A 61480-nucleotide genomic window follows, 5' to 3' on the forward strand; every position below is an offset into this window, starting at 1 on the left:
ATCCCTGGGAGATAAGAATGCACTGAGTCCCAAAGAAAACGTCTGGACCATCTGAAAGCTGCCAATAGATGGGATGGGATGGCTTCAATCTGAATGATCCTCCACCCTTTCATCGGCGCCTGCAGGAATGTCCTTCGTTCTGTCGGCCATGTTAGCCAGCTTCAGTACAATTAGCCGATGCCTGGTGGTTTTTACATTACATTACATTACATATCATTTAGCTGATGCATTTATGAGGGGCCATTTTAGGGGTTCAGTATCTTTCCAAGGACACTTAGGCATACAGATGGGAAAGAGTGGGATTCGAACCGGCAACCTTCTTGATGCAGAAAACCCGCTCTATCCTCTAGGCCGCGCTATCCCCGGTTTAACAGTGAAACCGTGGAGTGGCTGTGTGTGAATGATGTGAGGCAAATGCACAGGACCCAAACAGAAGTCACATCAATACTATACAAAATCTACTTATTTCCTTTCCTTTTTGAAAATTCTTAAAGGAAACTACTCACTATGATTTGATACTGTACTGTGCCACCTGCTTTAAAGCGCATGGCAGTGATGCTTGAATGGATGTAGGAGTTAAGGTTGTCATATGCAGTCTGTGGGTGGGAGCCCATGTTCCAGTATGATCGGTCCAGCATTTGTAAAGAGGTATCACAGCAAGTTATTCACCCGAGACCATAAAGAGACACAAAAAAGACAAGTTGTGATATTTTAATTTGAAAAAGCTCTTGACAACAAAATAGGTCCCTCCATGCTTCACTGACAGGTGTACAGGAGAAAATCGAGTCCCGAGATTGTCTGGTGTTGTTTCTCTCTGCTGTCATTTATCCAAGAACAGCTTGTTTTCAAGTCTGTACTTTTCCACTGGAACACTCTGCAACTGCTCTGATTGCAGTGTCCTTACTGTTGAATGAGGAAACACAGACATGGCTTTGGATTACACTTTTCATCCATTGGTAATAACCGAAGGCCTTGCAGGGAGACATTAGAGCTTTTATTAGAGGAAGACGGTAAACAAGAAGGAGGAGACTCAGGGTGGGAGCAGAAAGGCCTTGCACAGAACACGTTATGGGCACAGTGTTATATTGGGTATGGTTACGTGCTGTGTTGAATGTAATGGCTGCAAGGTTTATGGCAGGTCTTGGACTTGCAGACTATAGCCTGTGTGCAGCAGTGAGGTGGAATACAGATGGTTCAGAGATAAATAAATATTCTGCCAATCCCACCGCTGGTCTTCCAGCTCTGATACAGCTGAGTGAATCACAGTGACGCATGACAGCTCAACAACTGAATCAGACCCTCCACAAAATAATATCGCTGCCTGGATGCTGCGGATCGGAAATGATGTGAACGCCCAAACTTTTTTTCTACACAAACAGTGTTAAAAGCACGCTCACATTTCTATTAATATATCTACGTAGAGAAAGTGAGGGGGCTCATTTTGGCTTCATCTTTTCACTGGTGGGGTTTTATTCAAATATGTAATTTATGCTATATGTTTGAATGTGAACTCCTGTGTGATTCAGTTTTGTGAGCTGCCAATAAAACCCGCAGTTTGCTTCATTAATGCAAACTGTATAAACTGTATCCAATGTATCCAAAATATGGATGATATCTTGTTTCTTCCTTCATGGAGGACAAATTTAACTCTTATCCGAAGTTGAATGAACAAGCTGCTGAAAACAAGCAGTTATTCTTAAAGTTTTGATAAGAACATTATTTGAATCCGCAAGTTTTTAGCTTGTACTTACATTCAAACCTGTCTGTATTCAGCTGATTTTTAAGTCCGTGCTCATATGTTGAGCGGAAACCTGACACTAATGCTGTAAATGTCAATGGTAATCAATGTGTACTGCCCCTGCTAAATATAATTGTAAGCGATACTGGTGGAGGTCTGGCAGCTGAGACCTTATCCAGGACTGGATAGAACAAAATGTTCTTAAGTTCCAGACATTAAACCTGAAGATCTCCAATGATAATTGATACTTTTTTTATACTGAAAATTGTTACTAAGAAATTGAAGTATGTAAATTGTCAGTGTGATAAAAATGACAATTTTTCATGAACATTTAAGATAAATACATATTTGCATGGGCTTTCTACATAGACATATATTACAGAATATGTATCTCATACATATTCAATAACTAGTCAACTGTGCGGGTGTCAACCTTTAGTTCCACAAATACTCTTCAACTTCTCACATCCAGGCCACGGAAAACATGCACGAAATTTAAGTGATAGAATGACTGCAACAGAGTCTTCAGCATCATCAGGGGAATTAAATTATGGTACATGTAAAAATGACTCTTTATGACATTTTCTATGGACAGTATTTTTATGGATTTGATAATTAATCAGAGACTTTCCTAAGGTTAGTCAGTCGGTAAGTCAGTCAGTCAGTTAGTTGGTTATTCAGTCTTTGTTTTTTCAGAAGGCATGTGAACAGCTGTTCCAACACTGCCTCGACATGAGATTATTAAAAATAATGAAAATTTATGATTGAATTAATTTATGGTTTAATGGGAAACTGTTGATGTATCTCTTTCCTTGATTGTCTCCTAAACCTATTAGACAATGAGCATTACACTTTTGAAGTCCATCCACCTCTCCATTGAGGGTTGCAGGTGGAGCTGGAAATAATCCCAGTGGTCGCCATCCCATTGAAGAGCCAACATGAGATATACAGTGATATATAACCATTCACGACTACCATCAATTAAGAGTCTCCAATTAATTTACGTTTAAATGTAAGTTCATTATTATTTTCCTCTCTCTTTCCAACCCACACTAATCTAGACAATGTTATTTTTAAGTGATGGCCTGAGATACAACGCTATTATTAAATGGCATTAAATGGGTTATCCTCATTAATAAGTCATGATATAGATAGACTGTAATACCAAAAGATCAATACTTAAGTGCACCCTTGATATTCATTAAAATGTACTTTGTGAGACAAGTTGGAATCCTTCCATTATTTGAAACGGAAAGATTTCTTCTTTTTCTTTCTTTGTTAGATCTAAAAGAATTTAAAACATCTCTTACTATAATTGTGTATTTGTCTTGGAAAATATGCTGCATTGGGGAACAGCCTCTTTAATTATGTGTTATATTATTTTTACACAATGGCCCTGGAGAGCATAGACTGTGTAGGAGCAGAAAATGCAAAAGAGGCTGTCACAATACACACAGGGCCACAGTTACTGAATACGGTTACCTTTTGCCCATAGAAGAGGAGCATCCTATCACCTGAACAGTGAAGCAGAGCGAAGAGTGAGAGAGAAGAGTCATGTGTTTGGAAAACAAGTGACCATCAGTCTGCTGCACTTATATTACTTCTGATTCCTGCAGCCTGCGGAGTGACTGCAGCAGTTTGATTAAATTACACAACATTTGAAGAGATGCCTTGGATTATTGTAAATATTTCAGTCAACAACAACAACAACATGACTGTGTGGGTGAACTGTAATCTGGTTTATTCACAATCAGAGGTAACGCCTCCATCAGCTGGAGAGTGAAATCCAGGAAAAGGGAGAGTTGATCCATTTGTTTTGGTTATCCAAGTCTGCGCATTTCATTTATACAGAGGCATCCTTCACTATCTGCTAGTGCAAAATAACAGATCGCCTCAGCTTGTAAATAATAAAGAAGACGAGATGTAATTTACAGAACATTCACCTATTGTGATGTGAGTAAATACCCCAGCCATAGTTCTTACAAAAAATCTAAAGTTTAAAGCATCACCCCCATTCTCGCCTCATTGCACTGGCTACCCTCATGCTAAGAATTGATTTTAAAATTGAATTTGCTAGTTTTAAAATCTCTTGTAACACTGACCTTCTAATCCCGAACACACCTGCTCGTAATCTCAGACCTGCAGATCAACTGTTGCTTCTGGTTCCCATGTGAGACGAGAAACTGAGTTTGGTAAAGGTTTTCTGTAAGGGCTCCACGACTATGGAATAACCTTCCAATGGGAATCAGACCAGCTATCTCATTGTCCTCTTTAACACATTTTCATAATATGGCTTTTACCTAGATTTCTTAAGGGTTTGTCTATGTCCATTTTCTGTTTTTATGTTTGTTTAACACTTTGTAAACTTGATTTAGAAAAATTTTATATTGTAATTTTTAGTGGTTGTTTTTTGCTGACTCTATGAAATCTCACTCCAGGTTGAGCACAAGAGTTGACAGTGTTCTTTCTATTTTTAAGGCTGAGCCCAGACATCTGTCGAAGAAAACTGTCTCATAAATCATCATAAACAGTGGCGTTTCTACATAAGGGGCACGTGGGGCACTTCCCACCCAGATCCAGATGGCGCTGCTGAGCAGAAAGCTCATTGCATTTATACTTTGTTTTATTTATTTTATTTTATTTTATATGCAAAGTAGCGTGAATGTGTGTGTGAATAAACCGGACTCACAAGCAATATAGTGTTTTTTGGTAATTTTATTTGGGTGTGTTTCTGTCTGTCGGCTTGCTCTGTGATAAGCTTCTCTCTTGCCGTCCGTCTCTGCTCTGGGGGCACAGCCCAAGCTTAAGACCGTTGCCATGGAAACACCAATGAGCGTGAACCACACAGGCCGAGGTTAACATTGAGAGATGGGGCACTTTCAGATGTGCCCCACGAAATCTGCCTAGCAACTCGACTCGAATAATGCGAAACGCGACTCCAGCTCCCACCCTGTTGCCTGCTCGGCTTCACCTGAGCTAACAGGCAAACAGGCTATCCCCGTGAACATGACCCGAGTCTGTGGAGAGGTTTCACTCACATATCGGATGAATAATATGGTTTGATGTACGGACATGATCCGGTCCAGCCAGCGGGGAAAAGCATTAGAGATGATGGAGTTGAGTGTGTTTGGAGAATAAGCTCCAGCACGTAAGATATCTAATGGCATGTAAAGTTCTTTCACTCACCAACCCATTTGACTTGACTACGTTACACAGATTATTATTCTGCAGAAACAGATTTACTGTTATCAACTGAAACGTGAGTATTTAAAGTCACATATGCATTTTAAGAGCAGCTGTTTAAAGTAGCGTTACGTCTCCTAAAGCTCTTTATTCAATGTATTGATGTTGACGTTGATGTGAAGCTATGTGTCTGTCTAATCGTTTTACTTTGTTGCAATCATTTTACTTTAATGCTGTATTATAGGCAACATCTTTGTGTCGCGCTAAGCGATTTGTAATAGGATTTGTGCTCCCTGCTGGCACTCAAAATGCAGCCCATAGTATATCTTACTGGTCTATATAGGCCTACTGCTTATAATAGTCAGCTACCTCTATTTTTGTGTTATGACGTCAAACAAATTAGCCCCACCAGAAATTTCTGGCTAAAATCTCCACTGATCATACACACAGTATTTCCAACTTCCTTCTCTGCAAATGTCTCTACAGTGTCTATACATGCAAAATGAGCAATGTGTTGCTGGCAAAAGAAGTACGACAAAAGTGTTTCTAGAGGCGTCCATCTTGGTTTTTCCAATTTGCTGTACTGGAATCCGATCGATTCAGGTGTGATGTCATGTGACTTCTAAGGCAAATGGAACTCATAACTTCATCGAGCTGCTTCATAATGGAACTCGTCTTGTAAAAAAAAGGCATGATGTTTAGTTTAAATAAAGATTTCTAACCTGAACTACTTTTCAAAGTGTGACAGTGTAGGTGGGAAAAAACTTTCCTGTTTGTATAAATGTCAGCTCACAGCTGCTGGACAGAGAGCAACAGCTTTAATATTTCAGTTTCACAAAAAAATTAGTTAATGTGACAGTCAGCCGCTCACACTGGAGTCGGAACCTACTAATTTCTCTCAGCACACAGTGATTCACTGCTTTATGATTATTAAATCTGTGCAAGCTCATCTTGTACAGATTTGACTGAGACTGGTTGTTTCATAAATGCTAAAGAACACCCAAGAATTGTGAGATTGTGAGATAGTAGCTTAAGGGTCACCAAAAGATTAGCAGTCCTCTGGTTATTTCAAAGGTGAATCGTTTTATTAACAGTATTCACCTGTTCTCTAACTATTTGTTTTTAGCTATTCTCAACAAAAGAAAAACACATGCTGGTGGCAACACAGCTTCTCCTCTCCTCTTCCTGGAACAACACAGGTTTGAAACTTCCATTCAAAGCTTCAGCCTGACCAATAACAAGCAGGTCCCTAGACACAGTATTCTTTCTGTTAACACACACATTAAACATTATCTTCCACTATAGACGCTCATTCACATCACTAAATGGCTCTTTAAAAGTAAAAATATAAATAGTGGTGCCCTCTTTAAGGCTGCCCTGTATTGTGGGTTTGAACAAAGGAGCAACAAATTTAATAATATTTTAACATGACACATAATAAAAGGTAACTAAAACTTACTCATAGTTGTTTGTTTGCTTTAGTGTACTCCCAGTTCAATGTGAACTGTGACGTGTTGCCCACACACACAAACCAGAGTAAGTGATGCAATTTTGCAAAATGGTAAATGATTGTGTAATGAACTTATGGAGAAACTAATTGAGTTCAACGAGTGCCGCAGATCTCACCCACTTTGTCAAGGAAACTATTATGATTTATGCTGTGTGAGTGGTTGGAAAAGTCTTTAGTAAAATCTATTTCGAGAAATCTAGAAATTTGTTGAAATTTACATCACTCTTGTGATATTTCTGCATGATTAAACAATGGTAGCCTCATTTTTGATGGTGCAACTATTCAGTGATTAAGGTCTAATCATAATTGTTCTGCCTTCTGTTTATCATGGCACTTTTGCATATAGACAAATAATTAATCCACTGTCCAGCACATGTCTAATCAGTCTTTGATTATAAGTGACAGGCCAGCTCAGTGTATTTCACACTATGTACATATAAGAGTATGACAAGTGAGTGCTGTAATGATGTGACCCTCCATCCCTATGTAATCAGTGCTTCTGTTGGTGTGTTCCCACCCAGCCCACCAGGGTTGTAATAGCTCAGGAAGCTAATACTGAGACGCTCTGCCTCAATAAACAATCACCTCAGCCTATCAGCGTGCTTACACCGTCCAATTATCCAAATGTTGCACTGCAGATTCTCATATTGCTTCTTATAACTCTTGAGATAAATTTACATTTTTATTAAATTTCCACCTTTTTTTTCCCCCTACAGCACCTGTGATCTGCCTCCTCACCTCTCATTGCGTCAGGTGGTACAGAGTGCCGGAGAAACCTCATGCAGAGTCACTCAGTGGGTACATCAGCCTTTGATGTAGAAGAGAGAGGCTTCACTTGAAATATTTAATAAAAATACAGACAATCCGTGTTGCATTCACCTTCAATGAGAGACACATAAACCGACCGACCCCCCCCCCCAACAAACACTTTTCATGCAGGAGGGCATAATGCATATTTTTTACCTACAGGCTTCATATATTCTAATTTCAACTCGTAGGATTTCTTTAACTTCACTTCTTCCCAAACACGATTCTATTGAATTACCGCCTCTCAGCCACGATTTCCGAAATATTGAACATGGATTTTTTCTTTGCAGTACACCAGCTCTTCCTCCTGGAGGTCGATCCCCTTTACTTTTTCTCTTACTTTCAGACAACTCATCTGTTAACTCTCTTTTCGAAAATCCGACGTTTGATTTTTGCTTGTGTTGGGCTACATCCGCACAGATACATTTTAGCCCCTCTGAGCCCCTTAAATGGAGAACTATCGAAACGATGTTGGCCCCGTTTTACTTTTGAAACTCCGTAGCTGCTTTTAATTTGGTTGTGTTTTTGCGTTGCCTCAGGTCATCCAGTCTAAAACTGTTTTATACATTTCTTGAGAGAGACTACTGAGCAAGGAGTTAAAAATCCTTGTATGTTGTTCACACTGAATTTTTTTAACAATGACAGTAGACGATGCTTGAAATATGGATGTTGCTGTAAATAACCTAAAGATTGGTGAGCAGCCAACATTTGTGTCTCCCAAGTGTCTAAGAGTCCGGTCACACTGAATATTTCAGAGGTGAACCTTCTTCTTCCAGCCTGTGAGAGCAAGGAGGCAAATAATACATTTGCTTTCTGTGAAAAGGCAAATCCTGCTCTGTGGAGTGAACTATAAACCACGATATTCGTTTTGTATTGGTGTGTCTGTGACTGGTACTTAAATATGAACTATGCTCACAAACTGACCCCCTGGTCCTAAGCTATGTCTTGGGTGATGGCCAGAAATGTGTTTTTGCAGAACATTAAGATGTCACAGGGATCATGACCTTTGACCTTTTTGATATGAAATGTCATCACTTCATAACTTTATCCTATTTGACATGTGTGGGACATTCTGTCATAATTAGCATGTGATTTCTAGAGTTACGTCTAAAATGTGAATTGTGAGATCATAGTGACCTTAACCTTTGACCTTTGTCCACTAAAATTAGCTGATTTCTGAGTCCAAGTGAAAGTTTTTGCAAAGTTTGAAGGAATCGTATTCGAGATTTTCCTGAGATATTGTTTCCAGGACAATGGAATGAATGGGCCACCGGTGCAGAGGGATGAAAAAATAAAAAGAAGAGGGAAGCGCAGATGACATTTCCTTGACAGCCTGACTGACACAGCCACATGCAGGTGAAATTGGATGTGCAGGAAATAAGTGTAACTGTGGGGAGCAGTTCGTCATCTTAAACAGGCAGACAGGAGGAGGGGAGGGGTTGGGAGCTTTAATGGATGTGCCAAGTCTCCAGCATCAGGGGATGAGTTTGATGCATTAACTGTGACGTGAAGCTGGTTCCTGCTCCTTGTGTCTCTCCTGCTGTGAAACTGAAATCACTGCTGGTAACAGGCAAATCAACAAAACGTTGTCTTTTTGCTGCTCATCTGGACAGATGTGACAGTCCCAGTCCTATTATGTCTCTGCTTTTCTCCTGATGTGCTATTTGAAGTGTCAGTGCTGGGAAAGAGAGAGTAAACAAAGAACACCAGTCAGTCAGTTAGTTGTTTAGTTGTGTAGTTATTTAATCAGGGAACCTCAATGTTATTAACAAGAGGAGCAGATGAGAGCAAACGCTACAAGTACATCACATACACAATTTCACTTGTGTGTGTGTGTTTTTGTTACTTAATGGTCATTGTGATGTGCTGTAGATTATGTATAAAGATGGATAACATTTCTCCTCATCTTCCCGTTGTAAAAAAATTATGCTGGATATAGGTGCCATCATCTTTGATGTTATTTGGTGCCAGAGTCTTTTCAGTAGTGATCATGGAGTTGAGCCGTGGTATCTGGGTCCAACTGAGTCTTAGATGTCAATCATAATGTTTCACCCTGTTTGTATATCATCAAATAACTAATTCAAACCAAACTTTATACAATTCTGTGTAGATAGATACAGTAGATAAATAGATACATATAAGTTTGAATACATATAAGTTTGAATAAGTTTAAGAATGTATTTTAGAATGATAGCTCCTAAGCCTATAGTAAAACACACCACACACAAACACATATAACATGCTTTGCTGGCCATTTGGGAATAAACGTATCTTTAATTCATCCACGCCAGTTATATAGAGACATTCTCCTCAATAATTTAAAAGCAGGTTGAGGTATATGTTGCCTCATTTCATTTGTGTTTGAACATGGTCTCCTCCCTAATGAGCAGCATATAAATAGTACAAGAACACTATTGTTATTTGATGCATTGCAGTGAGGTCCCCCTCTCTCGCTCTCTCTGGGTCGCCTGCTGCAGACTGTCTCTTATAATCAATAAGGCCGGTGTGCAGGTTACATAGTAGTGAGGCAAGTGTAAAATTGGTTTGCAAGCTAGTGTTTACCAGCAGTGAATGAATACTGATGAAGACAATGTAGGTCAAAACATCAGTCATTAGGGGTGGCTTTGGCTCAGGAGGTGGAGCGGGTTGTCCACTAACCAGAGGGTCAGAGGTTCAGGCTCCCCCGTTGCATGTGCCTGTGTTGGGCAGCTTACTGAACTGCAAAGTCCCCCTGACGGCTGGTGAGTGTATCAGAGAAACATAATGCACATCGCTGCACTGTACAGATTTGTACAGTGCAGCTTGTTTGGACCATAATCTTCAATAAAGATTATGGTCCAAACAAGAACATTGTACTTTGATAGACAAGCAAGACATTTATTAGTGAGTCCTTATTATTATTATTTAATTTATTGGTTACAAGAGCTACTGATGGAAAATAATTAACAACATTCTTTGTTTTTATTGTGGAAACTTAATCTACTCTATCAAAGAATGTGGGGATGTTTTAAAAATGAAGCACAAAGAGAAAAAGCTTATATCTACTAATATATCACACTGACGAAATTTGTAATCAATGCACCGCTGTTACCTGATCTCTAGACATTTTGATGGCATACAGCGTTACTACACTGACACCTCACCACAAACATGAGGAGTGAATTACATTATGAGCTACTATATGTACAGTACATACACAGAGGTCATGTTCAGGTACAAAACAGCCCTGGATAAAACCATTGTCCAGACTCTAGAGGTTTGCTGTGATATGTTGAAGGCTCTTGTTGTTTTATGAGCTTTCAGTCTGTCATGGTCAGTAGATGCAATGGTTACACAATCACACGGTAATATTTGTCGCTTTATGAGGGATTACAAACTATGCAACATGAATTAGAAGTTACTTAAAATGATCATTCAAACATTTTTTAAGAAATGTGAAATGCCCATTTTTTCTTTAGTTTACCAGTCAGTTCTTCTTAGTGCCTCTCAGTTTATCTCATTATGGTTAATGGAGGAACTCTCTGTGCTGCTCTGCTATTGGTTCAATAAATTGTCAGCCATCCTGCAACAAACTCTGGAAGGTGATCACAGACAAGCCCTTGGAACAGCTGTCCAATTACTGTGGTGATTGAACACACACACACACAAACACACACACACACACACACACACACACACACACACACAATCTGTGTCTGGAAAAACCAACAAAATCCCAAAAAAGTTTAAGTCATAGAAAAGGATTTCACTGTACGTACACGTCACTGTGATTGTTGGGTCATCAGCTCCAGGTTACACACTGTAATAGCTCCATCTGTTGGCAAGAAGTGACTTAAGCAAGTGTAAAAGAAATGGTAAAGCGAGGAGAGGAAAATAATCATTAGCAGCACTCTAACCAGAGCTTATAGGGACATGATAAGACAAATATGCCTTCTCTATATTTATGATGTGGCTGTAAATCTAAGTAGCAGATCTAGGCTCTGCTCCAAGTGCATTTGTTTTTGCACTAAGGATTGTGCTGGCCAAACTGTAGCATTTGAGTACTACTTGGATAATAACACATTTTACACAATGTTTCAAAAACATGCTTAGGTATCACTCACTAACCAGCAGGTCAGTGGTTCAATCCCTGGCTGCTCAAGGACGCGTTCTGAATTGGGACACTGAACCCCAAATTACCCCTGACAGCGTGACAGCTGTGTGATAAAAAAAACACTACATATAGGAAAGCTATATGAATGAGTTATTATAACTTGTACTGTCAAGTACTTTGGGTGGTTGATAGGACTGGAAAAGTGGAAAAATAAATAAAGTCTATTGACCACCATTATCAAAGAAAGACAGCAAAAAGGAAAGAATATTCAGCGCAGATATCAGATACTTTGACATGTCACAGTGGGTGTGTCTCTGTTCTGCTCAAGTGTTCCAGTGCAACATGCACATGTGACAGAGCCTGCATGAACAACACCAGGCCCTGACACTGAGAGGAATTCAGCCACCTTGCATTTCAAGCTTATTTTGGTCACTTTCTGTTGATTTTCTTCACACAAGCTTCATATTCAACTAACACAAGACTGTGAAATATAAAGCTCATTTAAGTTGGGGCATGAGATCAAATGAGTGTGTTTCCCAAAATGTCAAACTGTTCGTTTAATTATAGAGACATAAGCTTTTTTCCGACATGACCTCTGGGACTCTCTCCGTTTTTTGTCTTTTTTACATAAGAACAGCGCAGCAGGACAACCCGACCACACACTTGCGATGAATCCTGCAGAGGATCTCCTGCTGTGTTCTCACATCAGCTCCGCAGGACTCTCTGCAGACCTTATACCAGGTAGGGCTGGCCTGAGTAAGTCTGCAAAAAGTCACACTTGGACATTTGTGTTCACACATATAGCCCCTTCGGAGAATGTCCGGAGTTCTGTGCATGTCTGAAAGCAGACGTTCCAGGACACAAGGACTGTTGCATTTTACAATATTAGGTTCTGTTTCCTCTGGATTAGCTTTTGCTGACTGTTTGACATTGGGTCAAATCTCCTGAGAATTTTTTTTTAAGCTCTATCGATTCAGTTGGTTATTACTGCATTTATAGATCCCTCCTCAGGATTTGTATTTATTCAGTCCACAGTCATTTTGGTTTGAGCTTTGGGTTGTCCCCACAGCACCATGACCAATCGAAATTCATTAATCCTGCTTTTTGACTCAAGCCCCAGATGTTATGTTTGAGGATATCTCACTTTGAGACCTTACAAACATGCAGGAGACTGGGTTGGCTCCGAGGGACCTCAGCTTTGAATGTGACATTAAGAGGCATCCTTCCAGCTGGCAGTAATATGAGTAAAGTGACCCTTCCTTCTGAAGATGCCTTGGACAAGCAGCTGAACACAAAACTGTGTCTGGAAGCTGTATCGACGGCTTATGAATGGTGTGTGATAGAAAAAGACAAATTAGCATTAAGCAAGATAAAATAATTTTAAAAAAAATCACATTATTAATATGGTGGCCATTTTCCTCTGACATTTTCCATTTTCCCCTGACATCATCCCCAACACTGACAAAATGTTTTCAGTTAACTGTTTGTTCTGTTTACATTGTGGCAAATCACATCACAGGGCTCTCGCACACACACAGAGACGGTATGGTTGCTTTCAGCATTCCTTAATTAATACAAAACAAAATTCACCAGCACGTTCTGCTGGTGTCTGGCTTGCAGCTCAGTGTATCTCATTTGTCTGCGATCCTTCAAGTATCTCTGTCTTTGTCTCTGTTCATCTGAGCCTCTGTCCAGAATTTCTCTCCTCTGTTCTCCGTTCTGAGTGTGTCTTTCTGTGCTGCCTTTTGAACCAGAGGCTCAATCAGCTGACAGCTCTCACCTACGCTGATGGATCCTCTGTGAAGGTGCTCTCCCAGCTATACCTCCACATAGATCAGTTCACATTCAACAACTTTCTCACAGGGAGAATACAAGCAAGTCTTTTTAGAGGAGCATCTTCTTCAGTATTCTGTGAGGCACACGGTTTACTTTCTGGGTGAAGTGAACTTTGTCAGGAAGATCAAGTTCAAGTTAAAAAACCACAAGAGGGGATGTTGAATGACTTTACCTCCAAACCAGTGAACAGCCTCGGTCATCAGCATGTTGACCTGTCACCATTAATGATCTTTAGGTGACAGTAGCACCATGCTTGCCACTCATTGATGCAGAAGAATAGGATCCTCTTCCTCTCTCTTCCAAAGCTTTCTGGCCTTTTTCTGGTGGATGCACACCTGCAAGACTTCAGAAACCGCCAAGGAGATTAAATTAAGATATTAAAGAGATAAAAGTTTTAAAACAGTAACTCTAGAAGCAGTCAATTTATGATGTATAGGAAGAATCAATAGAAAGGTGGTTCCTTGGTGGACAGATGAGTGTTGCCAAGAAGTGAAAAAGAGGAGTGAAGCTCTCAGAAATTAAGTATAGGAAAAAAGTTAGGAAACTAGTACAAAAAGCAGAGAGGCAAAGTTGGCAATCTTTTTTACAATAAAATAGAAAGATGTTTGGGGGATGAATAGGAGCTTAAGGGGAATCAGAAGGGAATGGCAGTATAGTACTGGAGATGCAGCAGTGTTTTAAGAAGAGAAGGCAGAGATTATAGATCATGTTACATAATCCTGACCAGTAATGGTTACACCTGAATGTCATGCATGTTGTCTTTCCTTGTTGCTGCAACCCAAACTGCCTGCTGTGAAATACGTGTGCTCGGTTACATTAAAGTTAACATTCACACTTCTCAGTCAGGGCATTACATGTGTTGATTCAATGGACACAGGGGGGCGACAGTGAGCTGTGTGAGATAATGTTAAGATTTCATATCGTGATCTCTGAACGGCACGTGGGCTCGGGTTAGATCCGGTAGTGAGATGTTGCAAATGTAAAATCGCGGAAGTGTTAAAGGAGTTTGTGAGAGACGAGCGCTAATATTAGACGCACTCGTTCATGGGTGCAGGAAACGAATACTCCGCGGTAACGTGCGTGTGCGTGTGAATGCCACGGTGTCTCAATGTCGTGTCACGGTCACGCGCTTAAAGGGCTGCAGACTCGTGAACGCGCCTCGTCCTCTCGCATGGACGGGAGCAGCAGCGACAGCGGCAGAAACGGGGACGCGAGTGTAAAAGGTAACAGCAGCTTTCATCCTCTGTCCTTCACACCGGGGACACCGCGGCATCAGGCAGCGACGAGCCCCGGGCAGCGTCGCTCTTAGCGTTGCCCCGTTGTCTGAATGCAGGCCCGTGTGGAACGTCCACAGAGCTCGCTCCTCAAACGCTAACAAGTAACCGGGGGAGCAGTTAGTTTGAGGCGGCGTGTTTCAGTGAATCAGTCAGTTTGCTAGGGGTTTAGTGATGGGGCCGCTGTGTTCACCAACAGGCCTGTGGTCAGTGCCTGAGCTGCAGTGCTTATGTCGCCTGTAACGGTTCAGTGTCCAAGCTAAACAGCCCTCTGCAGAATCTCTACTAGGACCAGTTTACTCTCCAGTTGTGCTCCCTTAAAGAAGTGGCCACACTTGAACAGTGGTTCTGCTGAGCTGAACTATTTTGAGGGCTGCTGACTGGACACCTCCAGACCTCAGGCCCAGTTCCGCTCCTGCAGAAGCTTCGGGTTTTTATATGACCAGTGGAGTTAGAGAAGAAGCTGGGGTCACAGTGCAGGATGTCTGAGGACTGGGTCAGCTGGTCAACACAACATAACAGCCACCAACACTGACTATATCCCTCTATAAAGTTGTTGTTGTTGTTGTACCAACATGCATGCACAATTCATTGTCACGTTGACTGTTAGTATATATATTTGCACCAAATAAAGGTCACTTACTTAGAGTATATATATATATATATATATATATATATACTCTAAGTAAGTGACCTTTTGGTGCTTCAGGAGCCTATCAGATTTCAGCTGGGGCCCCCTAGAGGTTATTTGTATCTGACCCTTTGACCTTACAAAAGTGAAAGCATATCTTGAATGACAATTTGCTTCTGTCTTAAGTCTCATTTATTTTTCTATTTTTTCTTTATTTCCAGGCTGGTGTAACTTCATTTGTCCTCGCCCCTGCACGCAGCAGCCTCACAGATAGACAGAGCAACCAGTCTGCAAGACGAGTGCTCCTAGGACTGTCTCCTCATGGAATATATTTAATCAGTGCCACCCAGCCAATGCCACGCCTTGTTTCATATCTCCATTGTCCCAGTGCAAACACCTATTTGATAAGGTCGTCCTGGGAACAGGCTTGAGAACAGCGCTGCTCCACTCAGACGCTGCTGAAGAGAAGTCTGGGTTTTCTTTGTTAGTTTTTGTTGGATCGCGTGCCGTCATGGGGGCCACGGGCTACGGCTACTACCGTGTAGTCATCTTCTCGTGCATGTTCATGGGCTACTCGCTGTACTTCTTCAACAGGAAGACCTTCTCCTTCGTCATGCCCTCTGTGATGGAGGAGATTGAACTGGACAAAGATGACTTAGGTAAGGAGGTAGAGCATTAACTGAGCTTTCTGGCTCTTTATAGGCCCATAGTGACACTATTGTGTGACCAAATCACTTTTCAGTGCCAGCCAGATACACACACTGCAAAAGAATTACTATGAGTGGCAAATTGAAAACTACTGGACACAGAGGTGACACTGCGTCCAGTCATAAACTCTATTATTCATGGAGGTGCTACATTTTTCAGCTAGACCCTCCACCTTCTGACTGCACATAAAATGTATTAATGTCTTATTCAGCACCTTGCTATTGCAAGTGTTGTCATTACTTCATTTGACTTCAATGAAGAGTTATAACACTGTAAGGGAAATAAAAGAACAGTCAGGGGTATTAGATGGAATCCACTCATGAGTAGCAGCCATGCACCTCTGAGGCTGAGCACAGGGACGTTTGTTGTCAATGTCATCATATCTAATATTGGAGCAAGCAACTGCATCTAATACTACTGAAGATTATGTTTTTATATAGTATAGACTCTTTTTGCACAAAAGTAACCCTCATGGTGTGTCTGCAGGTCTGATCACCAGCAGCCAGACATTGGCCTACGCCATCAGTAAGTTTATCAGCGGCGTGCTGTCTGATCAGATCAGCGCCCGCTGGCTGTTCTCCATCGGCCTCTTCCTGGTGGGGGGCATCAACATCGCCTTCTCCTGGTCCTCAACCGTATCCATGTTCTCACTACTCTGGTTCATCAATGGCCTGGGACAGGGCTGTGGCTGGCCCCCCTGTGGGAAAGTGCTGCGCAAGGTAATACCATCCTGCCTGTCACCCGATGTAAATCAGCTTTAACTGTAACTATTTGCAGGGCTCGTTATGAACCTGCCTGTTTGCTTGGGTTTTTGATAATGCTGGTTGCAGCTTTCTTACTGAAACTGTAAAAGTGACATGGGAGGGAGATTTTCTCTCTACAGTTGGGTTTCTCTATCATCTTTAAGGTGTCCACCTTACTATGTAATGTGCAGTGAGGTAATATATGTTATGATGTGGCCCTATGCAAATAAAACGAATCAAATTGAACCTGCATTGAGCTGCAGCAAGTGAAGACCTGCTGGACTCAGGCCACAGAGCCCTGAAGCACAAAGTTCAGAGGTTTATAGAAAGTTTGGTAAAGCTTGACTCAGTACGTAGAACCCAGTTGCTGTCGAACCCACTTATTTTGATGAGTCTCAGCCAGTTTGTCAAATGTTTGTTAATATTGAACATATCACCCCAAATCTGACATTGCACTTCTTCGGGCCCTTAACAACACAAATGCCAAGTGTGAAGCTGATGGGAGGACTTGGTCTCGAGGTCAGATTTCCACATTCAGACAGATTTATGCAAGTCCCAGTGTTGACGTGCAGGCTGTAAACCCAGAGTGGAGGCCTCCTGCTGCCAGATATAGTGTTTTTTTGCATCCTGTAGTCCGAGAGAGAAAGTGGACCTGTCCGCTAGAAGGTCCTGGTGGAAATAGTTTGCCAGGTCAGGCAGCAGAATATGTTAGCTGTGAGAGACCCTGATTGTTTAGAGTAACATCAGCAGTTAATGTAGTGGAAAATGTACAGATTTGGGGATTTCTTTTAATGTTTTCAACTTGAAACATTTTGCCTTTGATTTCATATTGCAGTGGGATTAATGCATTACAGACAGGACTGTAAAAGTACATTGTTGTTTAAGCGAAGCCTGTTGTATTCTGCCATCCAGCGCCTTGTGTCTTACAAGAAGCTGCCTTCAAAGCAGCAGTGTTCAAAAGGTGGGGAATAAATAGGCTTTGGCATGTGCTCAGTGTGTGGTGGGGGATCAGATTACAGGAGAATGTATTTTTAGAAGATCATCCGTAGATCGTTCCAAAAGAAGAAAAAAAAACTTTAACCAAAGGTGTTTTCCCTCTTCAGGGAGAGGAAACATTTAATCTGTGAGCTTTAAGCAGGGAGCTGCAGCTCCTGTTCCCCAGCTGAGTTAACAGCTACACACTGTGGATCTAACTGTGCTCTCAGCCTGACTGGCTGCTTTAAGTGTTTGCCCAGTGGATTGTCAAGTTGTTGCACTGTAGCTCTATTGCGTGTGCTGACTGGGTGAGGAATGTTTATGGTCGTCCTCAGCTGTTAGCATCATGACAGGGTGGGACAGATCTTCTTAATGTTATGGTGTTGCTACTATTTTTTCCCTGAAATCTAAATTGTTAATAAATTGTGTGAACCAGAAAAGTGGAGCAGGAAATTAACCAATAATATGCACAACACATGATAGTGGTAAACATGCATATGAGGGGGAAATAATTCAACTTTCTTTGACTCAGCCTGTAGTGTATGATTTTGGAAATGTTGACTATTCTGTGCTCTCTCCTGTGCGTCTTCCTCCCATCAGTGGTTTGAACCCTCCCAGTTTGGAACATGGTGGTCGGTGCTGTCCTGCAGTATGAACCTGGCTGGGAGTCTGGGTCCAATCCTGGCCACGGTGCTCCTGCAGTACTATGACTGGAGGACGATCCTGACCATGTCAGGCATTTTCTGTGCCTCCTTCTCCTTTGTTTGTCTGGTATTTGTAAAGAATGAGCCAAAGGACGTGGGCCTTCCCAGCATCCAGCCCGCGGCCAAGAAGGGGGCGAAGGGAGGTAAGCAATGAAAAGTGGTGCCGGCTAAAAATTACTGCGAGTAGCTTCTTCCTGTGTAGCTGAAGATTGTTACCTCAATCCACCATGAATACTGATAATATGTGAATATGGGCTATACAAATACAATTTGATTGATTGATCAATTGATTGACGTAGCTCGACTCACACAAAAAGAACACGTACAGTAAAGATGATCAATACTGCAGCGTCACAGCTACAGTCAGATAATGGAGAGAAAGCATATATGAGCTGAGAGGTGTAGTTCACTCAATGATGCAGTTTCAAACATCTCGTCTCTGTCTGGTGAGTTTAAAGGGAAATAAAGCAGTTTAATAAAACCTTAAATCATTAGTTGAGTACCCAATTTGTTGATTAACAGAACATTTAGAGTTTCTGGTTTCATCTTGTGAGTATTTGCTGAGAATACACATCTGACTTTTTTTTTACTTTCTAAATTTTTTGGGGGGGAAATTAGACTGCAAGCACGATTAGTGGGTCAGATGCAGCAGCTTGTAGGATTATAATGTTATCCCACTAGTGTGAGATACTTCTCATCTTATTGGAGATCCTGCTGGAGCTCAGGCTCAGTTGGTATTTGTGCTATGAAGAAGATTTTGTGCATCAGCTGCAAAAGCCAATATTATAATCCGTCAGTCAGAAAGAATATAGAAGAACTGCAGACTAGAAAAAACCTTTTAGATCTTAAAATGTATATATTTTCTGATGTAGCCTTTAATGAATGAGCTGATGTACTACAACCAGTCTGATTCCTATATAACCAAATGCCTACAGAACACACTTCATAGATATGGTACATATGCTGACTTGGGTGGGACTTGCCTACTCATGTGACGGCAGTACAGTCTGCTGAATGTATATCGAACAGGGATCTCTTTTCAACATGTGGATGTACCACTTGTGTCGGTACTTTCTTCAACAGGCAACAGCGAAAGCACGCTGAGGGAATTCCTCCTCTCCCCCTTCCTGTGGGTGCTGTCTCTGGGCTACTTGGTGGTGTTTGGGGTGAAGACAGCTGCCACCGACTGGGGACAGCTATTCCTCATGCAGGAGAAAGGCCAAACCGCTCTTATGGGTACATGGTTCGCTCACATTGGTTTTCATTTATTCTGACCAGTTAAGGGTATTGACCTTGTCCGTGCTGCTTTACAGGCAGCACCTACATGAGTGCCTTGGAGGTGGGAGGATTTGTGGGCAGTCTCGCATCAGGCCTCATCTCAGACAGAGCAGTGGCTCGGGTGAGTCACGGTTACGGATCGAATCACAGATTTAATCGATCAATTTGTTATCATCGCTATAAATGTCCTGGTGTTTGATTTTTCTCCAGAAAGGCTTGGGCACCCATGGAAACCCCCGACATGGCCTGCTCATTGTCATGATGGCTGGTATGTACGTGTCCATGTTCCTCTTCAGAGTCACCATCACAACTGAAATCCCAGAGGTAATTCACCCTCCTTTTCTCGAAAATCATTGTGTACAATATATTCGTGACTACAAGAGTTTCTTTTCTTTGCTCAGGAGGCTCCTCTTTGGGTTCAAGTCATTCATCCCCTGTCCGTCCTCATCGGGGTGACAGAAAAAGAGGTATGATAAATAATTCTTTAATTCATGGAGTGAATGCAGAAAACAGCACAGTTTATTTATTTTTTGTCATTCACAGATCTGGATCCTCTTCCTTGGTGCTATGTTTGGATTTTCTTCTTACGGACCAATTGCCTTGTTTGGGGTGATAGCCAGTGAAAGTGCTCCTTCAAACTTCTGTGGAACCTCTCATGCTGTCGTGGCCCTGATGGCGAATGGTAAGCTGCCGGTTCATGTTACCCACAGTATTATTTAACGGTGCCCTGTGTAGTTTGTGCTGAGCAAACGTAAAAACAAATTTCTAACTAAAACATGCTGTGTCCTTTAGGACTAACAAACAACAGGGGGCCACTTCTAAAACACAAGTGGAGTACCCGTCTAGACATGCCTGTTTGGAATGGCCTGTGGTGACGCTGGTTGCGCCTTTCTTTCTGAAACTGTAAAAGCCATGATTGGGCTGCGGCACTTAAAAAAAGGGTGCAAGACTCAGTCCACAGAACTGAAGCCACCACTGCTGCACAAAGAGCTGATCACCCGTTTACTTAAAGTTCTGTGAAGCTCGAATCAGAGCGCATTGACACTTGGGCCATTAACAATCCACATAACAAGTGTGAAGCTGGTGTGAAGAAGGGTTATTGAGATTCTCATTCCACATACAGACAGGCCGAGATTTCTGGTAGTAGTAGATTGCCCCATAGCTCCATTGCTGGGCCAGAGTCCTCAGAGTATCTTAAATTTGATGTTCCAGCATTGCATATAATACATTTTCCTTGTGTTGCAGTGGGCGCTTTTATGGCGGGGCTTCCCTTCAGCACTATTGCCAAGCAGCACAGCTGGGACATGGCCTTCTGGGTAGCCGAGGTGACAATGGGAATCGCAACCATCGCTTTCTTCCTTGTACGTAACATGCGCACCAAAATGGGAAGGATCACGGAGAAAATGGACTAAAGTACCTGCCTTAAATGAGCCACCCCTGCTTTGGAGTGAATATAGACAGACTGAGATTATGCACTGTTGGGTGCTCCGTATACAGAATACTGCACATTACTACATCTATCTGACCAATAAATGTACATACTCAGGGTGGGCGGAGGTTGTCAACTCCCTTCTAATTCACAATCAGGCGCTTTTCTTCACACACAACTACAGTAGATCATTATTGTGAATCACATGCTTACATTTTAGTGCTTCCACATGATCTAGAAGCCATTTTCATGAACTGTGGAGATATTTCAAAGTTGCTTTATGACATCTGTGTGCTAAAGAGAACAAGATCAAGTCTTTAACTGTTTGGGTGGATTCAGTGGAGATGAAGTGAATGTGTGCCCCTCACTGCATACCCTGCCTTCAGTGGAGGTATTTAACTTATTGAATGTTTACCGATGGTTCTGTATATTATAGACTTCTATTTGCACAAATGTAGCATGTATCATGGTCATCGATCATTTTACTAATATCTCAAGTATTTGTTAAATGTAATAGGTTCATTGTGTCACTGAAATTGGGTAACTAGAGATCATGGGACTTTTATATTTATTCTACAGAAAAAAACTGCAATATTCTGAGGCCATGTCAGCATTCTGATGTGATGCGTTTTTAAGAGTCTCCCTATAATAGACATGAAACCTTTGCTACAGGTGTTTAGTCCCTGCCATTGTATTTGTTTACTGCAGTTACAATTTATAAACTGACAACTATCTCAAGTCTTGAATCTGAGTCAACTGGGTCATCTGCAATAACAAATGTGGTCAAAAAACAGCCACTCTGACAATTTACATCTTACGGAATTTGTACAATGTACTTGAAATTCCAAAAGAAGTCTTATAATAAATTTGAAATTGAATTAAACAATATATTGTCAGTTGTTCATCTTGCGACTACTGTGAGGTTACTTCCTTCTTTGTGTCCCTATCCGTCCACCTTCTGCAAGGAAATGCCGTTGAACACACTAAGATGGAGTCTGTATAGTTGTATTAAAAATAATGTAAGTATTAGACATTTCTGAAAAAAATTATATGATGGGTTTAAGTTTGCATGTCATTTGTAGAACATGGAAAACTTAATAAGGCTTGGCAGTTGTTCTTAGTTTGTTTCCTTGGTTGCTAAAGCACTTTTGTCCACTATTACATTACATTTATTTAACACATGACAGATTAAACATGAAGTTCCAAAATACTCAATCGGTCAATGAACACAAAATGCAGATGTGAACCCCATTGAGTATTATTGTGATTTGTCTGTGCCATTTGTTACATCATTATACTATCTGTCAAACAAAGCAAACAAGCACATCACAATATGAATCCTATTATTTTGTCTGGATATGATTTAGATGTAAACTCTCTGCGCCTGCACTTTTTACACCTCTTTGAGATGATCTGTTGAAACACAGTTAAAAAATAGATATTTTGGACGTTAAATATGGTACAGCACTCTGCATTATTCATATTTTTGTACTGGCCTTTGGTTTCATTCACCATGCTGTCAAGACAAACTCAAGTGATGCCTCTTAAAATATTAAGAAATGTCAATAACAGATGTTAGTCTGAGGCTTAAAAAGCGGTGACATCCTCTAATGTTAACCCTCGACTAGAGTGAGGAGAAACTTCTCCAAAAACGTTTATCAGGGAAAGAAATTACGTAGAAATTAAGTAAGGGATCCTTCTCAGCTCAATAGATGCCACGTGAAGCAGAGCACATCAACATAGTAAATATACTTACAACATTCATGAGAAAAAGGTTGACTTGTTGGTAAATTAGTTAACTTTGAACATCTTGAAGTTGAAGGGCAACTGTCAGTTGTTCAACTGAATTGTAGACTGAGATTTTAAAGTGTGGTCATTGGACATTTGGTCTTATGAGTATCTCGACGTGGACTTTGGACTCAAGTGGCGGGGCTTGATGCTCCATGAAGAGTTACCCTCAATGAACGGTCACCTAAAGATCATCAAAGGTAACAGGAGGAGTGTCAACGTGCTGGTGACCAATGCTGTTAACTAGTTTAGAGATGAAGTCATTCAACATCCTCTCCAGAGGTTGTTTTTTTTTTCAACAAAAACCTAAGTCTACCTGACAAAGTTCACTTCACTCAGGAAGGAAACCGTCTGTTCCTGTCAGTGATTCCCAGAGTCCTGAAGAAGATGCTCCTCTAAAAAGACACTTGACTTCTCCCTGTGAGAAGGTTGTCGAATGTAAATTGATGTAAATACAACAAACTTCCTGATCAGTCCAGAAGCAGAGAAATGGTAACACTTTGTCAGGGTCCTTATGTTTATATGTCTTGTAACCTGGTTCACAGGTTGTTGATGACAGCGTATGTACTTCACGCAGTACTTTTTCAATAACACACCACTCTTGACAAAGGCGTCAGGGGCAATTTGGGGTTCATTACCTTGCCCAAGGACACTTCAGAATGTAGGTTAAATTAACATAGACTAACACAATTACAATATTGATGAGAAAAGACAGTGTCTTCCATAAAATGAGAGGTTTATCAATGTTTGAAGTATTTACACAAAAGAAATGCAGTGACAATTGGAATGATAGCGGTTTGGGTTATAATGGAAGTATATGTGAGAAGAGTTGTTGTATATCGGAAAACAATGTCTAAGATAGTACAGATCAGCTTGGTAGAGAGGTGGAGCCGAACCTGCGTTTGATTCTATCTCAGGGAATTGTATAGAACAAGGTCTTGTATTATTATAATTAATATTATGTGAATAGTCAAAGCCGTAGCTGTATATTAATGTAGTGGTATAAAGATTGAGCTGGAATAAAGTAAGATAAAGCATTAATGGGAATGAAAAGCATCATTAAATGACTCTTGGGTACAGTGGGCTGCTTGAATTGACTGTACGATTAATAGGTAACCATGGGGATTTACACAGTGACTAATTGCGACATGTCTACACAGGGATGGGTTTGTGCTGTGTACTCCGGAAAAGATTTGACCAAAGCTGCTCAGGTGAATATCCCGTCTCTTCGCTTGTCCTCTTGTCCAATCACAGCGCGTATAGGTAGGAAGGGGCGCTGCGAGTGCGGAAGAGAACGTGCTGCCGACCGGAAGTGCATCAAGGACGTACGACGTCATCACTTTGTTTACTAACAAGAAGCAACATGCAATTCAGTGAGACGGGATGAGAATGTGTCCCGATGGAAAAAGACAGCACAAAAATAACATCTGTTAAACCTGCGGATTTGTGTGAAGCTGTCCATGGTGCTGAAGAGAGCCTCCTCTGTGTTATTGGACTTACAGACATTCTGATCACATCCTCTTTAGAGTTAACTTCACAGATCTAAAAGTAGGCTATTTAACAGAGGATTTACTGTTTTTTTGTCCATAAATTACTTTCTATTTGGGTTATTAACATGTTAAATTAAATCTTGCCTCTCTTTAAATAGTGTGGAAAAGCATATTAAGTTAGGGTCATATATTTATAGTTGTAGCACTGTATATTTGATGCATACGTCCTGTTGCACTACTTTACTGTGAGCTTTCATTGTGTATTAATGTATCTGACTTGCTTTCATAGCTTCGTCAGCTAAATTAATTATCCATTTTAATTTAAAATGGAGCCCTAATTTTCTGCTTCACTTTTAAGTTTGCAGTCTTGTATTAGAAACCCGATTCAGAGTGAAACAGCGTAACAACTACCAACCGAGTTTTATTGGTTTGTTGATAACAATCATTACACAGGTACATCTATAAACAGATAAAAAGAAACTGCACACTTGTACTTGATACAGATACCTAAAACCCACATGAATATTGCTACTGCTGGTATGCATTTGACATCTCAAATAAATGTACAGTTTGACTGTTGGCCTAAAAATCCAGTCTCAAACAGTGTTTTTTATGGTTAAACATCTCATTAGCTTGGCTAAGAAACAAATTCCATTTTACCATCCTTACAATGTACCATTACACACTGCATATAGAAAGATCCAAAACCCTTTTCACAGCAGCTATACAAATTTATTGCAATGCTATCACAGGACAGAGACACAACCAATACACGCGATGCAGTTCTGATAAGGAGAGCTCCGGTACTAGGAATTTTAGGTTTATTGATCAGGTTCGTTAAGAAAAACTGCATGATTACAAGGGTTAACATATAGAAACAAAGCTTACAAACATTCTAAAACACTGTTCTTCATTATAAACAATAAAACAAGTTGCCCTGTGACTTTGTCCGTCCCCACCCCAGCACAGATTACATACGCTGTCCCTTATAAAGCATATGGAATGTAATCCACGCAGGCAAGCTCTTCTGGTTGTTGCCCCTGCTCCTAGTAAACGCCGTGCTTGCGTGTTGACATGGTAACATGTCCCGCACCCTCCCTTCCTTCACATTTAAAACTGAAATGAAATCCACTGACAGCAACAACAATGACCGCAATATTCATGGCGATGCAAAATTGTGGGATGTGATGAAATTCCCGTCTCCAAATTGACTTTTTTTCCATTAAAAAAAAGTGTTCTCTACAATCAAACTACTAAAAAACCTGTATTTAGAAAATAGTTGATAAAAATATTCCCCTGAATTGTACAAGAAAAGAGGTACAGGGAGCACTGGTAAAAGACGTGATTTGAGAAATGTTATTCTGCCTCTTTTTTTTCTTCAGCTGCGTCTGAAGCTGGTGCCTGTAAGACAAAAAGTTAACAGTGTCAAATTTACATCACAATAGATATTAACTTTATGATGCCATTATATTTGACAATATAGCACTTGCCTCTTCCTCAGCTTTGGCTTCGCCATTCTCAGCGGGGGCTTCGGGTGCCTTCTCCTCAGGCTTGGCCTTCTCCACTTCCTTGGTTTTCTTAGGCTTAGCAGGTGCCTTCTGCAAACATTTTTTTTAAACGTTTATTAGAATGAGCAATCTAGAATGTTAGAAATGAGTCCATTCAAAAGTAATCACAGCAAGGTCCCACCTTTGGCTTCGCTTTGGGCTCTGCCTTCGCAGATGAAGGTGCCTGCTGAAAAGAATAACATGTAAGTATTACAACACTCAGAAAACACGCTTATTTTTTATAGAGAAAGTCTCTTTTATATGTACTTACATCACTCAACCTGAGCGATCTCCTTTTGGGCTGCAGAAGGAGACAACAGATATCAGAGATTAATTATAACATTCTGCATCTGCCAACAGCTGACTAATAGGGCGTTGCTGACCCCTGGTGGCTGGACAGACATTATGTTGACAGTGAATAAAATATACATCAATAATAATATGTGTTATTGTGTGTATTGCTTACCAGTGAATCACCTGCAGCTGCCTGTTTGGAGAAAAAAAAGAGAAAAATTAGGTTGGGGATTTAATTGGTTGGGGGTGGGTGGGGCATTGGCTTCAAGGGATCGTTATGTAATTCAAAGGTGGGCGTTCCCTCCTGAAAATAAGCCTATGGCGGCACATTCAGATTCAGACATGTATGTTGTTAAATCTCATGCAATGGAGCTTATCTGCATAAAAACGAAAAAGAGCCCATGATCCCTGTACATCAACGTCCACAGCACCTGGACATTTTAGTCCAACTCCAGTCTGATTTACCAGTTTACTGTAGTTTGAACGGCAGCGTGTGGCTTGTGCTCCCCCTGCTCCTGTAAATCCCTACAGTAACAATCCGCTGGAGAAGAGGAGGAGGAGGAGGCGGACTCCGCCTCCTCACGACACATCCATTCATTTGTATTAAATGGGGAGAAAACGGAGATGTGCAGCGAGCGTTCCCGCCATTAGTTTGAACACCAGTGTCGGTAGCAGAATCTACCAGAGCCCCCAGCAACAGGAGCTGAGCTGACGGAGGCCATTGCATAACCCGAGAATACACATTGAGAGACAGGGGGCAGCTGACACGACGAAGACGGCACAGGCGACGGAAGCCGCGTAGTAACAAACAAAGCACATATGCACGATAGGTCAGCGAAACACCGTCGTGTTAAATGTGGCTTAGCTGCACACGAAATACAGGACTTGCCGCGCACACGAAAAACCAACGTTACTCCAACTTTAACCGAATAAACCCGCCGCTACTTCGTTGCCCTCGATTTTAGCTGCGAGAAACTTCAGCGTCCAGCGTGACGGCTCCCCCGTTGGAGGCGATCGATACGCCGCCAACTTTCTCATGGGAGAAGCGACCCCTCCGCCTCGAGGAGCGACCCCCGCTTTGTCCCGCACGGTGCGAGTGGACGTGTACACAAACACGCATGCAGCCGTGCACCTCGTCGAGGGGAAAATCCCAAACACGGGGAAAATGTCAATCTCTGCACCCGAGATAAGACCGGGAATGAGTTTGCAGAGGAAATCAAACAGGATTCGCGCTAAACTGAGCCGCGCCGCGCTCCACTGTTGATAAACACCAGCTACACAAAACCGACCTATGTATCCACATCTCCACAACTGGGGTCGCAACAAGAGCAATGCTGCACTTGTGTGGCTTAAACGCTGTATCGCTGAATGCATGAAAGATATCGGTGTACTCACTTTCGTCCTTTTAGGCATGGTTGGTTAGTGTGAGGTGTGTTTAACAGCTTACAGACTGGAACACACAGCGCTATATTCTGGATAAAGCTGTGCAAGTACAATCTAACCCAGCGCTGAGACTTAATGTTCCATTGGAAGAGAAACTAGCTCAAACCGGATTGGATTCTCCCTCCCCATTCAAACCGTTATCCTTCCTCGGTGACTGACGGCGCTATGCCCCGCCTCGGCCGCGCGCTGATTGGAGGAGGCGGTGGTCAGCGAGACAATTTCAAATCCAGCCCCCCTGTCCGTGTGGCCGCGTCATACGTCACTCAACAGACGTGGCGAGCCATTTGTCTGTTCGGCCATCTGCTGCAACGAGGCGAGCGTGTCATGGAGTCATCCCGCTCATCTCGCTCGTTAATGCTTTTATTTCCCTTTTATAACGTGTAGCACCGTGACTGTAACAAGCGCTGCTTGGGCTGTGCGATAGAAACAAAGCCGCAGTGCGTCCTCAGCGCGGCAGAGAAAGGGAAATATGGCGTGTGTGTGTCCGGGAAGGATTGAGAGAGAGGGGTGGGTTCTTCTGCCCAGCTCTATTGTAGTTCAGCTTTGGAAAATGGCGACAGGATACTTGTGGTTGCAGCGCTTAGCTTGTGTCTGTGTCTTTCTTGTGCAACCTCTGCTCCGGTGTTGTCACCGTCCGCTTTGCGCCATTTGTGAGTGTGCAGCGCGAGGCACGGCTGCAATGGAGGGAGCTGCTGCAGCTTCGGGCTCAAAGACATTTCAATCATTTCCCCTGACACAGCCAGTGATCGACTTATCGCTCCTCTGTCGTTAGTCATGAGTTAAACTGAGCATATCCTGTTAGTGTCAGAAAACGACCACATGATATATCCTGCACGTGGATGAAAACATAGCATATGCATAATATAAACATACGTGGAACTGATACAAACCTATAGAGGAAACTGAGTTGAATGACTGCAACACAATCTTATGGCAACATACTGTTAATTTGGCAAGAAGACGAGAATGAAAGTTGTGAGCACGTTTTTTATTGGGATGAAACCAGATCAGTGAGCCAAGTCAACTCCGTCTCCGACTGTGTATGAAATGTAAATGCAACAAAACAACATGAAGAAAAACCCTTTAAATCTGAATGCTTTTAACCACGTGTCATTATTTTACATTTTAATTTTTGTTAAATTGGGATTTTATAATATAAAGGATCAGTGGTGTTTTTAGGCAATAGACATTTTACTAATCCAGATCCCCCCCCCCCATTTTAGAAAATATTCATGTAAAGAAACTGACCAGTAACAGTTCATATGACTTTCATTAACCACAGACTGGTCGATATTGTCATATCAAGTATTTTATGTAATTCATTTTAAAATAGTTGAGCTTTTAATGCAGCGTATCCCTCTATATTGAGGGTTTAGGTCTGTTTCTTTAGAAGGCATGTGTGAGCCGCTCTGCTGCTGCTAGAACTTGCATCTCCTTTATCTGGTGTGAACAGCATTACAAAAACAGACCTGACTTCACAGTGCAGTGGTATTTCCTGCAGGGTTGCATTCAACAGCCGTCTGCGAACACACCAAATTTGATTATATCTTGGGAACTCTCCAAACCAATGTCGGACCTGTCTGTTACACATGGCTGCTAACAAATGTTGGAAGACATAGAGATCTGATCTTTCGACTTCTGAGGCTGTTCATGTTAGCCAAGGTTTAAAAAGTACTGGGGTGGTTTCTTAGAAGATTGAGGTGGACATTGTATACTCTGCTGATTCATCTTTTCAAATAAATTGCAGCATATTTGTTGTTGTTGGAAACACACTATCATTTGATAAGGCTTGCCAATGTGAAAGTGGTAGTGAGTCCAAGTTACAGTGACAGATCATAGAAGTGCTCATACATTTGTGCTGTAATATTCATTCTCATGGCCATCTGAATTTCTAATTCCCTTTTCTGTGTGGACACAGCAGCAACATTACACACTATTTCAGGAGTATACCAAGAATCGCAGATGAAAATGAAGGTAAAACTGTAGGGCCCAGACCACACATTACATTAGCTAATACATACAGAATATAGATACTTATATTTCCTAAAAGTGGGCTGCAAGTTTATGGCGGAGACAATCAGTCCCTCCCCCTGTGTTACACCCTGTAGATTCACTCACTTTGTCCAAATAAAAGCTTTCTGCCTGATGCCTGTGGGCAGAGAGGTGTTAACGATTAGACCAAGTCTATGCTGATGCTTGCTGTATTATTATGGTAATGTCAACAGAACTTTATTTCACCCCACTGCCCCATTCATCAACAAAGGGACAGGGGGGTGCGATGCATAAATTAGATACCTGTATCGCTTATTGCCACTTAAACCAACCATCTCTATCGAAGCGTCAACAGTTTGCAACTGAATCACACTCTGTGGTAAATGTAACCAGTTCTACAAGATTGTTTTCGTTGTATTTGCTCCTCAGCTCAGAAGAGTATTTACATACATAGGTTCTAGTTTAGAGCTGCAGGGGAAATACAGTGCTGGAGTCCCGTCCTTCTCATTTTTCCATGATCTAGAGACATGTCCGAACCTCTATGAAATAACATGACCTTTCCTTCGTAGCACAAATGTGGTCTGTGATGCAGGTTTAGATGCAAGCCCTGGTGTTTTGAATATTGTACGACATGAGGGCGGCTTTCAGATACATATTTGTAATAATCAAGATGGGCCTTCATATTCAATTCACAAGGCAGTATTACTGTATCTTATACTGTATATGAGTATTATGTGAGTATCTTTTATAGTTTTGCAAGTGTTTTGTCAGTGACATGTCCAGCATAACAGATTTAAACATATGTTTAGAATAGTAATTCAACAATAATATGTGTGGTGCTAAAAAGTAACTGAGAAGAGTAAGTGAATACAAGTGAAACGGAAGTAGGACAATAGCTTTAATAAAACAATATGCTCTCATAGGAGTGATCATAGTTAACAAACACATACAACGTAATTTTACTCTTATTACTTACAGGTACATTACAATGTATTGTAAACCATTGGCCCTTTTTTTATACTACTCATGGAAATGTGTTACCTGTTTCATCTAGAAACGCTTAAAACTGATACAATCTTATAAATTAAACTACTCAAAAGCATGTAAAGTAAAGTTATAAGTAAAGTAAGTCTGATTATTTCCTCTACCGCTGGTTATATAGTACTGTACAATGACCCATCGATTTTCTTTTATTAACAGAACTTAATCTGGAGTGTAACACAGTAGAAACAAAGTGATCTGCTTTGTGCTCTTAACAACTCTGGAGATTGTTTATGGCATACTCTCTTTTTCCTTTACGGCTAGAATATTCCTAAATGGAAGCACACTGCTGTGCAGGGAGGTTGCTTAGATAAACATATGATGTACTGCCGCTAGAACATCAAAAACCTGCTGTATTACATTATCATGTGGTGTTCTTCCACCTCTGAACTGAGACGCAACATCCTAGACTGTGGCGTATAGATGTATGTATATGACAGAGGCGGGCTTAAAACGAGGGAATGGCAGGAGGAGGGTAACAGCCATTAAGTAGGTGTCAAATAACAATGCTGTTGTTGTGTTAAGCATGGAGGAGCCCTTCCATCCCAGCTGCTGCCTGTTGCTGCCGTTCCCTCCATTTTTCACTCGTCCTCCCGCATGAGTTGTCACAGTGCAGAGAGAGGACTACTGCTCCACTTATTAGAAAATACTATTTCCTCCCACATGAAGAGGTAGAAATGCAAAGTGACCTAGTGATCACTTAAAATAAAGAATAAAAAGAGCACTGAGCTGTCTCAGGGGTAACTGGAAATGGACACTGGCATAATCCCAAAGGGGAGGGTGTCAGGATGAGGGTAAAGGTGATCTCATCTAAAGCCTCTTTGACGGACAGCTTCTTGTTTCAGTGTCTCCACATACACGCACCCCCCATAAAAAAAAATGGCCACTTGTTGCTGGTTTTACGTCTTGTGGACCAGGAACAGGTGAGGCCGAGCAACTGTGGTGTGCAGAGCCACACTTGTATTTCACCACAGTGTATTTCACAATCAGTTGTCGGAGAGGTCACAGAGATGACTGTGAATGGATCAGCTGCATGTAAGAAAAGCTGAGGCTCTCTCTCTCTCTCTCTATCTCTCTCTCGCTCTCTCTCTCTCTCGCTCTCTCTCTCTCTCTCTCTCTCTCTCTCTCTCTCTCTCTCTCTCTGACTCTCTCTCTCTAACTCACTAAGTGGATTTCTCCCGCGCAGCGGATGGTGGCCTTCCCATATGGAGCAGTATGGGTTAAACCAGATTACCCCAGTTTATATGAGAGGGGCTGTGGCACCACCAGAACGCACAGCATGAATCCATATGGACATCAAGGCCTGATACTATAGTTCAGCAGAGCAACTGTAGGGGCCTGTAGGATGAGACGTCAATGAAAGAAAAAGGAAAGGAAAAACGAGTCAATACCAAAGATGAACTATACAGAGAACGACTTGTTTTCTAACCCAGATAACAACATTTTGAATGACTCTCTGTAAACTCTGTATTATACTACAAGTGTATACTGAGACATTTGGAGAGTCTTATGAATATTTAATGGAGATGCATTAACTATGACATACAGTAGAAACAGAGTCTCAACTGCCTTTCTAAAAGTAACATGTAACACTGTTGTTTTTCAGTGAAAGGAATGTGTTGCCGTCTCATGAGGGGAGTACCCATTACCTGCCTTTACATGGGAGAGAGGGGGCGGAGACTTGCCCCAATGGCTACATGGCCTAATAAGCTCAGTAACAATAAACCTTAGTCGGCTTTAACCATTGATTGGCCGACTGCTGACCCCACGGAAACAAATCCCAAAATGGTGATTAATGCATGCTCTGAAGGCGTGCCCCTTTCTCAGGGAGGTATGGTGGATTCATATCTTATTCACTCAAATAAAGGGGGCAATTAGATGGAACTAATCTGTGGTTGCAAACAATCACATAAAACAATGGGAGGGTTAAGTCAAGCGGCCAACGCGAGGACGAGCACGATGAGTTATGACTGATGATCCCTGACACAGTGTCTGTCCTGGCGGAGGAGGAGGAGGAGGAGGAGGCCTCTGAATCACTTCCATCGCAGGGCCACATGCAGGGCATCAGAGCGCTGACCCTCCCCCCACGTTGATCTACTTCCTGTTTTTCATGGTTGTCTGCTTGCTTCTGCCTATACAATACCAGCTGTGTCTGGAGACATTCCAGCTCCTGCTATACTGCTGCCCTCATAACGCCATGAGTGTGGGCTAGGGCAGCTTGTAAGCAGAACAGTGGAGGGACGGATCACATTGGCAGCTTCTCTGCTGCATCATATGAGACCTGCTAATCAGGAGGCTGTTCCACTGAAGGCCATCTTTGACACGCTTTGGCTGCCGATTAGATCTACCGCCCAAGCTCCAGCACATTGTTGTTGTTTTTGCTAGGTTTTTAACACTGGAGAATTTTATCTGCAAATGAATAAAGCAAAAACACAAAAATGTAATACCATATGTGTAAAATCCTATTAGTATAGCTTACACCGGTCACTGTGTCTGATTATCCACATTTAAAATGGACAACATGTGCTCTTAGGATAGGCATGTCAGTGAATCTAGTAGTTTGGAAAAGTCTGTGCAACAAGTAACCAGTAATTGGAAATTACTTGTATATTACTTACGTGTATCCACTGTCAACTGACATATTGTATATTCAACCCGGCTAGATTTATTTTGCAGATATTCACAAGTTTTTTAAAGATTTTAAACTAATCAGTTTATCTAATATAACAGTGTTATGAACAAAATATATAATGTAGTTACAATTCGCCCTACTTTTACTGAATACTACATGAAAATACAGATTAAATGTTGGTAAACTATTAGTGATGATCCAAAGGTACTCTATATATACATGATATACAGCACAGACAGGGGCCATTCTGCCTTCTGCATATACATTTTGATACCTTATGCCTTAACCTTAATTCAATACTAACATTGGATTATTATAATTTTTGAAATGCTGTTCAAACTCATGTATGTGCAAAGTGTCCATTTTTGTCACTTAGTCTCCATACTTTGTTTTCATTAATATTAGCAATTGTTAACAATGTATTATCCAATGTATTATTATGTAAAAATAACGTTTCTAAATATAAAGGGCCCATTCTAGGGTCAAGAAAACAACAATTCACACAACTTAGATGACACACACTCGTGAAAAATTCACTAGTACATTATCCTACAGTGACCTCTATTGGTCAGAAACTAAAACATCACTCAGTTGTTATGATTATTGGAGTTCAATGCAGAGCAACAACTGCTCTTCACACACAGCAGCCTGTGTTAAACTCAACAGTGGAGAAGACATTGATGGTGAAAGAGTTGTTTCCACTTTGTTCATCAACCAGCTGCAGGACAACTGCCCTGGAGATAACCTTTAAATGAAATCACTTTGAAGCTGGAGGCACTTTCTTCTTTCCTACCTCCTGCGGGGTAAGAGGTCAGAACTCACTTCTACAAAGATGCTGTATCGAATAGACTATTTAAACCGTTTACACTGAAACTATAATTGAGACCTTCCCAAAAGGGTTCGGAGAGAGCAGTGAAATTGAATGAGTTCATCACAATGACTTTAATGGGTTGGAAGAAGCTTTCTGGTGTGTTACTTTGAATAGGTAACAATACAGCTTTATAAAAATACCCAGTTACTAGCTCCTTTTTTTAAACCAGGGTGGACACATGCAAAGTCTGGAACAGGAAAACCATTCCACTCATATTAATAATGTTGCTGCTCTTTGTTATATCTCACTTAATGTCAATATAAACATGATAATATAGGTTAATAAACGTCTCAATATATGAAAAAAATGGGCTATTTAGGTTTTTATCAATTACATATATTTATTTTTTAACAATGTTGCCATGGTGTTTTCCCAATATATAAGTGAACTGAAGTAAATCTGGTGTTTCCTTGATGACCACAAATCGGCCTTTTAGTACAGACCCCTGGTTTGAATGCACAAACCAAACAGAAAAACTAAGAAACAGATGGAGGGGGACTTATAAAAACATTGCTCCAGGCTTATCCTGTGTGTAAAGAAACAGGGTTCTTTTCAGTCCTTAAATATATATATAATGAAAGAAGCATAAAATAAAGTACAAAACAGAGCAAGCCAAAGACATCTTAAGGTTTAATTTATTCATTCATCACACTCATCTAAACTAAAGCATCTTTATCTGTTAGCATGTAAACATTTGTGAAGGAGGACTGAAGACAAATCGCAACTGAGGTTGAAGGGACTGTCATTGAAACACGTTAATATCTAATGTTGAGTAGTAAATATCTACTCTTTCTTTCATTATAATGCTATCATTGAGAAAATATGTTTTTGTCAGCTTAAAGAAGAAACGTATTTCGACAGATTTTCTTTTTCATGCCAACTTTGGTTGTTGAAAAATAAATACGTGGTTCACAGTGTGGCCTGTCAATCAAAATAAGCAAAAATATCCATTTAGTTTCGAGCAATAAAAACATGAACTGATTCACAAACAATATACGTCATCCTCCCACACACACTGGGACTCAGTATCACCATAACTCTCTGACAGGTGTGCTGTGTCTATAATGGGTTGGCTCTGGCGGCCAGACCTGAACCTTGCTCCCTGTCCCAGCCACAGGTGGAGTCGCGTTGCTCACCTGCCGTTCCAGGAAATGAGGCTTTGATGAAGTCCACACAGCTCCGCTGCCGCTACCACACAGTGAGTTTGTTTAACTTAAGTTGCTGAAGAATTGTTTTTCACATGAATACAGAGGTTTCATCATCTAATTAGAGACATAGGTTTTGATATCAGCACTATTAAAGGATGGAAAGAATGGTAAAGCGTTGTATGAACAGACGCTATGCACCACCCGGACAGTGGTGAGGAAGTAACAATAAATTCAGTATGGTAATAGAAGGGATAAAAGTGAATAACGTATTTGTATTTGTTTTTATCTATTCATTCTTACCTGCATGTTTTTATTTGTGGATTACTTTGTAACTATGTCTACAAACCTGCTATGCATATATAAAGATATTATTAAAAATAAACAAAGACATAGATTTTACATAATTTCACCTTATAATTCAGTGCATTTACATGCATCTAACTTCAGCAGATTAAAACCATATGATTACCATTGAAATCTTCACCATATACCTGCCACTTGTCATTACAATCCCTCAGTCGCTCATGTCCTGGAATGACCGCCCTGAAAAGCTGGGGATGTATTTGGGGCGATCACACTTCGGCCGAGTGCCAAAGGCGACACAGTCAAGTATAGCTAAGCCTTCGACTCATTTGACAACAAAACATTATATTTAAGAATGTGCTCGGCCAAAACTGTTGAGAAAAACCTCAAACAAAAAGTGTTCACTAGGTTATTTTTGATTAGTAGCAGGAAGAGGGGACATCACAGCCAACATCTATACAGCCACTTATTATCCATCTCCCGCTTTTCATTTAAATCCGTTTTTTCAGGACATTTTGGACGACAGTAGATTTGTTGGATATTCAATCAGCTGTCTCTCTTATCATCATCAGGACAACACAAGCATGACCGTCTCCTGGAAATCACTGCCCACGTTCCTCCACATCTGCTTACTCCTGTGCACCACTGGAGGTAAGAATTTATTCTTCAAATAACAATCTGCCTGATAAGGTCAAAACCGAAAGAGAGTCATGTTTGTCCAGCAATGTATTAATTAGTTGTCCAAACATTTACTGAGCAGTTTCCTATTTGCTGTTCATGTCAAGTAAATCTTTGTATTCAATACTGCATTTTTTAAACGGATTAATTTAATGATCACAGCTTTAAAAGCCCTGGGAGATGAATGGTGTGAGGATTAAATTGGGTCCTTGTAGGGAAATTATGTGAAAGGAGAAGGTAATTCAAGTACAAGAGGTTCTTGTTCTCACTTTTTTATCAGCTGATCTTTATCTGACACATGAAATGATTTTGAAGTGTCATATTTTTAATAAATCAATTCTGACCTGTGAGGTTCTTCATCATCAGGAAGAAGCCTCGAATTAAAACTTTCTTTCCACCACACGGGGTCCGACAGATTTCCTTTCTTTCATGATCATTACTAATCATTACTCCTAGATGCTGCTTTGAAGAAAAAAAGAGCTGAACAAACCAAACTGTACAATCAGTTGTTCTAATCTAAATGTAACCACACAATCACACACAATCTCTACCTCAGGATTAAACAGTCGACATGTGAGGGATGGATGTTGTGTTTGAGTTTCAGTCTTGTCAAAAACCAACAAAACACAACCAATGCCCTTTGTGATATTGACATACCTTGAGCAAAGTCAAACATGTCTCAAGTTATGTGTTTCCACAAAGCGTAGGTCATACCCAGTGCCCTGACTCAAGAGCTTGACTCTCCAATTGCATTCCATTGCATGATTTACTGATGTTATTGCTTCATCAGCCGTGAAACCAACTACTCACATGGGCTGCCTATCACTCACTGACGACAGGACAGAGCAAAAAAATTGAAAAATAACAGATTACACCCGTCATTCTGTTTGTTGTGAGACCTAATATTAGCTTCATGTTATACTCAGCAGCAAACCTTTATTATATTCATTATATAACGTTGGAATTTTTGCATATAAAAATAATAGAAATTAATGAATGGAAAATCTAGGCCAGCTCAAAAAACAATAATTAAATAGAATCAGACATAACAACACAGTGGAAAATAGCTCAATGATCAGTCAAGAACAATGTGCATTTAAACCAAGTCTCAACTGTTAACATCACAAGAGGACGACAAAGATGCACTAAACAGGAAGTATGGAGGTGTGTGCTCTCATGACAAGAACCAAGGAATGATCCTTCAGTCAGTTTCTTCTGTCGATACATCACGGCTGTCGTGCTTTACATTTCATCTCTGTATGTTCAGCGGTGATCCAACAGTTCCAGCTGGAGCCTGCGAACCAAACAGTGCTGCAGGGCTCTGATGTCAAGTTCAACGCCACCGTGCAGGGACAATGGCTGTTCATGACCTGGAGCGTCGGAGATAATTTGGTCCTCACTGTCCCTGTAGAAAGCAATGGGACCTCATCCTTACCACAGTTCTCTGCCAAATTCTGCTCAACTGGTGACCCCAGCTGTGTGGAGTTCACCATCCACAACGTCAACCGCAGTACCAATGGGTTGGTCACCTGCAGCGTGCAGGGGGCTTATGGATCCAAGACTGCACAGTTTAACGTTCAAGGTGAGGGTCACAAACAAATATCAGGCTGCACATATATGTTAGTACCTCCATGAGTGTGTGTGTGTGTGTGTGGGGGGGGGGGGGGCTGAAATATGATAGGCCTCTCAATTGTCCCTGTCCTGTCGGGGGTCTTCTTTAGAAAAAAAAAAGGCTAGTCACTTACTTACAATAAATATGACTGTAGGAGCCACATTTAAGTTTATTACTATGAACAATGTACGTAATATCCACATTTTTTTCTCTATTTGTGTTTGCAATTGGTAGCAAGTAACCAGCTCCACAGTTGAGGAGGGTGCCCCTATAAGTTGTGGGGCATGGTGCATGGTAGGAGAGAGAAAGCGGTTGACAGCAGATACCATATTTGACCTCAGCCTCAGCGCTGTGAAAGTGTCAGCTGGCGAATCAGCAACGCTCCAGTTAAAAACTGAAACCACTGCTTCTGATTTTCGTGTCAGGTTTATTTTGCACTAAATTCAAAGCAACAGTAAACAATGCGCTCTCCCTGGATCTCTTCTTGGTAACAAGGCTGCTAGTCCGACTTACTGCACCCAAACTCACTACGTGGTCAAAACAATATGACTTTGGAATAGGGGTTAAAGGGAAACTCTTTAGGAAACAACTTCAGGAGTTTTTGCCACTACAGTGACAATTTGTAAATATTTTTTATTTTCAAAGCTTTCTTAGCAACAATTATAACAACAATGACAAATTGACATAGCACCTTTAAAGGGTTTACAAGTCACATTGATTAAAAACTATTCATAAATAAAAGCAATACGAACAATAAAAAGAAGACAACATTAATTAAAAGCAAATAAATACAAATAAAAAGAATAATAGCAATGATCATAAAAGGATGTAATAGAGACGGCATCATATAAAAGCAAGTGATTAAGAAGTGATTTAAAAAAAGTAATTGCATCTGCAAATACTGAGACCCTCTGTGTAAATGGTGGCACCTGATATAGAGAAATCCTGGATTCACCACTGAGTACATGTCTTTCACTGTGTATGCAAACAGGACGTCCCTATCAAAAGCCACTGATTTGGAGTTGTCTGCAGTCTGCTCTCGCTTAGACATTGAATTCTAAAAGGATCTGACAGTTTGAGGAAGGTGTAGTTACTAGGATGCACTGTGGGGGGCAGCAGTGTGCTCTTTTTCAACTGTGCAACCTGCAACCTCTTTGAAGAATATAATCACATTTGAAGCGATGTAACATTCAACATTCAGCCTGAGCTTTCTGGTGCTGTGGACATTGTTGTTGTAGAAGAATCAAAGTGCTCATGCTGTACTTGGCTCAGCAGGGAGGGAATGGTAAACACCAAAGAAGCTTCAACAATATTATAAATTTCAGAAGGAAAAAATTACAATGAATATGCACATACTACTCACACACATACACACATGCTTGCCTGTGCTAAGTGGCCTGTGTGGGGCTCATTATCTTTCCATCACAATTATTGGAAGGCGGTGTCAGAGAAACTGGGGGCTTCCTTGCATCAGGGGTTGGGGGGCCTATAATATAACAGCTTTTTGTTCAGGGAGACTATAACTATAATTGCTTTTGTTATGGGGGGATGTCGATTTAGTTAGACGTTAGCAGCCAGTATCAGCGAACTGGAATTCAAACACATATAAAAGTGAACCAAATAAATAAAAACAATCTAAGGAAAAATCTTTGATGCATCTTTTTCAATTTTATAAAGGCAGCATAGGGAATTATAAGTGGAAAATAAACCCAAGAGAAAGCAAAAGCTTCTAATTCCCAGGGTGTCCATGTGTTACATCCTCGACTAAAATCTTTCATCAGGAAAATTACAAAGAATCCTGAAAGAAGAAAATGGAGGCAATAATACTGTGAAGCATCAGACCATAGATATAAAATGTAAACGTGCTGTAGATAGTTTCATTAATATTTGACTGAAGTGATGAATATTACTTTGCAAACATTGCTTTATGAATTGCCCTAAAATGTAAACCTTATTTAATTAAATCACCCTCCAGTTATTTGATTATTCACACTAACCCAATATGATAGATAATAATAAAATGTGACCCCTTAAATTGAACATATATAATAAAGTTAGTTAGATAAATCGATTTGATGTCGTGAACATATATGTGTTCACGACATCAAATATAACATTGGAGAAAACCTCTGACTCCAATGTTTGGATCCGTTACTCCCCCTAAATCAAAACTGAGAATATTGTATTTCTCCAGAGGGAAAATACCTTTCCAGCCTTTCCATTCATCAGTAGATCAGCTTCAACCTCTGGATTGGTCAGAGGGATGATAGTGAGCACATCCCCAATAAATAATTGTCTCTCTAAGGTAGTTTTATCAACCAGCCACAAACCAGTGCACTTTCGCAGCAGTATATAGCAAATCCAGCAAAAAACCACACATGCCCGCTGCCCAGCGTGATAGTAATCTGAAGGTGATCTCACTGTGAAACATCTGGGCCCTGCTCCCCGGCTGTGAAAGGATATTGATCGTGTAGGTGCTGGAGCTCTATCTCATGCTGCTGATTAGGACCTCCATGATTACAGACATATTCTCCTTGCATGGAGCTAATGCTAATAAATCCAGCTAATAGACCTGCCAGCTGGGCACATTCATTGCTTTTCTGCAAGACTGGTGTTAATGGGGGACACTGACAGTTCAATAGCAACAAGAGTTTAACAACAAACTACAGACAGGCTCATATCATATTAAAGTATCATGATAACAACTGCAAGATTGTTCCATCGGTTCACCTGATGTCAAGGTGATACCTTCATATCCACACTAACAATACAATGTACGGCATTATCCAACGTGGGAACACATCAATGATCTTATTGTTCAACCTATAGAAAATCATTAGCCATGCAGCAGCAGCAGCAGCCATGTGTTTATCTGCCCCACAGTTAGATTGAGTTTTGATATGTTTTCCCTTGTGATTGTGTATTGTGTTATTTCAGGCAGGGCACAGAGGTCACACTTATCTAAACTGACTGTCATCAGCTGCTTTATTCATGCTTCACCATCACTGCCCCATTCATCAGCCTTGTGCCTTTATCCAGCTACAGTCATGCAGGTGCAAGCAGTGACCTGAATAACCTAATTTCTCACTGGATATACTGAGCTCAAACCTTCAAGCCAACACATATCATTTGCCACTGCAGCACCTTCCATACAATCTTTAACTTATGCACTGTTTATGCAAGTTTAAGAGGGAATTTGTGGTTTTAGAAGAAACTGCTGCTCTAATATTTCTCACCAATAATTCAAGAATGTACTATGTTTATGTGAATATCAATAAACGGCACGTTCAAATCAGTTTTAACATGGTCTCTACAAAAGGTCCATGGCTAGCTAGTATATGCAGACTGTATGTTCACAATTTGTGCTCCACATGTAGCATGACAATATAGGCTACATAGATTGATTATCCTTTTTTGTCCATCTTATCACACAAACAGAGGCCAGACCCTGTCAAACACACAACACCCAGCAGTGACAGTTGCTACTGCTGCAGCCACAAACAGAAAATTAAAATCTGACTCAACTTTGTGGCCTAAACATTAAATTAGTACTGAGTACTTTGTTTTAGAAAGTTTATCTTCAAAAATGGGAAACAATAACCTACCAAAACTATGGGAGTCTGGAGGTCTGGCCTAAAATAACAAAGGTGAGGAGGTCTGGGCCAGCCCACAGGGACAGTAGGACCTAGAGCTTCCTCCCCTAAACTAATACACCAAGAGGTCAGCCTATAGAGCCCGAAAACTGGACTACCATACCTCCAGCCTCAAACAGAAAGAAACCCAAAGAACCATCATCATCATTATAGTCATCAAGCTGCTGCTGTTGCTGAGAGAGAGAGCGAGCCTTTTCTGCCCTCCCTTACATACCGGGCAGGGCCACAATCAGCTGATCCGTCATACCTGAGGAGAGCAGAGCAACGAGTAAAGGGGGAGGGAAGACACTAGCTACGTTGTCAGACTCACAATTCTAGTCAGAATGTGAGTCTGAGACCGCTCCATTGGGCTGTGATTATGGGGCGTGTTTCAACTGACCAGGAAATAAAATTCCTCTTCGCTCAATTGGATAGACCTACAACCAATCAGAGCAACGTAGTATGTGACGTATGTTAAGCAACGCATTGTGAGTTATTTACTAACGCCGGGTTCACACCGGACGCTGAAGCGATGCCGAAGCGACTCTTCAGCGCAGCGTCAAGCCTTAAATAACAGCTGGCTCCCATCCACTCCCATGTGAAACCTTTGTGCGGGTCACACCGGAGGCTGAAGCACCGCGCTGCGCCAAGGCTGCCTCGCTTGATGCGAGCGTATCGCACCAGGAAACACACTGAAAAATGATCTTAAACTATATTGATGACATATTTTATATGATATAAATGATCAAATATGCATCCCATACTTTGAAGTCCCCTTCTGTTGTCCTGGAGTTTTAATTTGACCAATGACATTATTAAATGTCCCCCTCTGCCCATCCACTACAGCCACAAGTGGTGATACAGATAAAAAGAGAGAGGGGGGGGGGGCTACGTATTCTCCACATAGGCTTGAGTGGAGAATACGTAATTTACCCTCGACACCCGACATTTAACGGAGCAAACAGCGGAGAAGTTCTTCAACATGGATGACATTAAATTAATAATTGAAGTGGAGAAGTGCAGTGAGTTGTATGATCCTCGGAACATGTTGTATAAAGACAACACCAAGAAAGACAAATGTTGGGACGCTGTTGCTTAATGTTGGAGCAACAAGTAAGTATATGCTTTTAATCTACTGGATCGACGGGTGATATTATTAGCGCTGCCCGGCGGTTCAGCGTCGCTTCAGTGTCCGGTGTGAACAGCCAAGCGCCGGCGCGATAGGGATTAGCGCGGTGCTTTGGCGTTGCCTCCACGTTCTGTGTTCCTCTTTCAAAATGAATGCGCTGTCGATGTCTTCTAAAACAGACTCAATGGCAGCATCTACACATCTCAGCTCTCCAGCGGCAGGCATGTTTGTTGAAAACGACCCAACCCAAGGGCACTTTGATGACGTGGTTGATTACTTTACCGTTGATAATCTGTCCATCATCGTATAATGATTTCGAACCGGGCATAATTTCTCCCCAACGGAGCGACTCCAGACCGAACTTCCCGACCTCAAATGTTGTGGGCGGGGCTAAATTCGTCTGGCATCCAGGCTAGGAAGACACAGGAAGGTGGTAGCGCGTAACCTAAACTTTAAACTTAAAACTAGTCTGAACACATAAATATAAAAACATCTTAAACTAAGTCATAAAATTAATGCATTAACACAACAATAGTAAAACAGCAATTTTTTTAACGCACACACTAGGGATTAACTAAAATAAGGGACTTGAGATTCAGCTGGTATAATAGATGCCTGGGAAATGTTAATTCCGACAAATAACATAGACAGAAATAAGCAAACTATTAAAAGAAACTGAAATCTAAAACCCACGAGCTAAACTACAAGGATAGGACAGGGCTAACGTTACATGGAGACAGGTTTCTTGATGGTGTCTAACTCAATCAAGAACTTGATTGATGCACAGACGCGCAGGCAGATGTGTCACACAGCAGCAAACCTAGTGAGCAGGAACCCAATGGTAGCACTCCCTCAGACCATTGGGAAAGATGCTTGAAAGAAGCACTGATTCTCTGAACTAACCTCTTCATTGTCCCGGTCACTGTCTCTCAGAAAGTGGCACAGTCAACATCCTGGGAGGGAACGTGACCGCGGACCAGGACCAGCAGGTGGAGTTCCAGTGTGTTACTACTGCTTGGTTCCCCATACCCACAGTAAGCTGGACCCAAAACAGTAACGCTATAGACAGCAGCCTGTACAACACCAGCAGCATGGCGGATGGTGACCTCTTTAACTCCACCAGTGTGCTCAAGTTCCAGGCAGTCAAAAACACCACAGTGGAGTGTTGTGCAACTTTGCCAGCGCTAACAAACCCACTGTCCAGCTCCGTCTCCTTGGTGGTTGGTAAGAAAGTCAACCTGTCACTTTCTGCCTCTATGCTACATTCAAAGTTTGGAAAAAGGGAGCTAAATTAATTGTGATTTCATTCTTTGGTTCCCTGTGTTGGTAATATAAAAAACAACACAAATTCATATAATACCTCCCATTACAACGGAAATCCAGCTGTCCACTACACTACACAATCTCAAATCTACATCATTGCCAGAGAACAGTTCATACACTTTTTACTACACCCATGAGATACTTTCTTGTTTTTTGGAAGTAATTGATTGATTAATAAGATGATTAATTATGTCCAGTTGTGACATGGGGTTGTAGTGTTGTGGTTGTCGTGTCACAGCAAAAAGGTTTCCAGTTCAAGGCAGAGTTTGGCTTGGGTCTTACTTCATGTTTTCATGTTCACGCCGTGTCTTTGTGGGTTTACTCCCATCACTCCGGCTTCTGCACACACTCCAAAGACACATCACAACAACAATGGTTGTGTGTCTCCTTGTGTTGGTGATATGGTGGTGGCCTGACCGGGGTGTATCCCACCTCTTTCCCAATGTCGGCTGAGAGCTATGGCTGGGATCATCAATGTATAAGCACTGCAGATAACGGATGGATGGAAGAATTGTCTCGAAATGGCCACAACAAACATCCATCAGGTGGTGAGACTCGCCTGTCAAAGAAGTGATGGACTGAGAGATCCACCAATGTAGAGCACCAACCGTCACATACACATAGTTAAAACATATGTTGTGCAATAATGCTTAAAAAGTGATACCATCGAATTGTGTGCCTTCAGGCATTCTACAAAATTGGTTATCAAAATAAAATATAAAACATTAATATTTCGAATATTAATATTAGATCATAACTTTAGTTGGTTAAAGTTCTCGCGGGGCACAACGCTTCAAAGAAGAGAAAAGATAGCCAATTTATTGAATAAGATCAGTCTCATTTAAATCTAGTTCGATTAGAAATCTCAATATTTACTATAAAAGATTATATAATGAACAGTGAAGGTTATGGATTTCTTAACAGTGTAAGGGTTGGCAAAATTCACTTATGCAATATTAATGACAGAACATTTGTGAAAGAAAACATTTATTATGAACATAATAAAGTATAAAAACACAAATTACTAAACAAACGTTCTAACTAACAAGGATGTGTATATGAATGTGTGTGTGTATTCAAATTAGGGGGGTTCTCAAAATGGTGGCTTGCCAAAAGAGTAACACCTTCCTGTGGGCTTTTAAGATGGTGGTTTGGCCCACTAACGTTAACATCCCCCCCCCCCTTTTTCTTCTCAAGTGGGGAAGGAGATAGGTAAGGTGAAGACTATGCGTGTGTCTGTATAGATGTTACATCAGAGAATGCAAGAGTCAGAGAGACCTACAAAGGAAGCCTGTGAAGGGCCTAACTAACAATTACTTCAAAATAACTTATAACTACAATACCACGTATATATCAAACTTATAAACACACAGAATCGAATAAACAGTCTTGCTTAGTCAATTATAATTATTAAGCCCAGTATGTTAGCAGTCCTTAGAAAGGGAGAAAATTGCTGTCCCGTTTGCAATTCGTTGAAGTCTCCGGTTGGTCGAAAGGTTTCTGCCTTAGCGGTTCTGTTGAGCTGTGACGCTCTGTTGCTTGTTCGAAATCCTTACGTGCAGGACATTGAGTCGCTGCCAGGAGTTTGGAGAGCTTGAAGGAAGAGGAGGTTTCCTTGAGAAGGTGAGTTGGAAGTTAGAACTTTGCGTTCCTCTCTTTGGATGCGAAGAGAAGGGTTGAGCTGGAGAAATCAGGTTTCTCCCTCTCACCCATGAAGGAGGAGAAAAGGCCGACAGGCTCACTCCTTGAAGAGTTGTGGAAAAGAGGCTGGAGCAGCCTTCCGCCCTCAGAGGGATTGGAGAAAGACATTGAGTTTGGGGGAGAAGTCCCCTTATATTGGCCCTGTGACCTCACGGGTCCTGGGCCAGAGTGACCAATAGGAGTTGACTTTTGTGGCTCCTCACACCTATGCGTGAAGTTTCTGAAAAAAAAGGAGCCTGTTGCCCACTGGGAGACGGAGTTCCTTGACTTTCTCAGAACAAAAAGAACATGTTGCATCTTGGGAGATTGAGTTAGCGCCAGACATGCTGCATGCTTGTTTCAAGTTTTGACTGAAAGGAGGCCTGTGGTTTTCCCAAAAACCATGTCCCGACATATATCATCAACAAACATCACTGGCCTAGTATTTAAAGAAGACGTGAAAGTAGGTAACATTTCTGCTTTTGTCTCAAGGCTTAATCCAAGGATGATGCAGTGTTCAACACCGCTCTCCTGAATGAAACCAGGATGTGCTCACAGGCAGCAATGACCATATCTGTCTGAGCTTGAGTTGATATCTGTGAATATTCTCAGAGATCCAGGTCCTGGTATCTCCAGACATGTAGGTGGTGCTTAGGGAACTGTTTCAAGAAACAAGAGCAAGTCCAGCTGCCTACGTAGACTTGAACAACGTCTGAAGCTTGAGTTGATATTCCAGACAGGAAGAAAGTGCTGCAGCAATGATGTTTAAGAGAGTTTAGTGGATGGCAATGGGGGGGGGGGTTATGGTGGGTTGGAGACACTCCTGTATTAACCCCATCAGTCAGTTGTGTGACTGAAACCTCAGACTGGTTCAGTATGTTATGTCAGGCGTGTTGGTTTATCCTAATTATGAGAAGATGAGCCGAACTCCGTTTGTTCAATCAAGTATTTATTTAGAAAGCAATGAAAGGTAACAATCAGCAAAGCAATGGGCATCCAACAAGTCGCATCAAAACACGAGACCCATCAGAACGCATCAAACAGCCGGCGCCTGTCTATTTTATAACAGTAGATCTTGGTTCTTCCTCCTCGAAAGTGCGCAGGCGTAGGCCATCCTCTTGGTATTGGAATAAGGAAGTGACAAGGAGCCACTCCTAAGACCTTGACACAGCTGATGGCATGTGGGCCAATGGTGTTTACAATTGAAGAAAAGATTATTGTGTTCTTGCTATATCAAAACAATATTCTGTTTGTACAGACATTCAAAACAATTTAACCAAAACAACGAAACAGAACTGTAACGCAGACACATTCTAATTTTCAAGATTACACACTAGGAAGGAAAAGGTTATTAATCATTTGCGTGAAGGCCTTATCTGGCTCAAACTGCTTCTATTTTTATTCATTTAGAGTTGAGTCAGACAGAGAATATAGGTAAAATATTGAAATCCTAACAATCCCTCTTTTCACACCATTTAATGGTGTGAACCACTTACTTGGGATTTCCATGTACCCCCAACCTTCATCCCATCCAGTGCAAACCCGTCCTCATCCTCATCATCATCATCATCATCGTCAGCATCACCTTCGTCCTCAGCATCTGCATCACCAGCATCAGCATCCTCAGGATCAGATCAGCTGGGTGGATGAGGCATGTTTTCCTCCATCAGAGCCATGGTCATGAGTCTATTTAGCAATTTCAAAGTCTGCAGCCATGTCTTGTCATGGTGCGTAGGGTGGAGAGGGCTCCAGCCACTCAGCCACCAGGGGCGGTTTGGTTTGGAAAAAATGAATTTCAAGAAATTCCTATCATAGTGCACAAATCGGTTCTGTGTGACCATAATGGATGTAATTGGAAAGCTGTTCAGATATCAGCTCCTGTCAGATCTGCTCAAAAAACAAAATTATCACGACGTCAGTGCGATTTCTGTTTTAGTCCATTTGTTCTAGTGGGGTTTAAGAGTCAATGATCTGGATCTTAGCCTTGTGAAGTTCCTTTTGTGGAATTGATACTCGCCGTTTGTCAGGTTGGAAGAGGTGCAGTTGTCACTGAATGGGAGTGGGTTGTGGAGACATGGAGCCCAGATTCCAGAGTTTGAAAGGAAACAAACAGAAAAGTGATTAATATACTGAGTTGCGTAACTGAGTTTAAAGTTGATTATAAAAACTTATATTTGCAAAGGGAAATAAACAATTAATCAAAACAAGACATACAGGTAGACCCTTCTTTTGTGGTCAACAATTTCTTTAAAATTTTGAGGAGTAGTAGCCAAATAAGTGGACAATAAAAATAAAAGATTCAAAAAGTGGCAGAAGAGTGACAGAAATCTTTGGCATTTCATAAAATATTTAATGATGAACAAGCTGAATTTCAATAAGCAGCAGATTGGTCAGTGTTTGAGTATTTGTGTTCAAACCATTTTCCAAAAGTCATCGACTGCTTCATTACATGATATCACATACAAAGGACAAATGTGTGAGACAGCTGAAAAAAACTAAACAAAGTTAATAAAAGTCATTCTGCTACACTTTCCTTCATGATGAAATAAAAACAAAAAACATAAGTAGAGCTTAACATCTTTCAAATTAAGAGTATTGGATGTTAAGATACCTCTCCTTGAACCGTCACCTTATCGTGGTGGAGAGGTTTGCGTGTCCCTGTGAACCTGAGGGCTGTGTTGTCTGGAGCCTTGTGCTCCTGGTAGGGTCTCCCATGGCAGAGTGGTCTCAGGTGAGGGGCCAGACTAAGAATGGTTCAAAACCCTCAATGAATATCGACAAAAGAGGAGATGGGACCCAGCCCGGAGGAAGCCCGGGGCCCCCGTCTGGAGCTAGGCCCAGACGGAGGGCTCGATGGCGAGCGTCTGGTGGCCGGGTTTGCCACGGAGCCCGGTCGGGCATAGCCCGAACAAACTACGTGGCACCCCCCCTCTCTTCATCTCATGGGCCCACCACCTGTGGGAAGACCCGTTGGGGTCGGGTGCGCAGCCACATGGGTGGCAGCGAAGGTAGGGGGTCTCGACGGACCAGACCCGGGCGGCAGAAGCTGGCTCTGGGGACGTGGAACGTCACCTCGCTGTGGGGAAAGGAACCGGAGCTTGTGAGGGAGGTGGAGCGCTATCAGTTAGATCTGGTGGGGCTTACCTCCACGCACAGTCTCAGCTCTGGTACCGTACTCCTGGATAAGGGTTGGACTTTATTCTTCTCCGGAGTTGCCAAGGGCGTGAGGCGTCGGGCGGGTGTGGGGATACTCATAAATCCCCGGCTGAGCGCCGCGGTGTTGGAGTTTACCCCGGTAGACGAGAGGGTCGCCTCCCTGCGCCTAAGGGTTGTAGGGGGGAAAACTCTGACTGTTGTTTGTGCGTATGCACCAAACAGCAGTTCAGAGTACTCGGCCTTCTTGGAGACCCTGAATGGAGTCCTGTATGGGGCTCCAGTAGGGGACTCCGTAGTTCTGCTGGGTGACTTCAACGCCCACGTGGGCAACGATGGAGACACCTTGAGAGGCGTGGTGGGGAGGAACGGCCTCCCTGATCTGAACCCGAGCGGTCGTTTGTTATTGGACTTCTGTGCTAGCCATGGATTGTCCATAACAAACACCATGTTCGAACATAAGGGTGCTCATAAGTGTACCTGGTACCAGAGTACCCTAGGCCGAAGATCAATGATCGATTTTGTGATCGTGTCATCTGATCTGAGGCCGCATGTTTTGGACACTCGGGTAAAGAGAGGGGCGGAACTGTCAACCGACCACCATCTGGTTGTGAGTTGGATCAGGGAGTGGGGGAAATTTCCGGATAGACCTGGTAAGCCCAAACGAGTAGTGCGGGTGAACTGGGAACGTCTGGAGGAGGCCCCCGTCCTAGGTATCTTCAACTCACACCTCCGGCGGAGTTTTTCTGGCATTCCTTTGGAGGTTGGGGGCATTGAGCCGGAGTGGGCGGTGTTCAAAGCCTCCAGTGCTGAAGCTGCGGCGGCTAGCTGTGGCCTCAGGGTCTTAGGCTCCTCAAGGGGCGGTAACCCTCAGACACCGTGGTGGACACCGGTGGTCAGGGAAGCCGTCCGATTGAATAAGGAGGCCTTCCGGGATATGATATCCTGGAGGACTCCTGACTCGGTTGCAGGGTACCGACAGGCCCGAAGGGCTGCAGCTGCTGCCGTGTCGGAGGCTAAGCAGCGGGTGTGGGAGAAGTTCGGAGAGGTCATGGAGAAGGACTTTCGGTCGGCACCAAAGTGTTTCTGGAAGACTATCCGGCACCTCAGGAGGGGGAAACGGGGAACCATCCAAGCTGTGTACAGTAAGGATGGGACTCTGTTGACCTCAACTGAGGAGGTTGTCGGACGTTGGAAGGAACACTTTGAGGAACTCCTGAATCCGAATAACACGCCCTCTATGTTGGAGGCAGAGCTCGAGGTTGATGGTGTTTCATCGTCAATTTCCCTGGTGGAGGTCACTGAGGTGGTCAAACATCTCCGCAGTGGCAAGGCCCCAGGGATTGATGAGATCCGGCCAGAAATGCTAAAGGCTCTGGGTGTTGAGGGGCTGTCATGGTTGACACGCCTATTCAACATCGCGTGGGAGTCGGGTACAGTGCCAAAGGAGTGGCAAACTGGGGTGGTGGTTCCCCTGTTCAAAAAGGGGGACCAGAGAGTGTGTGCCAATTACCGGGGCATCACACTTCTCAGCCTCCCTGGTAAAGTCTACTCCAAGGTACTGGAAAGGAGGGTTCGGCCGATCGTCGAACCTCAGATTGAAGAGGAACAATGCGGTTTTCGCCCCGGACGTGGAACTACAGACCAGCTCTTCACTCTCGCAAGGATCCTGGAGGGGGCCTGGGAGTATGCCCATCCGGTCTACATGTGTTTTGTGGATCTGGAGAAAGCGTATGACCGGGTCCCCCGGGAGAAACTGTGGGAGGTGCTGCGGGAGTATGGGGTAAGGGGGTCTATCCTCAGGGCCATCCAATCCCTGTACTCCCAAAGCGAGAGCTGTGTTCGCGTCCTCGGCAGCCAGTCAGTTTCGTTCTCAGTGGATGCTGGTCTCCGCCAGGGCTGCGCCTTGTCACCAATCCTGTTTGTGATATACATGGACAGGATATCGAGGCGTAGTCGGGGTGGGGAGGGGTTGCAGTTCGGTGGTCTGAGGATCTCGTCACTGCTTTTTGCAGATTACGTGGTCCTCATTGGATCATCGGCCTGTGACCTTCAGCACTCACTGGATCGGCTGGTGGCCGAGTGTGAAGCGGCTGGGATGAGGATCAGCACCTCTAAATCTGAGGCCATGACTCTTAGCAGGAAACCGATGGATTGCTTACTCCGGGTAGGAAATGAGTCCTTAGCCCAAGTGAAGGAGTTCAAGTACCTTGGGGTCTTGTTCGCGAGTGAGGGTACTATGGAGCGTGAGATTGGCCGGAGAATCGGAGCAGCGGGGGCGGTATTGCGTTCGCTTTACCGCACCGTTGTAACGAAAAGAGAGCTGAGCCGCAAGGCAAAGCTCTCGATCTACCGGTCGATCTTCGTTCCTATCCTCACCTATGGTCATGAGGGCTGGGTGATGACCGAAAGGACGAGATCACGGGTACAAGCGGCCGAGATGAGTTTTCTCAGAAGGGTGGCTGGCGTCTCCCTTAGGGATAGGGTGAGAAGCTCAGCCATCCGTGAGGAACTCGGATTAGAGCCGCTGCTCCTTCACTTAGAAAGGAGTCAGCTGAGGTGGTTCGGGCATCTGGTAAGGATGCCCACTGGGCGCCTTCCTTGGGAGGTGTTTCAGGCACGTCCAGTGGGGAGGAGACCTCGGGGAAGACCCAGGACTAGGTGGAGAGATTATATCTCAACACTGGCCTGGGAACGCCTCGGGATCCCCCCGTCAGAGTTGGTCAATGTGGCCCGGGAAAGGGAAGTCTGGGGCCCCCTGCTTGAGCTGCTCCCCCCGCGACCCGACCCCGGATAAGCGGATGAAAATGAGATGAGATGAGATGTTAAGATAATTGGTGAAACAAAACATCAAAAGTTAAACATATAAACGAACAAACAAACAAACCAACACCCAAGCCTCCTTATGATCTCAACACCAGTGTCAAGCTGTAAGGATTCTGGCCTTCCCCAGATGGCTTTCCGACTCCCAAACACTCTTATCTCCCTCCTTTCATCCTGTTGTGCACGTACAAAATCTTTCTATCCCACATCTCTTTCCCTACTTTCTTTACCACTCAAGTTTTACATTATATTATCCTATTAGAGCAAGATATTACTGAATTGAAACCTCTCGCTCTTACAGATCTTTCTCCTTCCTAACCCTAACTTTATCTTTCTAGTCTTACTTCATCTCTCAAACCTTCAGTCAACATTCTTTCACTTTCTTTGGCAAGTCCTTTACACATATACCCTCACATCCATACATATAACATACATTCAAATGGCAGGCATATATCGCCTCTAGTCTAGTTTTTGTATTATTTCTGTCTCTCTCAGTCAGACATTTCCCTCTCTGTCTCAGTCAGCAAGCTGACCTTGACTCTTTTTCCTCTCCTCCTCCCTAGTTTTCACAGACACACTATTTTATTCATACTAGTTCGTTCAGAAAGAACTCCCTATATTATATAATCAATATTAATTTATAATTATTATATTATTATATAGTAATTTCCTCTTCCAAAGTCTTTATTCGTAAACAGCCTTCCGTTATTTGTGCCCAATTGAAAATATGTTGTGTCTGACTATTAAAGCTCCTCTCTCGTAAGACCAGGCCAACCCCTACCTCCAGAATCACAATCATATTTGTATGATCTCGGCGTCTTAAATTTAGGACCGATTTAAGCAACGGTGGTTCTGGCTAGTCAAGCACCTCACTTTTGTGTAGGCTGCTCAACTTCCTCCAGAATCCCACACTAACTAACTTAGTTTGCAGAGATGCAACATTTGCTAAAGTCGTCTTTCTTCTTTTAGTCCTGATCACCGGTGTGTCTCTTTTCCAATCTGAATTAGTTTTAAGGATTCGTGCGTCACAGACTTATCTGTTGCGCCAAGACTCTGCACTGTTTAGACTTATTGCTGTTACAAACAACCTTTGTTCAATCCCTTGATTAACATTGCTTTGCCGTAGCCTTTCATTGCCTCCCAAAAACATTACTCATATTATTTTACCTCCTTCTCCTCTCCGCACACTCAGAATCCATAACTAAACAGAATTTGTTTTCTGCTTACCTTTTGGTTTGAGTATGTGGAGAATCGATAGGAGCAGCCTCGGACCTTGGGGGTCTCCGGTCTTTCTGGTCAAAAGATTCCTCCTCAGGATCACGTCGGTAAAAACTTCTCTTAGGATCACGTCGGGGTCACCAAATTGTCAGGCGTGTTGGTTTATCCTAATTATGAGAAGATGAGCCGAACTCCGTTTGTTCAATCAAGTATTTATTTAGAAAGCAATGAAAGGTAACAATCAGCAAAGCAATGGGCATCCAACAAGTCGCATCAAAACACGAGACCCATCAGAACGCATCAAACAGCCGGCGCCTGTCTATTTTATAACAGTAGATCTTGGTTCTTCCTCCTCGAAAGTGCGCAGGCGTAGGCCATCCTCTTGGTATTGGAATAAGGAAGTGACAAGGAGCCACTCCTAAGACCTTGACACAGCTGATGGCATGTGGGCCAATGGTGTTGACAATTGAAGAAAAGATTATTGTGTTCTTGCTATATCAAAACAATATTCTGTTTGTACAGACATTCAAAACAATTTAACCAAAACAACGAAACAGAACTGTAACGCAGACACATTCTAATTTTCAAGATTACACATTAGGAAGGAAAAGGTTATTAATCATTTGCGTGAAGGCCTTATCTGGCTCAAACTGCTTCTATTTTTATTCATTTAGAGTTCAGTCAGACAGAGAATATAGGTAAAATATTGAAATCCTAACAATTATAATGGTATAAATCTCTTTGAGTGTTCTGTTCTGAATTCCGGCCTTTCCTCTTGCTACAGTTCCCAAACCTCCTACAGTTCCCAAACCTCCTGACTGGACTGTGCTGATAGCTGTGGTCGTGTCTTTTGGAGGTGCTGCTTTGCTGGCTTTACTCATCCTCGGAATCATCTTCTGCTGCAACCGCAGAAAAGAAAAACGTGAGGCTGTCACTTCTAACACAACTCAAACCACACACTAAGATATGTCATGGTACTAATTTGTGTGCGGCTAGCTAGTGCTGGAAAATATTCATGAAAATGGGGTCGCAAACAAACATATATTCTTACATACAGGGCAAAAACGCAAAAAAGTTGATGTTACTGATTCTTTATCAAACCGGATACTGTAAATCTAAAGGAAACAGTGGGAAGAAAGATTAAGATCAGACTGAGTCAAACTGTTTTTTGAGATGAACAGTTGTGTACGTTTTGTTTACATTCATTTTGGTATCTCACAATCCCCATCCAGAATCCAACTACCAAGACGAAATGAGGTGAGAACAAGAGAACATAATTTAAATACTCCACCCCTCAACAGCTTTGGTCGGTTTCTACAACCAGTTAAATACTGTGTTGTGATTTATGTGTGTTTGTAGCAGGAGGGTGAGGACACAGAGCCAGCTAAGTACAGTCAGTGAAGCTGCACTGAGACGGGGTCAAGCCAATAGAGGATTTGAGCCAGAAGGTCAAACAAGTAAGAGCGACGGGTGAAATAACACAGACAGAAGTTCTAGAAGTAAATCTTTACATTTCAATTCAAGTTTAAAAGTTGAAAGGTGCACTCTATCACATGTTACCAAGCCAGGTCCAAACTCTTGTCTCTGTCCACAGGTGTCTCTCCCAGTGAACTCACTGACAGTGGCTCTTACCAGGCAAATGGCCCCATTGCTTACCAGGTAGGGTTTTGGGGTGGTTCTGTAATACACAGTGACAAAACACAATACAAAGTAGAAAATGATTGTATACAGCAGTGTACAAAGACCCTTTAAGACCCTCTCCAATAGTGAAGACAAATTCTCTTGATCGTCCCCTGGTGGCTGGCTACAGTATAGGCTGTAAAACACCTCCCCAGCCAGAGGACATTAAGGGCAAAACTACAAAGTACATGTAAAATAAATTCTAAATTTGGTTTTAATTACTTATTTATTGCTATTAAAACAGGGTGAAACATGATTGACTGCTGAGACTGACTCGCTATTAGTTGGGCGCGTGCATAGGCAGGACCTTGATTCCCTTTGGCTCCATCAATGAACTGCACTTACTCTGGGTCCAGATGACGTCATCGGTGCAAGATGGCAGCATTGGTTATTTAATTTCTAGGTAGTGGGAGGAAGTGGTAACACGTCGTCCATCTTTATAGTCAGTCTACTGCCCAACATGACCGACACTACCATCCATAGTCCCCTTATCAACATGGCTATACAATCTCTACATGGTTATTTTAAACTGGCACTTTTTTTAAAGACAAAAGGGTTTGGCAGCACGCCTCCAAATCATGTAACTGTAAGCCAGTTCTTTACCATGCACTCCCTCACTTTGCACCCACACTGCCATCCACCACACAAAGACACCGTGTGGCAAACGTTACCACAGCTCAGAGGTCATGCTGGATTGTGCCATCAGAAAGCCTGAGAGATTATTTGTATCGACCCCTTTTCATTGCTCCTGAAAATGAAATAAACTAAGTATCAGCCACGTGAATTGATCATGTTTAACTACGAAGCTGCTAATCATTTAATGTGTCATTTATCAAGCATGGTACGTACACAGCATGAATAATTCAAAGCTGATCATTCATCTCATTTAAGTAATGTGAATAACAAGGTAGTCTGTACAAACATGGAATTAATTACAACGTTGTAATATATCATTCTGCTCTATCTCAGTTGAGCAATATACAGTAGTAACATATTTCATGTGTTATTAACACTGTTTCGGGAAGGGGGGGGGTTGGGGGTAAGTGTGCACTGTTTTAGCAGCAGCTCCCATAGTGAGAGGAAAATCGGATGCATTATTGATGTGACATTTGTTTTGCCTTTGATTTGTAGATGCCTGATATCCTCAACGGTGAACAGACAGGAAATGGCTACAACAGTGCCCAACACACTTTGGACGGATCAGGCTTTAGGAAACACAGACATCTCACCTTTGTATAAGGACAGAAAGAAAACCACAAAGAACTTGAACAGCAGCCTGAAGTCAAACTGGACTGCAAATGTTGAAGAAAGGTGGACGAAGGCCTGGATCTGCCCAGAGCAAAGACTGATGGAATAACATGGAGTGGATGGAGTCCCAAGTTGAGGCTGATATTGCAAAACTACTGGGTATTACTCAAGTTAAGTTGCAGTAGCAGCATCATAACAGATTAGCACTGACAAACATGACAAACAACTACAGCAGCCTTCTGATGCTGCTGCATAAAATGGTGAGTTTGTTCTCACAACGGACTAACAGGACTGGGGCCATACTTCTTTCAGCCCTGTTTATCTAGTTCATGCTAAACCATATCTTTACATCGAGATAATTATTCAAAAGTCACCATGTTAGTCTTCTTTTGTCTCTAAATGTGTTATAATCTAATACATGTAATTGCCTGTTCTGTGACTGGCAGCTTATTTTTACAATGTGATAAAAGAATTATATATAAAACACTGTAAACTTGTAAATGTTTCAAACAGTCCCTATGAGGAATTACACATTTATGAACTGTATAATATGGTGTAAAATGCTAATTTAATTTATATTTTATAATTGAGCCATATGTCTGCATAAACTTGTATGAAAATGTAAATAGAGGCCGGGCTTCTGCTCCCCTTACAATTCATGTGGGACCCTCTACAGCCCCATTGAGATGAACTAGCTATATTGAATGTTTCCATCAAATCCAGTGAGATCAGTTGTTCACAGATTGATTCATAACTCAATCTTTATTTTTCAGACCATTCTGATCTCTGTCCAAGTGTCTGGAGACAGAGAGTTTGAACTTTCTGAGACAAAGATATTGAAATAAACACACGTTCGACCTGGTGGTGGCACTGTTGAGCTAGTGCAATCATTACATTTTTAATTGAAGTTCTGACTCAGATGTGTAACCTTTCAGATTTTCCTTCCTTCTTTGATGTTTTTCTGAACTACTGAAGTATTTTAGTGAGGAGGAAGCTCAGAGAACCTCCAGGTGAACCAGGGAGAGGGGTTGGCCCAGCTGAGAGTAGTTAGCCAATGAACTCTCCCTGGATTCAAAAGGCAGCACAGGAGCTGCTGGAGAGGAGAGAGTCACATGAGGAGGAACACAGGAAGAGATGCACATCAGAGAAGCTCATGAAGTAGACACTGAACTGATTTAATAAAGTATGGTGCTGTGGGTGCCTCTGTGTCAATAGATGATGCCACCAGGGTCTCATCAAAACAGCCAGAGACATGTTGCTTTTCAGCATACTTAATTAAAACATGTGAACATACATGAACTCAAACAAACTAAACAATGGAAATAAATGTAGTCCTTGAATGGTTTTCATTCTGTTGAGTCAGCTGAATTCAGAAGACCTTTTCCTGGCTCGTAAACAAACTAAGATGAATGTTCGGATGCACCAGCAGGGCAACAGCTAACCCACGCTGAGCTTTAGGATCAGATACAAACCAGTGATGGCATCACTCAGCATAGATCAATTAGCTGATAACATAATGTTTACTGTGCTGGGACAGAGATCATCATTATCTTTCTTTGCTCATTAGTGGTTTAATTTGATTTCTTTCCAATAGGCTCTGCACATCTGAGATGAGGTTCAGAGGGTCGGCCTCTTGGTTAAAAGTTTATGAATGACTGCTTCAGCCTTGAGACTCATGTTTGACCAATCAGCAAATTCACAAGTTCTCTGGGTTCCTGGAAAAGACCCATCCCTCTGATAAGTGTTGAGTTCAATACATTGTTACTTGATAGGGAACATTAACATGTCCTAAATGGGCGTAATAGTGTTGATGTCTGTACCTTTACAGTAAATAAACAAATCTCCTACTCAACAATCAACATTGACAACAGCTGACGTGAAGGATGCGGGGCTTATGACCTGGACCCAATCACCTGGTGGCAATCAAGACAATGGTAAAATTTGTGGGAGCTGCGGAAAGCAACGACAGACAAACCTGATTCATTCAGTGACTACCTGTACTACTCAAAGCTAATATGACCATGTACACCTGGGTGTGTTGGCAGAGACAAACATAACCAACAACTCACTAAAACAGAAAGTATCTGATTGTGGATTTTTTGCCAGTCCTACAAATGGAACAGTGGATAAAAACTCCAGTCTCTGGTGGGACAGTGGTGAGCATTCATCACCCACTATTCACCCAACGATGACCACAGCTTAAACCACTGAGGGTAAAGCTGTGTAGCTACAGTGTGCAATCTTAAAATAGCCCCAATGGACATTATACCCTTGGGCTTTTAAATTGCAGCCTCAGCTTTTCTGCTGCATCTGGAAGCAGCACTTATGAGAGTGCTGGTTACTGAATCAAACAGTAAAGCTGTGAGATGCAAAACCAAAACAGTGACCTGAAAACCCCCAGGAAGCTTTTAAGAGCTGAGGATAGCATCAGATTGGAGTGGTGCGTGTCGAGAACTATACCTAAAAGGCACAAACTAGATTTGGGACATTTTTATTTGACTTTTTAGTTTGGTCCATGATTCCGGCCGCTAACATGGAGTAGGCAGGGTTCATGACCTACTGGGTTCTGCAGGCAGCCAGCTGGTGGCAATTTGACTTCACTTTCATGAAATCCATACAGTCTATGGTTTTTAAAAGAACACGGAAAAAATGCTGTAGTGGAAAAATAACTAAGTATAATGGTAAATGACGTGTGGTTGAAACCTATTTTACAGTTGAAGCATAACTTTTTGCATACCTGTCTAAGACTCCATGACCTGAAATGTTTATGACCTGAAACCTGTATGACCTTTTTATATACTTGTATCACCTTTCCATTAATTATTGACTGTTCCAAAGAATCCAACGGAAATGTTTGCAAATCAGTTCCCTGTGTATTAATTCATGTCTCAAACTGCGCCTACAGAACCAGTCTGAACTGGCTCAGGCAACTTTAGTTATCCTATAAGATCCTTTCATTTGACTGTTCTCCATCTTCACTCTGAGATCCCTGTGACTCCCTGTGTTGATCCTTTCTGCAGAAAGACCCTATTAAAATACACGTAGATAACTTTGTTGTTCCAGCCTCTTGTATTTCCAGATTTCCATCACAATTTATATTAAGAACAATCCTGAACATATATCAGTGACAACATACGTGATTAATGTGTATGCAGTTCGTCTTTTCAAGATTATTTAGGGCATGCTTTGTTTTATACATCGGATATTCTCCATCTTGTCCTATGTTCTAAAATAAAATGACCTCTGGAAAAATACTTTATATTAACAAATAAATTATATCATGCTTATCTAGAGGAAAAACTGAAGAAATGTTTTCATTGATGTTTCTTTGAACTGATCCTGATGATTAATTTTCTCTCTTGTATTATAACCAAAGACAAAGCATCTACACATGATATCAGTGCATAGGTCACAGTATATCGGACTTTGGAGTTGATTTAAGGAGAATGAGACACAAAGTGGAGTGGAAGAGGAGAAAGTTTCAGAAGATGAGGATAATGTCAGCTCTCCTGTGGTGCAACCTCTGAGTCAAGCTCATTCACAGATTCACTTTGATGCAGTCGACAGCTGTGTCAGCCTGACATGCTGAGGATGTTTGTCCTGTGTCTTAACAGGGAGTGAGGTTCCTGCTGTAAGAACCCTTCAGGTCCAGGAAACCAAACACACAATCTGATTACCTGCTCTGTTTATGTATCCACATAGGAAATCACATCAGTGTCAGTCACATTGTCCTGCATTTAGCTTCTCTTATATGGGATAAACAGCATAAATATGAAAGAAAATCCTCTCTGTTCTTCATTTCATTTTCTTTATTTGACAAGATACTTTTACATGTCACGCCTGTTTATGTAACGGCTGCAGTTTGTAACATTGTAATTAGATCATGTTTGTGGCAGAGGAACAGTGCTCTCCTGGCTCTCATAAATACTGTACAGATAATTACTTAAGCAGCAGGCTGGCAGTGGCTGAATGAGTTAATGAATAGAACCAGTAAAATGAATAAATATAGCTGTGGTAATTGCTATTGATAAGCCATATATATAATGTGACTTGTCTAGCCATGCATGCTTTCAGGGCCCTTCCCTAAGCAGATTTACGATTACATAAGAAATGTCTTGCAAATGAATTTCCCAAAGCAGACCTAGGTCATCAAATGGGCCCTGCAGGGAGCTGGGATGGCACATCTGCCTCCTGCTGGCAAGACACAGGCCTGCAAAACAGAATGGAAAGTAAATTGCTCGAAGCCTAAAAGACAGGCTTCTATTGTGTAATGCTGGCTACAGCTGATGATTTTCTGTACACAAAGGAAGCAGTGTCACCTTCAACATCAGATGCATGTTTGTTTTCTGAGTGAATTCTTTCTATTCTTCCTCCTTCATGCAGGTTAGATTTTGAATCTATATATTAAAATTGTTCAATGTCAATTTCAATTTTGAACTATTGTAGATTTTATTTTTATGTTCTTCTCTCTTACAAATGTCAGTGTGATGCACTGATTTTCAGGGAACGTTACTGTGCAACACATTAAGGTTGGTTAGATTAAAGTTGCCATGGAGATGATTCAAGCGTCTTAAGCTGCACAAGGATTTATCAAAGGGAGCAAATTTGCATTGCTGCATTTACAATACTCAATGCATAATATACTGTAAATATTATACTTATTATTATTACTATCAATATTACTATATAATATATATATAATGTTATAATTATCAGTATCATCATTATTAGTGTGAATGTGTCAACAGTACTGTTTTTTATAACATTATGGTGCAATTTATGCTGACTCTTCTCATTAGAGAGGCAAACACAACTGATTTAGATGCTACCTTGTGTATTATGGTGCACTGAGCAAGCCGAATATTTTTTCCTCTTTTTTTTAAAAGACCATACTTCAGAAGACTTACACTAAAAATAGCAGGTCTAGAAGTAGCAGATATTATGCTATAAATGCCCCAGTAATATTATAAATCAGACTGAAGCAGCATTTCTGTGGGAGAGAGGGAGAGAGTGTGCACTTGGCATGTATCTAGTAATGGATAACCCTCCAACTAATCTTGCAGAGAGCGAACACAGGGGTGCTCTCGCTCTGTCAGATTGTCAATATGTCTTCAGGACACGGGGGCAGAGCAAGTTTAGAAAAGATTTGCAGGATTGATCCCTGCAAATCTTGGGGTAGTGGATTGTGATTTGTCTTAGACTAAACTACAGGAAGATGCTTCATGGTTTAAGAGACTGACTAAAGAAATCATTGATAACAGATTATCTTGATTAAGGAGCTAGTGAAGCACATTGTTAGTGGAGCACATGGTTAGTGGAGCACATGTTCCTGGACATGCATGATGTCATGACTTTACCTTGCTGTTCGATGTCGAACGTAAATAGTGTTTGGTGGGTTTTTACAGCTTTGAAACAAATGTTCTGCAGGGAAGCTGGAGACTCAGGGGATTGTTTTCTCTCTGTTTGTCGCTGTGGGGGGTATCTTTGACATATAAGCCACATATAGTTCTTTGATCCATTGCTCATATAAAAATGTTGATTATGGCTGCTTTAAATATCAAGATAACACATTTCTAAGTGATAAACTGTGAATCACAAAAAGTAATTTTCTTCCATTATCCCTCTGCAACACAACGCACCGGGATTTAAGAATACAGTATAATGCTGTACGACAGCCAACCATTTTCAGTATATGCATATTGTATATTTATAGTGAAAGAAAAAAGTAGGAACTTATTAAAGGTATAGAAACATTAAGAAAGGTCTGTTTACGATAATGAGTCCTGTCTTTTCTGAAGCCTTTCCCTTCTTTGAAACATTGATCAAAAGACTTTGAGCAGCTTTAA

General features: G+C 41.8%; 3 protein-coding genes across 6 annotated transcripts; 2 read left to right on the plus strand and 1 right to left on the minus strand.

The window, feature by feature from the left end:
• Window positions 1-14199: 14199 nt before the first annotated feature.
• On the plus strand, window positions 14200-21795 carry LOC133970175 (glucose-6-phosphate exchanger SLC37A4-like). Its single transcript, XM_062407040.1, has 10 exons — window positions 14200-14390; window positions 15294-15731; window positions 16267-16499; window positions 18099-18345; window positions 19286-19438; window positions 19516-19601; window positions 19691-19804; window positions 19882-19947; window positions 20024-20162; window positions 20726-21795. Exons 2-10 carry the CDS (start codon window positions 15584-15586, stop codon window positions 20890-20892), a joined length of 1353 nt encoding a protein of 450 aa, XP_062263024.1. The 5' UTR covers window positions 14200-14390; window positions 15294-15583; the 3' UTR covers window positions 20893-21795.
• A 2793-nt stretch (window positions 21796-24588) lies between these two features.
• On the minus strand, window positions 24589-27610 carry hmgn1b (high mobility group nucleosome binding domain 1b). 2 transcript variants are annotated; one of them, XM_062406398.1, is made up of 6 exons: window positions 27424-27610; window positions 26201-26221; window positions 26006-26035; window positions 25877-25921; window positions 25678-25785; window positions 24589-25588 (listed from the first exon to the last, which is right to left on the minus strand). In XM_062406398.1, exons 1-6 carry the CDS (start codon window positions 27439-27441, stop codon window positions 25544-25546), a joined length of 267 nt encoding a protein of 88 aa, XP_062262382.1. In that variant the 5' UTR covers window positions 27442-27610; the 3' UTR covers window positions 24589-25543. The 2 variants fall into 2 exon arrangements, with proteins under 2 accessions (XP_062262382.1, XP_062262383.1); XM_062406399.1 differs by having other exon boundaries at window positions 25877-25918; window positions 27424-27609.
• Window positions 27611-35115: 7505 nt separating this feature from the next.
• Window positions 35116-56509, plus strand: igsf5a (immunoglobulin superfamily, member 5a). 3 transcript variants are annotated; one of them, XM_062406970.1, is made up of 9 exons: window positions 35116-35205; window positions 36031-36109; window positions 37404-37718; window positions 43443-43733; window positions 53491-53628; window positions 53939-53963; window positions 54066-54163; window positions 54301-54365; window positions 55518-56509. In XM_062406970.1, the coding sequence occupies exons 1-9, from the start codon at window positions 35170-35172 to the stop codon at window positions 55623-55625; spliced, it is 1155 nt and encodes a 384-aa protein (XP_062262954.1). In that variant the 5' UTR covers window positions 35116-35169; the 3' UTR covers window positions 55626-56509. The 3 variants fall into 3 exon arrangements, with proteins under 3 accessions (XP_062262954.1, XP_062262955.1, XP_062262956.1); XM_062406971.1 differs by having other exon boundaries at window positions 54069-54163; XM_062406972.1 differs by lacking the exon at window positions 43443-43733.
• The last annotated feature ends 4971 nt before the right edge of the window (window positions 56510-61480 follow it).

This window comes from Platichthys flesus, chromosome 15 (assembly GCF_949316205.1).
Source record: "Platichthys flesus chromosome 15, fPlaFle2.1, whole genome shotgun sequence".
In the NCBI taxonomy this organism is placed as follows: Eukaryota; Metazoa; Chordata; class Actinopteri; order Pleuronectiformes; family Pleuronectidae; genus Platichthys; species Platichthys flesus.

Bases quoted from the DNA above. Each gene is read 5' to 3' on its own strand.
- LOC133970175 (XM_062407040.1), top strand. From the start codon at position 15,584: ATGGGGGCCACGGGCTACGGCTACTACCGTGTAGTCATCTTCTCGTGC. The intron at 19,602-19,690 runs GTGAGTCACGGT...ATTTTTCTCCAG, and splicing joins CAGACAGAGCAGTGGCTCGG to AAAGGCTTGGGCACCCATGG. The intron at 19,805-19,881 runs GTAATTCACCCT...TTCTTTGCTCAG, and splicing joins TCACAACTGAAATCCCAGAG to GAGGCTCCTCTTTGGGTTCA.
- hmgn1b (XM_062406398.1), bottom strand. The intron at 26,036-26,200 runs GTAAGCAATACA...CTCCTTCTGCAG, and splicing joins CAGCTGCAGGTGATTCACTG to CCCAAAAGGAGATCGCTCAG. The intron at 25,786-25,876 runs GTGGGACCTTGC...AAATGTTTGCAG, and splicing joins AGCCCAAAGCGAAGCCAAAG to AAGGCACCTGCTAAGCCTAA.
- igsf5a (XM_062406970.1), top strand. From the start codon at position 35,170: ATGAAGTCCACACAGCTCCGCTGCCGCTACCACACA. The intron at 35,206-36,030 runs GTGAGTTTGTTT...TATCATCATCAG, and splicing joins TCCGCTGCCGCTACCACACA to GACAACACAAGCATGACCGT. The intron at 54,164-54,300 runs GTAAGAGCGACG...CTCTGTCCACAG, and splicing joins TGAGCCAGAAGGTCAAACAA to GTGTCTCTCCCAGTGAACTC.